Source organism: Primulina tabacum, chromosome 14 (assembly GCF_025594145.1).
Source record: "Primulina tabacum isolate GXHZ01 chromosome 14, ASM2559414v2, whole genome shotgun sequence".
Lineage (NCBI taxonomy): Eukaryota > Viridiplantae > Streptophyta > Magnoliopsida > Lamiales > Gesneriaceae > Primulina > Primulina tabacum.
The window spans coordinates 8,822,115-8,882,406 of record NC_134563.1 but is presented as its reverse complement, the minus strand read 5'-3'; the positions used below and the strand labels follow the sequence as shown (position 1 = coordinate 8,882,406).

The 60,292-nt window shown below is 35.5% G+C and overlaps 4 protein-coding genes across 7 annotated transcripts; 3 read left to right on the top strand and 1 right to left on the bottom strand.

Annotated features, from left to right (window-relative positions):
- Positions 1 to 37,474: 37,474 nt before the first annotated feature.
- Positions 37,475 to 39,072, top strand: LOC142525178 (protein MIZU-KUSSEI 1-like). The gene has a single exon (XM_075629362.1). It carries the CDS (start codon positions 37,935 to 37,937, stop codon positions 38,730 to 38,732), a length of 798 nt encoding a protein of 265 aa, XP_075485477.1. The 5' UTR covers positions 37,475 to 37,934; the 3' UTR covers positions 38,733 to 39,072.
- A 2,693-nt stretch (positions 39,073 to 41,765) lies between these two features.
- Positions 41,766 to 45,423, top strand: LOC142525637 (uncharacterized). Of its 4 annotated transcripts, XM_075629972.1 has the most exons (5): positions 41,766 to 41,907; positions 42,001 to 42,056; positions 42,843 to 42,938; positions 43,016 to 43,072; positions 43,219 to 45,423. In XM_075629972.1, exon 5 carries the CDS (start codon positions 43,221 to 43,223, stop codon positions 44,406 to 44,408), a length of 1,188 nt encoding a protein of 395 aa, XP_075486087.1. In that variant the 5' UTR covers positions 41,766 to 41,907; positions 42,001 to 42,056; positions 42,843 to 42,938; positions 43,016 to 43,072; positions 43,219 to 43,220; the 3' UTR covers positions 44,409 to 45,423. The 4 variants fall into 4 exon arrangements, with proteins under 4 accessions (XP_075486087.1, XP_075486086.1, XP_075486084.1 ...); XM_075629971.1 differs by lacking the exon at positions 42,843 to 42,938; XM_075629969.1 differs by having other exon boundaries at positions 42,843 to 43,072.
- On the top strand, positions 44,638 to 46,178 carry LOC142525638 (uncharacterized). The gene is made up of 2 exons (XM_075629974.1): positions 44,638 to 45,902; positions 46,025 to 46,178. Exon 1 carries the CDS (start codon positions 44,653 to 44,655, stop codon positions 45,766 to 45,768), a length of 1,116 nt encoding a protein of 371 aa, XP_075486089.1. The 5' UTR covers positions 44,638 to 44,652; the 3' UTR covers positions 45,769 to 45,902; positions 46,025 to 46,178.
- A 124-nt stretch (positions 46,179 to 46,302) lies between these two features.
- On the bottom strand, positions 46,303 to 48,683 carry LOC142524756 (serine/threonine-protein phosphatase 7 long form homolog). The gene is made up of 5 exons (XM_075628846.1): positions 47,847 to 48,683; positions 47,645 to 47,763; positions 47,473 to 47,560; positions 46,929 to 47,369; positions 46,303 to 46,816 (listed from the first exon to the last, which is right to left on the bottom strand). The coding sequence occupies exons 1-5, from the start codon at positions 48,591 to 48,593 to the stop codon at positions 46,409 to 46,411; spliced, it is 1,803 nt and encodes a 600-aa protein (XP_075484961.1). The 5' UTR covers positions 48,594 to 48,683; the 3' UTR covers positions 46,303 to 46,408.
- Between the last annotated feature and the right edge of the window lie 11,609 nt (positions 48,684 to 60,292).

The window sequence follows — 60,292 nt, the reverse complement described above, 5'->3', positions numbered from 1 at the left end:
TAATGAGTTTAATCAATTAATTATCTAGTCTAACTAGTTTAATTAATTAATTAATCTTTTAAAATCCAATTAAGAACCTTAATAATATGTATGTTGGTCTTGTACTCCTACAAGCCCATTATACATATACCCATTACATTTAATTTAATCCCCTTATAAATTCAAAATTTGAATTTATTATTTAAATTATAAATTCAACTTCTTAATTTATCACCTCCAAAATTTAATATTTAATAAACTCAACTTTTGAGCTTAATAAATTAAATCATCAAATTTTATAAATTCAACTCATTGAATTTGTTCTCTCCAAATTTTATAAATTCATCTCCTTGAATTTATTTTCTCAAAATTTAATATCATAAATTCAACTCCTTGAATTTACTATATCATAATATAAATTCAACTCCTTGAATTTATTCTCTCAACGGGAACAAACGATCCAGTGCTTGTGTGACCCTCAATGGTTCAGGGATACAGTCAGTCGTGAGTTCACAACTCTTTGTGATTCAGAATAACATTTATTCTCATTCGGGCTTACCCTAGTTAGCCTCATTCTTTTCATCAACACCTTGATCAAGAATGTCAGAACTCATTTCTGATTATACCCATCGGATCATGGTAACAACGTCTAGTAGCATCGCCTCATGATCCCCTAGGTATCACTGATAGTTTCTGCAAGAATCAGTCGATTATGATTAACGTACAGTAAGGTCCCTTCATCTCATATATCCCGATCGAATCTGTAACCATTGGTTCATCGATGGTTGCATAATAATTCGATAACTATGTGATAACTATAAATAGTGGCATCGCATGTACGGTTGGAGAACTCCTTCTCTAACGTACATCTCATACTCTGGCCAGAGATTCCACGCACTATTATTTCATCAGATCACATAGGATATCCACACCCGTAGGCGAGCGGTGAATCCCCGACTACAATGCATTGGCTCCTATATGTGTCGCAACTGTACCTAACCTCGCCAGCTGGTGACTCTCCTGGAGCCGGTAAACGAGTCAAAGTACAGCCCTAGTATATAGAGCCTCAGTGTTAACCTGGGCCGTAAGGACTAATGGTGTACAATCATAACCACGGACTTATCCTCTCGATGAATGATAACCACTTGGAAAGTCCGAGGGAGGGTTGTTTGGTATAATCATCATATGACTACCCATCTACATGTTTGGATATCTCTATGCCCTTACCATGAAACGCAGTACACAACATCACAGATGCTAGTCTTGAGCTCAAGCGACCTTTATCGATGTTTTAGGCAGCTGAATCGACTAGGAACGAATTTAGAATATGCAGTGTTTACAAATGAGTTTCAACATCGAATTACGATTCATTTGTATTAAAGCATAATCAAGGACTTTATCTATGCCGATTGCATGGGTATACAGATAAAGTAAAAACGAAACCATTAGAAAACAAATTATATTAAAATAAAGATTGTTTATTACACTTGAGTCAATAAATTCCCTAGCCAACCTTTGGCTTGCAGGGCGTCAACTCTAACAATCTCCCACTTGCCCTAGAGCCAACTACCCATAACATTAATCACATTGCTTCGTGATGCTTCTTAAACAATGGTCCTGGCAAGGGCTTTGTAAGTGGATCAGCAACATTATCTGTAGAGGGGACTCTTTCGACTGATATGTCTCCTCTTCCCACAATCTCCCGTATGATGTGGAACTTCCTCATTACATGTTTAGATCGCTGATGAGACCTTGGTTCCTTTGCTTGCGCAACGGCACCAGTCTTGTCCCAGTACAATGGGACTAGATCAACTCCATTAGGAATAACGCCCAACTCTTAGAAAAAATTCCTCATCCAAACTACCTCATTTGCTGCAGCATATGCAACAATGTATTCAACTTCAATGGTGGAATCCGCAACGGTGTCTTGCTTGGAACCTTTCCAAGAGACAGCCGCACCATTAAGCATGAATACAAAGCCAGAGATCGATTTCGAATCATCTACGTCACATTGGAAGCTAGAATCAGTGTAGCCTTCCAATTTCAATTCTCCACCCCCATAGACCATGAACAAGTTCTTAGTCCTTCTAAGGTACTTAAGAATATCTTTCACGACCTTCCAATGTATTGGACCAGGGTTCGCCTGATATCTGCTTGTAACACTCAGAGTCTAAGCAACATCGGGACGTGTCGATATCATACCATACATGATACTACCAATGGCTGACGCATTTGGAATACGTGTCATCATCTCTATCTCTTCATCAATTTTGTATAGAGTAACACCATGAAACATTGGTAAGTATCCTCTCTTGGACTCTTCCATAGAGAATTGCTTCAGAATGGTATCGATATAAGTGGCTTGGGCGAGCCCCAGCATCTTCTTGATCTATCTATATAGATTTGTATTCCCAATACATATGATGCTTTACCCATGTCTTTCATGGAGAATTTACTTGCTAACCATACTTTAGTTGATTGTAGTAATCCTACATCATTCCTAATGAGCAGGATATCATCAACATAAAGTACTAGAAATGTCACTGCACTCCCACTAACTTTCTTGTACACACATGGTTCCTCAGGATTCTTAGCAAAACCAAACTCTTTGATAGTGCTATCAAATCTGAGGTTCCAACTCCTTGACATCTGCTTGAGATCATATATTGATCTCTGAAGTTTGCATACCTTATGCTCACTTCCCACTGATGTGTATCTCTCATGTTGAGACATATCAATTTCTTCTTTGATGTCTCCATTGAGGAATGCAGTCTTTACATCCATTTGCCATATCTCATAGTCATACCATGCTGCTATGGCTAGTAGTATTCTAATGGTCTTAAACATAGCAACTGGTAAAAAATTTTTCTCATAGACAACTCCTTGCCTTTGAGTATAACCTTTTTCAACCAGTCTTACTTTGAAGGTCACTACCTTCCCATCCGCCCCAAGCTTTCTTTTGTAGATCCATTTGCATCCTATGGGAACGATTCCTTCAGGTGGATCCACCAATGTCCAGACTTGGTTTGAATACATAGAGTCCATTTCAGACTGCATGGCTTCAAGCCATTTGGATGAATCAGTATCAGATATTGCTTCTTTAAAATTCATTGGAACACATCCAACACAATGCTCATCACGGCTTTGCTCAAGAAGAAGCGTATATCTTGCAGGTGGTCTAATAACCCTATCAGACCTTCTAGGAGCTTGTACTTCAACTACTGGTTCTTGAGAAATGGGTTCAACTTCTACAATTGAGGGAGTATCTTGAATTTCTTCAAGTTCTATCATCTTGCTTTTTCTATCTAATAGAAATTTATTTTCCAAAAAGGTGGCATTTCTTGAAACAAACACTTTTGCTTCATTGAGATGATAGAAAGAATATCCAACAGAATATTTTGGATATCCTACAAAGTAGCACAAAGTGGATCTACTATCCAATTTGTCTCCCACTGTCTGCTTCACGTAAGCAGGACATCCCCATATTCTCATGTAAGAATATTTGGGAGTTTTTCCCATCTATATCTCATATGGTGTTTTATCCACTGCTCTAGTATGGACATTATTCAACAACATTGCCGCAGTGTCAAGCTCAAAGCCCCAAAACTTTGTAGGCAGTTCAGTGAATCCCATCATAGATCGAACCATGTCCATCAAGGTTTGATTACGATGTACAGAGACACCATTCAATTGTGGTGTTGCTGTGGAGTCCACTGTGAGAGAATCTCATTCTCTTTTAGATAATCCAAAAATTCAGCACTCAAGTATTCTTCATCTCGATCAGATCGAATTGTCTTAATACTCCTTTCTAGCTGTTTTCCTATTTCAAATCTGAATTCTTTGAACCTTTCAAATGCTTCAGATTTGTGTTTTATAAACATACCCATACCTCGAATGGTCATCAGTAAAGGTAATGAAGTAGGATTGCCCATATTTTGTGCTAACACTTAGCGGGCCACAAATGTCTGTGTGGATCAAATCCAATAAATCATGCGCACGTTCCACGTTTCCATTGAATGGAGTCTTTGTCATTTTTCCTTTTAGACAGGATTTACAAGTAGGTAGAGAATTTATGTCTGACAAGTCAAACATGCCTTCTCCCACTAGTTTGTGCATCCTTCTTTGGGAAATTTGACATAGTCTAGCGTGCCATATTTGGGTGGGATTTGGATCATCTAACTTTCTTTTGTTTGTTGTTGAAATCATGTTTACTTGAACATTCACTTATCATTTCCAGAACATTTCTGGCACATATAATTTCTTATGTCCGGACTTCTTGCAGTGAAATAAATATGTTCTAACTTATCTGGCTTTGTAGGCCTTTTAAGTATCCTTCAGAGTTTGCCACTTATTGGGTTTGTTTTTCTTGTGAGGGTCAGAACATTTCTTTCCCTTACCTTGTGGGCCATTTTCGTCTGACGAGAGGCCCATAAGAAAAACAATAATTTCCTGTTTTATGGTGATCTCATAAGTTATAAGCGTATTAACTAGCTCTTCAAGGCTATCATCTATCTTATTCAAATTAAAATTCACCATAACCCCGTCAAAGGAGGAAGAGAAAGACAACAAATTGATGTCATCAATTAACTCGTTAGGAATCACATATTCCAGGCCCACCACATTTTCAATATGCTCAATCATATGTACACCACGCTCATGGACCAGAGCCCCATCTTGCATGCATGTAGTCATGAGCTTTTAAAATGGTGCGCATCACTGTACAAGTTTCATGTACCGTGCAACTCTTGCATGTTTATTCGAATGTCAGCAACATTCAACATTTCCTCAAACTATCCCTATAACTTATTTGACATAAAAGCGAGTACATTACACTTTAGCTTGCACACTATGGTCCCACCATCTTGCATGCATTGTCAGTTCAACAAGACTGACATTAGTGTGTATGTCATTTTCTCCGAATTTAGAACAATTTTTCCAACCATTCTTGAAAATCAGATTCAATTAGCTTGTTAATAACAAAATTGGATTACGTGACGAAATCGAAAATATACTGATATGAAAACAGAATAATTGTTGATGATTATTTTAAGATATAAAATATGGATTTTTATTTTATAAATTCTCTCCCACTATTTTGATATTTTCACCACCCTCTGATGAAAAAGGAAAATCGTATTTCCTTAGTGGGCACGTAGAGTCCAATTAGCCAATTATAATCCCGAATAATATCAGCCAATTATAATTTCTAAAAGTTAGAATCCAATTGCATCCCTATGCAACCTCCGCGTGTTTTGCCTCACGTTTAATAAGGACCCAATAATCTGTCGCCGTTTATTTTCGCGTGTCAAAACGACCCTTCAATATTGAATTGTAGTAGACGGTCGCCATGAGTTCCTCCAATAATATGAGCCGAAGTCATGGGAGTTCCACTCAATTCACATCATATGTCCGGTGGAAGTCACAGCTTTCCGACGTCCAGGTCTCCCCAATAATATGAGCCAGACACTGTCTGCGGGTAGCGATCAACATGCAACCACGGTTGATGGAAGGCAAGGAAAAATTAAACTCTTTTAATTTTTACTTTTTAGAGTTGATATAAATTTTGAATCTCATTCAAAATGAGGGATTTTAATTTTAAAATTGTATCATCATTTTAATTTAAAATCGCGTGCCACGAGTTTGTATAATTGTCGGATTCATGCAACTATATTATTTAATAATATACATACATGCATACAACTATATATCGCATATATCATAATATGACATTCAACAATAAATAAGGATGATCGATCGCCAACACTATTAGATCCACGTGAGCCATACATGGATCCAGGTCCGAAACCTAGGTGAATGCAGGGATGCAAATGCAACTATTACAAGAGCTTCCAATATTTTACATGTCTTCATCTCGTTCATCGGGCCCATCATCTTCCAGTCTTGATCTCCCACTATTTCTAATAATTACATTTAAATATCCATGACACATAAGGGATACATCTCATGGGGTGGGAACGGGCCATAAACCAGGCCCACTTTAATAATATCAAATATTAACAAAATGAATAAAACAGTAAAATATCCCAACATACACCTAACACATTGGTCAAGGCTCTCGATCATCCTCCATGCATTTAATATCAAATATTAACATCAATTTAATTAAAAAATTTAATTAATTGATAAATCATATATCTAATAATTTTATCACTAACCACCACAATTATTAAATAATTTAATAAATTAAATAAACTCCTTTATTTAATTTCCAATTAAATCAAGAATAAATGATTTCTTGTAAAACTCATTTTACCATAAATAATTAAAATCATATTCTAATTATTTATTTTACAAGAAAATTATTAATTTTCTAAAAATTAATTTTACAAAAAGAAAAATTGAACCAATTTTCAAAAATATCAATTTTACCCAAAAATTTGAAAAATCAGAAAATTGCACCCTAGGCCCAAACAATTCAAGCCCATCATACAGCACGCTTCGCGATACACTCTTGGGCAGCCGCCCGTGCTGCCCGCCCGCTGCCCGAACGTTTCGGGCAGCCGCAAGGGCCCTGTGCGCGCAGCGGCACGCCGTGCGCGCAGCATGCGAACGTTCCGCACGCCGTGCGCGCGCCCACTATGCGTGCGGCACTGTGCGCGCAGACGCGCACACTGCACTGCCCGGAACAGTTTCGGGCAGCCCTATATTTTTATTTTTTTTATTTCTAGAAAAATAAACTTTTTAATGGTGCATCAATTTTCCGAAAAATTTTCTTGTGTGGTTAGAAATAAATTATTCAATATGATTTAAAACCATACGATTTAGAAAGCCTGGCTCTGATACCACTGTTGGATCCCGGTTTTCTACATGCCCAAACGCAGCGGAAGTTTTAAAAATTTTTATTAGATCTTGACATTCAAGATGTATTTGGACACTCAAAATATACATGTTTGAGCACTTGTATGGTTTTATGAATAAACATTCATAGGGAATAAGAATTTTATACCTTTGGTGATTAAATCACTTGGCACCAACTGATCCGGTATTACGGATCTAACTCTTTATGAATCCCTACGAACTTTCTTCAAGAGACTCATTTCTTTTTCTTCTAATCAGGTCCACGATTAGATGATCTATTCCTCTTCCAATTTGCACTTGAAAATTGGGAGAAGTTTTTGCGTTGGAGATCAAGGTTTGAGAGACGGCTCAACTTTTTTTCTTCAAAAAGGGTGATCGAAATTTTTGAAGAGAAAAGTGTTGTGATTTTCGAAAAACTCCCTATGGGGTGGAGGCTAGGGTTTTCAAAAATTCTGAATGAATTAAATTAAACTCTAAGCCTAATACACATATATATAAGCTTAGGGTCCATTAATTAAATTAAATACTTAATGGGCTTAATCAATTAATTATTCTAGTCCAACTAGTTTAATTAATTAATTAATCTTTTAAAGTCCAATTAATAACCTTAATTATATGTATGTTGGTCTTGTACTCCTACAAACACATTATACATATACCCATTACATTTAATTTAATCCCCTTATAAATTCAACATTTGAATTTATTATTTAAATTATAAATTCAACTTCTTAATTTATCACCTCCAAAATTTAATATTTAATAAACTCAACTTTTGAGCTTAATAAATTAAATCATCAAATTTTATAAATTCATCTCCTTGAATTTATTTTCTCAAAATTTAATTATCATAAATTCAACTCCTTGAATTTATTATATGATAATATAAATTCAATTCCTTGAATTTATTCTTTCAACGGGAACAAACGATCCAGTGCTTGTGTGACCCTCAATGGTTCAGGGATACAGCTAGCCGTGGGTTCCCAACTCTTTGTGATTCAGAATAACATTTATTCTTATTCGGGCTTACCCTAGTTAGCCTCATTCTTTTCATCAACACCTTGATTAAGAATGTCAGAACTCATTTCTGATTGCATCCATCGGATCATGATAAGAGCGTCTAGTAGCATCGCCTCATGATCCCCTAGGTATCATTGATAGTGCCTGCAAGAAACAGTCGATTATGATTAACGTACAGTACGGTCCCTTCATCTCATATATCCCGATCGAATCTGCAACCATTTGTTCATCGAGGGTTGCATAATAATTCGATAACTATGTGATAACTATAAATAGTGGCAACGCGTGTACTATTTGAGAACTTATTCTCTAACGTACATCTCATACTCTGGCCAGAGATTCCACGCACTATTATTTCATCAGATCACATAGGATATCCACACCCGTAGGCGAGCGGTGAATCCCCGACTACAATGCATTGGCTCCTATATGTGTCGCAACTGTACCTAACCTCGCCAGCTGGTGACTCTCCTGGAGCCGGTAAACGAGTCAAAGTACAGCCCTAGTATATAGAGCCTCAGTGTTAACCTGGGCCGTAAGGACTAATGGTGTACAATCATAACCACGGACTTATCCTCTCGATGAATGATAACCACTTGGAAAGTCCGAGGGAGGGTTGTTCGGTATAATCATCATATGACTACCCATCTGCATGTTTGGATATCTCTATGCCCTTACCAAGAAACGCAGTACACAACATCACAGATGCTAGTCTCAAGCTCAAGCGACCTTTATCCATGTTTTAGGCGGCTGAATCGACTAGAAACGAATTTAGAATATGCAGTGTTTACAAATGAGTTTCAACATCGAATTATGATTCATTTGCATTAAAGCATAATCAAGGACTTAATCTATGCTGATTGCATGGGTATACAGATAAAGTAAAAACGAAACCATTAAAAATAAATTATATTAAAATAAAGATTGTTTATTACACTTGAGTCAATAAATTTCCTAGCCAACCTTTGGCTTGCAGGGTATCTACTCTAACATGTTGGTGCTCTTTTGTTTGGTAAAATATGGAAGCATCAACTTCTGACTGATATTTATTTTATCCTGTTTCTTAATAATATATGTAAACATTATTTTTTTTCAAATGTAGATCGAGTGAATGAGAAATTAATGTTCAAAATCATCCATTTGAGAGATGCACACACAATAATGAATCAAATCCTCACACATACACATGAAAGTTGAGCTACAAATTTTAATTGAATGGGTCTTCACATAAAGACATTAAAGATTGTGTTTGTAGTCTTGGCATAAGAGATATTAAACTTTATGCGGATTGTGAGATCACGACCTACAATCGATAGTGTCCTAGGAGTTTCAATTTGGCAAGTGATAAGTCTTATATTGAAATGAACTTTTACAAGGAGTTGTATAAATCAAAATCTCATAGTAGATTCTTCCCAATAGAAAAAATGTATGACATAGAAGTTGTTAATCTCCGAACATCCTTAAAAAATTCGTGCATATTTATTTATTGTATTTAATTATTAATGTTATTTTTAAGATGCATTGTTGAAATATTTTATGTGTTCTCAAATACTTAAAATATTTTATACCAAATGTTTGATAAAATGATTCAACCAAAATGTTTTGACTCATTCAACTTATATATCTTTAAATATTTTACAAAATATTTAATAAGTTTCTACGAATGATTATTTTGAGTGTATATCATTTGATTTGAAAATCAAACTCGATTTAATTAATCGATGTTCCATATCTTAAGGACCGAGCTATTGTAGTTCAACGAATCCCTCAATCGATCCTATCACGGACTGATATAAAAAATTAAATAAATTATATAGAGTCAAATATAAAATAAAAAATTGCAATATATTTATATATATATATATATATAAAACTAATTTTCACCTGAAAATATCACGTTTTCTAAATTTTAAACTTCGACCAGTAATTCTTAGTATGTAATATTTTGGATCAAAGTCAATCCGACAAAGGTCAGATTTAAAGTTTATATATGATAATTTAAAATTTAAATTCGATTCAAAATTATTTAATTAATATTTAAATTTTATAAAAGTATAAGATATTTATATAAAATCATATAGATCTAGTTATATGTTTTCACTAACAATGAGCAGAGCTCGGTAACTAAATAATTGCTATCATTTCTTGATATACATTCCTCATTCCCAAATTATCTCTTAGCTTGATTTGTTTACTTAAAAAGAAAAAAAAAAAACTAAATTGCTACAATTTAATGTTAAATTGTAATATTATGTTATAGTTGGAATAGCAATTTTGTTCATGACAAATCTCTTTTAATTTTATATTTTTCCATTTCTTAAAAAAAATTTAGACATATTTTCTGCATTGTACACATCAACGTAATGCTGGTATAACATTGACGATTTACAGCACCATAATAAAAAAATAACGAACTAAAACTAAAATTTATTAATATAAATTACTAAAATGTTGAGGATCGGGTTGAGTTAAGAAGGGGGGGATTGAATAAACTCAACGGCAAACTTAACCGATTTTTCGGAATGATGTGCTAGAGTCCTGTTAAAGATACTAGCAGATTCTTGTTCAAGTTTAAAGACCAGCAGATCACAAGATAATGTGCGGAAACGATCTGTTGGTTAGTAGGTGAAAAATAGTGAAACAGAAAAACAGTAGATGGCACAAGGTTTGTTTCTGGAAGTTCGAAGATGAATCTTCTACGTCTTCCCTTCTTCTGTTTCCAGAAGGTATCACTAAAAGACTTTGGTGAATACAATACAACAGTTGTACACACCCACTTCAACAGGACTTACCCTTCGCCTATCGAAACTCTTAGTTTTACAACTCAACTTCTTGAATGATCTTAAGTTCTGGAAAAGACTCTTTTCCAGTTACAAATTCTTCTATCAATGAAATAGTGAAGTGAATAGCTTGAGAAGATATAACGAAAATAGCTAGCACAATATGATCTCAATGATCAAGAGTATGCAATGAAGCGTGTGCTGCTTTTTCAGTGTTGAGCTTTTGGGATGACTGAAAGTTCTAGCGATGCTCAAATGATATTCTTTGATTTAGATTCGTTCAACTTCTCTCTTGAAAAGTGCTTCTGCCTTTTCCTTAGTAACAATTTGCTCAGATAGAATTGTCAGCTGCTCCGACAAAATTTGAATGACATTCTGATCATGAAAAGCAGTAGGACCAGTAGAGTCAAAATTTGACTTCAACGTTGTTAGAATAGTGTCTATCTTCTGATGTTTGATTTTATCCAGAATGTAGCTTCGGCGATTTATGGCTTCTATCACATTTTGTGTGTTCGCAGCAGCAAAAACATTTTTCTCATTTTCCACAGTTTGAGTATAAACACCAGTAGTTTTCAAAAAAGTGATTGGATGGTAGACTCTTACCTTGAGCCAATCGTCAAAGAATTTCATGTCTTCTCTGGTTGAATTATCAATTTCTTCCAGATGAAGATCAATTGCTGTTTGAATGGTTGATGTTGCCACCGGTGACTGAGACAACTCAGGTAATCTTTTCTTTCCCTTTTTCAGAAGTAGCAGGGACTACTGGTTTAAAAGCAGAAGAACCAGTAGCAGATTCTCTAATGACCACACCAGAAGTTGGTCTGAAACTTGGAGCAGTTGAAGGCCCTGATTGAACGGCTTTAGCTTTGGTGGATGGGACAACTGGTGGAAAAACTTGTCGAAGAGGAACATTCTCTAATTCAGCAAGAGCTGCTATTTTCTTGATGCGGATGGTGGTGCGAGGCTTCTTCTTGGATGGAGTGGGAGGCAGTGAAGCTTGTTGAGTGGGTGCTGCTGATTCTCCAGATTCCGTTTTTTCAGAATCAGACAAAACCATAGCTCTTTTTCTTTTGATTTTCTTCTGCCCCACAGTCTGAGATTCCCCAATCTCCTTCTTTATGGCCACAAATTCACCAAATGTTGGCTTTGGGCTTAAGGCAAGCACATTATCAGCATAAGTCATGGTGACCGAAGAGCCATCCTCTTCTGTTGTGCCAGGAAAGCCAGCATCTTTCAACATCTTACTGATTTGCACAGCAAATCCAGTACCTTTCCTTAAGCATATCCTTCATAATTCGAAACAGAAAGCGACCCCAATCCACTTTCTTTTCTGAAGTGATGGCCACCATCACTTGAACCTTTTCTTTGGTCAGTTTGTCGAATGTTCCAACCTTAACCAACAAGGCTTTTGCCACGATATCAGCGAGTACCTGGTACTCAATTTTCAGTAGCTTCTTGAAGCAGGAAGGTGAGAGCTCTTCACCAGTAGCTGAAAAGATGGTTAAAGCAGTAGACATTTCTTCCTTTGTGATATCCGAAAGCTCGGAAGGTCCAGAAATCGGTAGAAAGAAGGTGGAACCGAGAAATGCAGCATCAATGGAGATTGATGTATCTCCCTGTGTATAGTTAATCTTTCCTTCGAACACTTCTGCTTTGGCATAGAAATCTAGAAGATCATACTTGTAGATAATAGCAGGCGATTCCAAGAATTGGCGAAGTCCAGATTTTTCCAATGATTTGAACATCTTAACAAGGTTCTCATCCTTAATGGTGAGAACAGATGCAAAATTCACCTGATAAGCATTCAAAGTATAAGCTGCGGCCATTTCTAAGTTTGAAAGAGATTAGAGGTATATTTGCAGTAGATGTGAGAAAGCAATAGATGCAAGAAAATAATCTGAGTTCGTAAAGGGAAATGAAAGAAAATGAACGGTTAAAAACAAAATGTACATCCGTCAGTAAACATAGGGACACGTGTCGATATGTTTAAGGTTGATATAGAGAGAGAAACAGATGTGTCAGTTACTCTACTCATTTCAAATTTTTTTTTTAAAAAAAAAAAAAATGGCGGGCTGTCCGAGGCGGTTGCTAAAAGAAAAACAGAATAGAGTTTGTCGTTTTATGGTAAGGTCTACTGCTAAAACCAGTAGACTTGTTGTTTTATCAAAAAGACAGACATTCTATCTGTTTTCTAAAAAGGATAAGAAAATCTTAGTCTGACTCAGATACTGTTCCCCCTCGATAAATGCAACTAATAAATGCATGGATATGATATCTGAATCGCCGTCTCTTTAGTTTCCTCGAAACTCTATATAAATGCCTGCACATTCACAAACTAAGTCATTCATTTACTAAATTAATTCAAATGATAGGTGTGGATGATCTCTCGGAGTCTTCTCCAGAGTCAGAATCAGCAGAGGAATTCCAAAGACAACTTGAAGTCTTTTGTAAGCAGATGTTTGAAGACATCTTTTTCCAATACATTGGTGCTGGCAAGACCCAAGCTTGCTGGATTCTTTTCGAATAAGACCATCCTTTTCCAAGTTATAAGGATTAGGAAGAAAATCCTCAGTTTAGAAATCCTTATAGTCTTTAGATAGGTTTCTGCTGAAGTACTTTGCAACAAGAAAAGTACTTCAAGCTGCTGATATCCACAAATGTAGTAGATAAACTCAATGTAATGCTTCTGGTTTAATGAAAGAATGTTCTTGTTTTTGACATATTTTGTTTATCTACTGCTTTTAATGAATGTTAGACAATAATAATGAAAATAATAAAGGATAATAAAAACTTAGTCTGTTTAAATCAGAAGACGGTTCTGTAGACTTGAGATTTTTCACTTCTGCATCGTTCAATGTACTGGAATGGTTTCTAATAAAATTTCAGTTGAAGTACTTGGTGTTCCTTTATTCCTTTCTGCAAATAACTCAATGTTAACTGAATAAAATAAATAACTGATAGATAATGAGATAAATTCAGAAGGAAGTTGGTCGTCCTATGATAGCTTCTACTGGAAGATAAAGAATGCCTTGTTTTGTTAAAAAGACAAATCACCTTCCGCATCTGACAAAAATCACATATAATCGGAATAAAGTTCCCCCTAAATTAATATAATTATTAAATGTCACATCTTGGTAAGTGAACCGTCGATGGCTTGATTCAGAACGCTTCGCATTTCACGCTAAAGTTATGATTACCTCGATCTCTGGAACCTGGTTTATCATCTATAAATACAGGCATAGAGGTTAGCCATACAGTCACTTTTAAACAAAATGGCAAGAGACAATAGTCCTGATTTGGCCGAGGAGTTCATGAAAGAGGTGACCGTTGCAAGGAAGCAAGCGATTGAAGACAAGGTGCTGGAAAAAGTACTTGCCACCTGGACTAAGGTTCAGGAGCTTCAGTCCGCCTTTGAAGATGGGTTGTTGGCTACTACCAAACAGCTGGTAGCAATGGAGAAGTATTATCGACGTCTCCATAGTGCTGACAGTGAAGACGTCTTCTCTGATGATGGCGTCTACCTCCTCATGCTCTTAAAGGAGCAGAGGACTCTGAAAAAGATTGCTTTTTCAGAGGAGTTTCTACGTACCTCCACCGGAGAGCTGACCACTTGGTTGGCATTCTGGAGGGAGTACGTTAAAAAAGAAGTAAAGAATGTACGCCCCCGCTTTTATTATTTATGAAATTTTATATTTTGTCTACTGATTGTCTCTTTCGCTCAGCTTTTATTTTCTGCAAACTAAGACTGAACAACCAAACAAAATTAAGCCACAATATATATAACTGAGATGAAGATAATAAATAATTAAGTTAAGTCTATCAATCCAAGTGTATTTCGAAAATAAGAAAACTTATTCTCAGGCAGAGGTTTCGTAAATATGTCTGCTGCTTGCTGATCAGTAGGAACGTATTCCAGACAAATGTTCTTCTTTTGCACATGATCTCTAATGAAATGATGTCTGATATCAATGTGCTTAGTTCTGGAATGGAGTACTGGATTATGCGATATAGCAATTGCACTAGTATTGTCACAAAATATAGGTGATTCGGAGGCTTGAACTCCATAGTCTTTAAGTTGTTGTTGTATCCAAAGTATTTGAGAACAACAGCTTCCAGCAGCAAGATATTCTGCTTCTGCAGTAGACGTGGCTATGGAAGTCTGCTTTTTGCTAAACCAGGAGATCAATCTATCACCAAGAAATTGACAAAAACCACTTGTGCTTTTCCTATCCAGTTTACATCCTGCATAATCAGCATCTGAGTATCCAATAAGATTAAACGACGAGTCCTTGGGATACCAGAGGCCTACATTTTGAGTTCCTTTCAAGTACTTCAAAATACGTTTAGCAGCAATATAATGAGATTCTTTGGGGTTAGATTGAAATCTCGCACTAATACAAACAGCAAACATAATATCGGGTCTACTGGTAGTAAGATATAACAATGAGCCAATAAGACCTCGATATTGAGTTACCTCTACTGGAGTTCCCCCTTCATCTTTATCAAGTTTGGTAGACGAACTCATAGGAGTGGAAGCAGCAGAACATGCTTCCATCCCAAACTTTTTCAGTAGTTCCTTTGTATACTTAGCTTGATTTATGAAGATTCCAGTATCAAGTTGCTTGATTTGAAGTCCTAAGAAAAATATTAATTCTCCCATCATGCTCATCTCGAACTGTTCCTGCATTAACTTAGCAAACTTTGCACATAATTTGGGGTTAGTTGACCCAAATATGATATCATTAACATGAATCTGAACTAATAATATGCGCTTGTTTTTTACTAGGGTAAACAAAGTCTTATCTACGGTACCAACGGTGAAATCATGATTAATAAGAAATTGTGAAAGTGTGTCGTACCAAGCCCTAGGTGCTTGTTTCAGACCATACAATGCTTTGTGTAATTTAAAAACATGATTCGGTAACAGATGATCAGAAAAACCTGGAGGCTGTTCAACATAGACTTCCTCTTGTAGTAAACCATTGAGGAACGCACTCTTCACATCCATCTGATATACTTTGAAATTTTTGAAAGCAGCAAAGGCTAAAAATATTCTGATAGCTTCGAGCCTAGCTACTGGTGCAAAGGTTTCATCATAGTCTATTCCTTCTTCTTGTCTGAATTCTTGTGCAACCAGTCTTGCTTTGTTTCTTACAACTGTTCCTTCCTCATTTATTTTGTTTCTGAATACCCACCGGGTTCCAATGACAGCTTGGTGAGATGGTCTAGGTACTAGAAACCAAACTTTATTCCTCTCAAATTGATTCAGCTCTTCTTGCATAGCTTCTATCCAACTGGGATCCAGAAGAGCTTCTTCAATCTTCTTTGGTTCATCTTGAGAAATAAAAGCAGTATGCATGTATTCATTCATCATGTGTCTTCTGGTCCTTAGCGGAGCTGCTGTATTTCCAATCACCAAAGATGGAGGATGAGATTTTCTCCAAATAAAAGGATTTAGATTATCTTCATACAAAGCATTAGATTGTTTTGGAATATCAGCTGCTAGTTCTCGAAGTTCAGTTGCTGGTTCTGGAATGTCAGCTGCTGGTTCTGCTATATGAATGTCTGGTTCTGGATTTTGAATATCCTTAACACTTGCTTCTGCATCATCTTCACTGTCTAGTTCTAGATGAACCCTGTCTAACATGTTACTTAGATTAGATATGTTAGTAATCTTAGGAGCACTGCTGTCTTCATCAAAGACAACATGAATAGATTCTTCAACATTGAGTGTTTTATTATTGAAAATTCTAAATGCCTTACTAACTGCTGAATATCCAAGAAATAAACCAGTGTCAGATTTTGAATCAAATGCAGCTAAATGATTTTTACCATTATTGTGCACAAAACATCTACAATCGAAAACATGAAAGTAAGATACATTCGGTTTACTTCCTTTCCATATTTCGTAAGGAGTCTGATTGTTTCTCTTGTTGATCATTGTTATGTTTTGTGTGTAGCAAGCAGTATTAATAGCTTGTGCCCAGAAGCGCTGAGAGATGTCTGCATCTGCTAGCATTGTTCTAGCAGCTTCTTTAAGTGTTATGTTTCTCCTCTCAGCTATTCCATTTTGTTGAGACGTCCTGGCAGCTGAATATTCATGATGAATGCCATGTTCGTCTAGATATATCTCAAGAGCCTTGTTAGTAAATTCAGTACCTCGATCACTTCTGATTCTAATGACAGAGACTGATTTCTCATTTTGAATCTTTTTCAGAAGTTTGATCAGGAGGCTACTGGTTTGATCTTTTCCATCAAGAAAGATTACCCAAGTAAATCTAGAGAAATCATCACCAACAACAAGGGTGTATCTCATTCCCCCTAAGCTCATGATAGAAATTGGACCAAATAAGTCCATATGCAATAATTCTAAACATCTTGAGGATGATTTGCTGCCTTTATTTTTGAAACTAGATCTTACTTGCTTACCAAGTTGACATGCAGAACATACATGATTCTTAACAAATTTTATGTCTGGCAATCCGTCGACTAAGTTCTGCTTTTTGAGATTGTTGATAGACTTGAAATTCAGATGATTCAATCTCTTGTGCCACAGCCAGTGTTTATCACTTAGAGATGCAACTAAACATGTAGGAGCAATGATATGATCTATGTTCCATGAAATTTTATAGGTGTTGCCTTTTCTAACTTCGGTTAGAACAGTAAAGTCATCAGCATTTTTGACTGTGTAAGTGTGCTTCTGGAATGCTACTGAAAAACCACTATCACATAATTGACTAATACTGATCAAGTTATAACAAAGATTTTCAACTAAGAGCACATCCTTAATTGTGATGTTACCATGGATAATCTTACCCTTACCCACGGTTCTACCTTTTGAGTTGTCCCCAAAGGTTATTTCTGGACCAGCACAACTCACTATTTCTGATAGTAGACTTTTCTGTCCAGTCATATGTCTGGAACATCCACTGTCCAAATACCATGTTGAGCTACTGATCTTGGTTTTCTTTACCTGTACCTACAAACACAAATTTTATTATCTGGTACCCAATCTATTTGGGTCCAAGCCTTATTAGTCCCTTTGGAACCCACATTTGTACAATTCTTGTACTTCGGGTATCCATGGAGGTGTGTGCAACGAAGGGTCTGTTATTTCTCACATTATGCATCTTAAAAAATTGTTCTTCCCTTCTGTTTCTATTGTCTGTCATGTATCTCTTTTGAACATGTCTAGAATTGTAGTACTGGTAGCTGTTAACCTTCATAGAAAATTGTCTTCCTGAGTTGAATCCTCTACTGGATCCAGAACTCTGGTCAACTCTTTCCTTAGGTTTAACACAACCCAGACCATAATGCATCCTGTTGTTCATCTGATTTACATTCCTCTCAATTGAAGCAGTAGGTACTTCTGGTTTCTGTACCACACTGGATTTCACAAAGTGAATGTACTTCCCTTTGCACATATCCAGTTTTGGCTTAGTATTCGTTTCAGAAGTGCCTTCATTATTACAAAATCTGAGACCACTCCTGTCTCCAGATTGTTTTTGTAACTCTTGCATCTTTTCGAGTGAAATAGAGGACTTGTTCCAAGCATTCACCAATAGCGATAGCTTCTGATTTTCCGAAAGCATCGTCTGGTAATCTGCTATTACTCTTTCATTCTCAGTTTTTAATTTACACATCTCAACTTGTAGATCATTACAGCTGTTTACTTGCAAGCAAGTTAACTTACTGTTCTGATCTCTTAAGTTCTGATTTTCAATTTTAACTTCCTCGAATGATTGAGAAAGTCTAGAATACTCTTCTACCATGTCGTGTAATGCATTGACTAAATCAGTGCGTGTAAATTCATCAGAGTCAAAGTCAAATACCTTTCCGGATGTCGAGGTTGACTCAGTATTTGCCATCAGACATTTGATCTCATCTTCATCACTTTCACTTGAATGGCTTTCAGAATCAGAAGATTCAGAACTTGAGTCTGCCCATTTGGACTTACTTTCTTCTGCAATCATTGCCTTTCTGTCTCTTCTGGTCTTTTTATCATTGCGTTTGACACCCTTCTTCTTCTGGTCATCCTTCTTTGGTTTTGGACAATCACCAATAAAATGTACAACTTTTCCACAGTTAAAGCATGCCATATCACCAGAGGGTGATTCCTTTTTGAAATTGCGGTTGGGACTTTGAAATGTTCTGTGATTCTTTTTCATGAATCTGGAAAACTTCTTAACAAATAATGACATTGCGTCATTGCTTATCTGTTCAGCACTTCTCTCAGAAGTATTCTCTATAGCAGTAGCAGATGATGAACTTGGGACAACTGTAGCAGTAGTAGCTGCGAGAGCTTTGGTTGGTGGAATTGCTAAGGGCTCTTCTCCACTTCGAACTTCAAGTTCAAACTCATATGCCTTCAGATCTGAGAACAAGTCATGCAGTTCAAACTTGTTTAGATCCCTGGAAGCTCTCATTGCCATCGTTTTGACGTCTCATTCTCTGGGTAGTGCTCTCATTACCTTTAATGCAACTTCCCTGTTGCCAAAATCTTTCCCAAGAGCTGTGAGTTCATTGACAAGGCTGCTGAAGCGTTCATCAAACTCATTCATAGTTTCTCCAGCCTTCATCTTCATATTCTCAAACTTCTGCATGGCTACAGAAAGTTTGTTTTCCTTAGTTTCTTCGTTTCCTTCACAGATCTGAATCAATTTTTCCCAGATTTCCTTTGCAGTAGGACATGTCTTGATTTTGCTGAAGGTATTTTTGTCGAGTGTCTTGTACAGAATGTCCTTCGCAACGTTGTCAAGATTGGCTTTCTTCTTGTCCTCACTTGTCCATTCATATCTTGGTTTTTCCAGCATCTGAGGTGCGCCTTCGGTGATAGCAATAGCTGGATTTGTCTTTAAGATCTTTAATGGACCATCTGTGATGACATACCACATGTCATCATCTTGAGCTGCAAGATGGGCTTGCATTCTGATTTTTCAATCATCAAAGTTTTCTTTTGAGAACATTGGAATTTTGCTGAAGTGAGCCATGTCTGTTAAATAATTTTCAGAACAAGAATAACCTGCTCTGATACCACTTGTTGAGGATCGGGTTAAGTTTAGAAGGGGGGGATTGAATAAACTCAAAGGCAAACTTAACCGATTTTTCGGAATGATGTGCTAGAGTCCTGTTAAAGATACTAGCAGATTCTTGTTCAAGTTTAAAGACCAGCAGATCACAAGATAATGTGCGGAAACGATCTGTTGGTTAGTAGGTGAAAAATAGTGAAACAGAAAAACAGTAGATGGCACAAGGTTTACTTCTGGAAGTTCGAAGATGAATCTTCTACGTCTCCCCTTCTTCTGTTTCCAGAAGGTATCACTAAAAGACTTTGGTGAATACAATACAACAGTTGTACACACCCACTTCAACAGGACTTACCCTTCGCCTATCGAAACTCTTAGTTTTACAACTCAACTTCTTGAATGATCTTAAGTTCTGGAAAAGACTCTTTTCCAGTTACAAATTCTTCTATCAATGAAATAGTGAAGTGAATAGTTTGAGAAGATATAACGAAAATAGCTAGCACAATATGATCTCAATGATCAAGAGTATGCAATGAAGCGTGTGATGCTTTTTCAGTGTTGAGCTTTTGGGATGACTGAAAGTTCTAGCGATGCTCAAATGATATTCTTTGATTTAGATTCGTTCCATTTCTCTCTCTTGAAAAGTGCTTCGTCTCCATATATATAAACTTTATCCAACGTTAAAATCTGAACGGCTCTTTTGAATTTTCAGTGGTTCAGCTTTATTGCTGAAAATGGACCCTGCAAAATACATTAAAGCAATCAGCCTCAGTTCATACTAAAAATGGTAAACCGTCTTAAATGTTTTCGTACAACATTTAATGGCATTTAATGAAGCAATAAATGCTAGTATCACGTTAATAGATCAACGGTAATATTTAAAGACTTTGAGATACGCAAAATTCTGTTAGTGTATATTTCGAGTTTTGTATCTCTTCTAGTTATGTGATACGAATCCTCGTACGAATGAAAGGCAAGCACGAATATATAAATCACACCCTCAATTCAATAACAAACAAGGAACGATTATTTTGTCCCGATCTTTTGAAACAAGTAACGATTTTGTGATATTCACCTCTAAGCGATTATAACTTAGCAACAAATATCAACGATAAAACAATTGAATTTCAAACGAACCTTCAAAGAACTTGTTTTGACAATCCGTGCGAAGAACAATCGACAAACGCCACAAAGATGAAAATCTTTGATAAGTTTGATTTGGTTTTCTTCTTGTGAAGAACAAAGCTAAAAGCTTTGAAAATTGAGAGAACTCAATGTATTTGATATCAATCTTCAATAATCTCGTTTTTGGTCATTACAATGCATTATATAATTAATAAAACCCATAAAAAGTAGTGTAGAAAGCATTAAAGAAAATAACTAGCAACTTTGACACGGAAGTTGACAATAGACCGCGGGTGCGCTGCATACTGGACCGCGGGTGCGGTGCCGCTTCGGCGAAGTTCGGATGCAAAGGACCGCGGGTGCGGTCCTTTTAGGAGCGCGGGTGCACTCGCCTTCCGCCGGTGCGCTCGCCTTCGGACCGCGGGTGCGGTATAGCTTCGGCAATATTCTCTTAAATTTGATTATTATGGACCGCGGGTGCAGTCCCTGAAATGGCGCGGGTGCGCTGTACCTTCGGTAATTGCACTTGAATAACATTCCAAAAACCTTCAATATTATTCCCATGATTCTCAACCTCCTCTAATTTAGACATCCAACTTGTAGGACTTCCTTGATAGCTCATCATGAGTCCTTGAAGTGCATCTTTAAACTTCTTACTCTGTCCCCTCGTTATAGGTCTTTCGGGCAACTCCAACGACTCCCATGCTTTCTTTGGTGCTTGATCAACTACATTTGCATCATTCTCCCCTTCTTGAAAAGGATTTGTCCTCAAATCTTGATCATCTCCTACATCAAACAACGAAAGATCACTAACATTAAAAGTAGAGCTGACATTATACTCACCTGGTAGGTCTAATTTGTAGGCATTGTCGTTGATCTTTTCAAGCACTTGAAATGGTCTATCACCCCTAGGTAAGAGTTTTGAACGTCGCTTTTCTGGAAATCTTTCCTTCCTTAAGTGCAACCACACCCAATCTCCCTTTTCAAAAACCATCTTTTTCCTTCCCTTGTTGGCTTGCTTCGTGTATTGTAAATTCTTCTTCTCGATGTTATCCTTGACCTTCTCATGCAAACTTCTAATGAATTCAGCTTTCTTCTTTCCATCCATGTTCAACCTTTCACTCACAGGTAAAGACATCAAATCCAACGGAGTCAAAGGATTAAAACCATATACAATTTCAAATGGCGAATAATTTGTAGTAGAATGCACGCAACGATTATAAGCAAACTCAACAAAGGGTAAACAATCCTCTCAATTCTTTAAGTTCTTCTTGAGTATAGCACGCAAAAGTGTTCATAGAGTTCTATTAACAACTTCAGTTTGTCCATCCGTTTGAGGATGACATGTAGTAGAAAACAACAATTTTGTGCCAAGTTTAGCCCATAACGTTTTCCAAAAATAACTCAAGAATTTAACATCACGGTCCGAAACAATAGTCCTAGGCATGCCATGCAACCTAACGACTTCTCTAAAGAATAGATCCGCAATGTGAGATGCATCATCAGTTTTGTGACAAGCAATAAAATGTGCCATCTTAGAAAATCTATCAACAACAACAAATATAGAATCTCTCCCCTTCTTTGTCCTAGGCAACCCCAAAACAAAGTCCATAGAAATATCAACCCAAGGTTCACTAGGGACGGGAAGTGGTGTATACAATCCATGTGGTTGTGTTCTAGACTTAGCTTGTCTACAAGTAATGCACTTATCACAAACACGCTCAACGTCACGTTTCACATGTGGCCAATAAAAATGCTCATGCAAACAACTCAAAGTTTTAGCCACACCAAAGTGCCCCATCAAACCACCACCATGTGCCTCCCTCACAAGTAACTCACGAATTGATGACTTAGGAATGCACAATCTATCTTCTCTAAATAAAAACCCATTATGCAAATAAAATTTGTCATGTGGACCATGCATACATGTTTCAAATATCTCCTTAAAATCCTCATCCAACAAATACAACTCTTTCATATGTTCAAATCCCAAGATTTTCGACTCCAAGGTAGAGATTAATACGTACCTCCGTGATAATGCGTCAGCCACTACATTTTCCTTACCTTGTTTGTACTTGATGATGTAGGGAAATGTACCTATGAATGCAACCCACTTGGCATGCCGCTTGTTCAACTTCTGCTGCCCCTTAAGGTGCTTAAGAGACTCATGATCCGTGTGAATCACAAACTCTTTAAGCCTCAAGTAGTGTTGCCACACCTCCAAAGTCCTCACAAGCGCGTACAACTCCTTGTCATACGTTGGATAGTTCAGCACTGCTCCATTGAGTTTCTCACTAAAATACGCCACTGGTCGTCCTCCTTGCATCAAAACACCACCAATACCTACACCTGAAGCATCACATTCAATTTCAAAAGTATTAGAAAAATCAGGCAAAACAAGTAAAGGCGCATTAATTAACTTTTGTTTAATAATATTAAAAGACTTCTCTTGCTCTTCGCCCCAATGGAATGGAACGTTCTTCTTAATCACCGCCGTCATCGGTGCCGCCAGTGTGCTAAAATCTTTTACAAACCTCCTATAGAAGCTTGCAAGACCATGAAAGCTTCGAACTTGACCAACAGAAGCAGGCGTTGGCCAATCTCGAATAGCACTTACCTTGTCCTCATCCACTTGTATCCCCTGCGAACTTACCACAAAACCAAGGAAGACAAGTTTGCTTGTACAAAAATCACATTTCTTTAAATTAGCATATAAATTTTCAGCCCTTAGTGTGATTAGCACAAGTCTCAAGTGATTAACATCCTCATCCAAGTCTTTGCTATATACTAGGATATCATCAAAGTAAACAACAACAAATTTTCCTATGTATGCACGCAAGACATGGTTCATTAACCTCATAAAAGTGCTAGGAGCATTAGTTAAGCCAAAAGGCATGACCATCCACTCATATAACCCGTACTTGGTTTTAAAAGCCGTTTTCCACTCATCACCTTCCCTCATCCTAATTTGGTGATAACCACTTTTCAAGTCAATCTTGCTAAAAATACAAGCACCATGCAATTCATCTAACATATCATCTAGTCTAGTTATGGGATGCCTATATTTAATGGTTATGTTATTGATTGCCCTACAATCTACACACATACGCCATGAGCCATCTTTCTTAGGAACTAATAAAATAGGTACAGCACAAGGAGACATGGACTCACGCACGAAATCCCTATCTAATAATTCACTTACCTGCCGTTGAAGCTCCTTGGTCTCCTCCGGATTGCTTCTATACGGTGGACGATTTGGTAATGCACTTCCGGGCACAAAATCAATTTGGTGCTCAATCCCCCTCAATGGTGGTATTCCTTGAGGTAGCTCCTCTGGAAATATATCATCAAACTCCTGCAAAAGGGAAACAATATTGCTCGGAAGATTTACGGCTATATCACTCGTGTTAAAGAGAATCTCTTTGTAAAGAATCAACACAAGTGTATCATGTGTGTGCAGCAATTGTTTCATGTCACTCTTTTGGACCATATATATTTTCTTTTTGGTCTCTTTCCTCTCATTTTCTTTTTCCTTATTTTTCTTTTGTATGGCTATCTCAATTTTTTTATCACTTTTGTTTTTAGCCATTTCATTTTTCTTTTCAAAGGCCATCTCACTTTTTAATTCACTCTTTCTTTCGGCCTCATCTCTCTTCTTTTTTTTCAATTGGTCCTCCAACACTTGTTTTGGGGACAAAGGAAGTAAAACAATGGGTTCTTTCTTGAATACAAAAGAATATTTATTTCTAAACCCATCATGTGTAACTTGCCTATCATATTGTCATGGTCTTCCTAACAAAATATGACAAGCATGCATTGGTACCACATCACACAATACCTCATCAACATACTTCCCAATCGAAAATGCAACCAAAACTTGTTTGTTCACCTTCACTTCAGCACAGTCGTTCAACCACTGTAGCCTATATGGTTGATGATGTTTCAAAGTAGGCAAGCTCAATTTTTCAACCATCTCAAGACTAGCAACATTGGTACAACTTCCTCCATCTATAATAACGTTGCAAACTTTGCCACTGACAAAACATCTAGTATGGAACAAGTTTTCCCGCTGATTAGTCTCCTCTTCTTTGATTTGGGCACTCATGATACGCCTAGTCACTAATGCCTCACCCACAACTGCTTCATATCCCTCATCAGGATCCTCTAATGCAGGCATCTCATCTTCATCCTCTCCATCATCTCCCTCACTATGAGATTCATACTCCCCATAATTATTCAACACCATCACCCTTTTATTGGGACATTGGCTAGCAATATGTCCAATTCCTTGACACCTAAAACATTTAATATCTCTAGAACGATTAATAGGAGTTTCAGGTTTACCTTGCATTCCCTGCTTAGGCGCCTCCTGTTTAATGTCAACTTTGGGCTTGACCACTACCTTGCTTTCTTCACGTTTAACAATGTTGGAACGCCAAGGTGTTGATGTATTCCCAGTTTGTGTGGTACGACCAACTCCTCTCCTTTTGAGTTGTTGCTCCACTTTTATCCCCATTTGCACCATTTCATCTAGATCCAAGTAATGTCTAAGCTCCACTTGGCCTTGAATTTCCCTGTTCAAACCACACAGAAAACGAGCCATAGTAGCCTCACTATCCTCATCTATGTTTGCTCTAATCATGACTACTTCCAATTCTTTATAGTAGTCCTCAACACTCTTCACACCTTGTCTCAAAGTTTGTAACTTCTTAAACATTTCTCTATAATAGTGATTTGGTACAAACCTCTTCCTCATTACGCTTTTCATCTCCGCCCAAGTTTCTATAGGCCTCTCATTGCATCTTCTCTTAGTGGTCACTAATTGATCCCACCAAATAAGTGCATAATCAACAAATTCAACCACGGCCAACCTAACCTTCTTTTGTTCGGAATAATGGTGACAATCAAACACAAATTCAACTCGCTTTTCCCATTCTAAATAAGCCTCTGGATCCGACTTACCATGGAACGACGGAATTTTCATCTTAATGCTACCTATGTTATTATCTTCCTTATTCTCATCATCGTACCTACCACGTAAGGCTTCTCTTCTTCCCCTACCAAATCCTCTACCTCTTCCGCTTCTACCCCAATTCTCGTTTTGACTCTCCTCTTCTCCTTCCAAATCATAATCATTCTCTTCTTCATCCACTCTACCCAAACATTTAGGCTTAGATTTATTTTCACTCGTACTAACTTCAAGCCTATCCAACCTCTCATATAAAGGATCCAACTCGGCCCTCAACATTCTACTAAAATGCCCAAATAACGCCTCCATTTGAACCTTAGATAACCCTTGGTTCGAACTCTCTCCTACTTTCCTCTCCATTTTAATTTCAGATTTTGTACCTGCAATAAAATGTTAGTAGAAATAAAAGATTTTCGTCACCCAAATTCTCACGATCACTCCAAAGAAATAACACTCGCACTCAAATGTTTTTCACTAGAATTTGATAGTTCTCTCAAAGGTGTGCTCAATCTTTATATATATATTATTTTTTTTTTATCAAACTAACAAGATTCAACTTGTGAACACTTGCAACTGTTTCACATGGATTGCACAAAAACAAGAACGACAGAATAACACAGAACAAATTTTTCGGGAATTCTGGATTATCAGAAGATGATAGAAATAACGCAGATCTTAAAATAGAACAAAGGATAACACAAAACTTGAAACATAACAAATTTTTGTTTTTGTTTTTGGTAGATATGACAATAGAAACAAAAGGATACCACAGATCTGAAAACAGAATGAAATTTGAGACAGATCTGAAAAATAACAACAACGATACTTACTTGAATTCAATGAGCCAAAGCTCTGATAACAAATGATACGAATCCTCGTACGAATGAAAGGCAAGCACGAATATATAAATCGCACCCTCAATTAAATAACAAACAAGGAACGATTATTTTGTCCCGATCTTTTGAAACAAGTAACGATTTTGTGATATTCACCTCTAAGCGATTATAACTTAGCAACAAATATCAACGATAAAACAATTGAACTTCAAACGAACCTTCAAAGAACTTGTTTTGACAATCCGTGCAAAGAACAATCGACAAACGCCACAAAGATGAAAATCTTTGATAAGTTTGGTTTGGTTTTCTTCTTGTGAAGAACAAAGCTAAAAGCTTTGAAAATTGAGAGAACTCAATGTATTTGATATCAATCTTCAATAATCTCGTTTTTGGTCATTACAATGCATTATATAATTAATAAAACCCATAAAAAGTAGTGTAGAAAGCATTAAAGAAGATAACTAGCAACTTTGACACGGAAGTTGACAATAGACCGCGGGTGCGCTGCATACTGGACCGCGGGTGCGGTGCCGCTTCGGCGTAGTTCGGATGCAAAGGACCGCGGGTGCGGTCCTTTTAGGAGCGCGGGTGCGCTCGTCTTCCGCGGGTGCGCTCGCCTTCGGACCGCGGGTGCGGTATAGCTTCGGCAATATTCTCTTAAATTTGATTATTATGGACCGCGGGTGCAGTCCCTGAACTGGCGCGGGTGCGCTGTACCTTCGGCAATTGCACTTGAATAACATTCCAAAAACCTCCAATATTATTCCTATGATCCTCAACCTCCTCTAATTTAGACATCCAACTTGTAGGACTTCCTTGATAGCTCATCATGAGTCCTTGAAGTGCATCTTTAAACTTCTTACTTCGTCCTCCTCGTTATAGGTCCTTCGGGCAACTCCAACGACTCTCATGCTTTCTTTGGTGCTTGATCAACTACATTTGCATCATTATGATTTTAGCTAAGAAGCAGTACTTGACAAGTGCTACTACTGGTCTTTAGCTCGATACAAGTGCTTCTGGTTTTCTGCTATTTACATCTACTGGTTTTGTACTAAGCCAGCATCTACTGGTTTTTACTAGCATTTCCACTTTTACTAGCATCTCCACAACAAATTTAAGTCTAACATAAAATAATAAAGAGACATGTATAACTAAAATTGTTATTTTTCAAGTATTGTATTCAAATTTTTTATCTAATAATTTGACAATATAATAAAATTATAAATTATTATGCGGCACACTCCCGTCTAACACTGCTCACAGATACACAAGACAATTACACTTTACACACACAAGATCAACGAGACCGAAGATGATGTCATCGCCACCGAAGCTTCTCGGCCGCCGGCGCACAGCTGTTGGTTTTGGCACCTTAGCTATTCCGGGCGGCCACTTGGAATTCAGTCATATTATCTTTGATTTCATTTTCTGCAATAAAGACAAATTAACCCTTCAATATTTAGAATAATAAATAATACTTTTGAAATAAAAAAATATTTTTTTATGAGTGACTTAAATAAGAAATTAATCTCATTTTCTTAATCTATATTTGCTAAAACATCATGTTTGTATGATGGACATTACTTATCTTCTTTCCAAAAAAAATATGCACAAACAATTAAGTAGACAATATAACATCTCTATTAATATTTGTAATTGATTTTTTTCTTGTGTATTTTAACTCGTTTTCGCTATTTGCATGACGGGTCCTTCAAGTTTTTCTAACTTCTTGAAATCTCCTACCTCGAATTATTGTTCTTGACACAAGTTATCTAGTCCAAATTGTTTACAAACTTGAAGGCTAAATTTCATAGCTACGCTAGTGACAATATTTCAGAACATTATTTGGCCCAACAAATTTTAGTTCACGACCTTTTTCTTATGTTGTCCTATTGGATCCATTGGTATATTCAGTTATTCTTGTCTGTCAATACTAATTTTCCAATTCCAAACATAAAGGTTTGTCATATAACTAAGAGATGTGTATTTGGTTCAAGTACATTGATTGTCTCGAGAAAATACAATAGATTTCTTCATGTAAATCACACATGAACATAAAAATATAATTGATTTTGTGTCATTACATAATACAACCGGTCTGTCCACGATGTATAACTTCGATTTTCGAATAAAAAATTTCCCAAATACTTCAATATAATGTTATAAAAAACTTCGAGTTTTACTTTAAAATTCACTTTTTGATACATCGTATATGATCGTATATAATCGAAATCAATGAGCCCGCCGAGCAAGTAAACTACTAATTTTCTCCACCTAATGCATAGGTCTTTAATGACTAGTTAATGATCATGTGGGTGGGTTGTTCTAAAGTTTCTTAAGCTAAATATTTTGATTGGAAGTTAATTAGTCCCAACATGCAATTAAATATTGTTTTTAGGTATCTAATCTAACCTTAATTTGATATCTAGTTGTTGGATGCAGATGATGATTAGTTGGTCCATAAGACTTTGGTATATTACGGTGTCCAAACAATTCAATGAATATATTTGATAATTACACATGATACATGTGAGGAAATGGAGGGGGGCCGGTGGGACTAAATCTTGCTGTCTTAAAATTAAGGGATCTACTTTTGTTGTCTAAAATTCAACAATTAAAACTAGGTGATCATTGCGTTTGTAGACCTAAGTATAGTTTTATTGGCTCTATGCAATTTGAATCACATCTTTGCTTTTGAGACTACGTTTTGGCTATTCTGCGCGCGCGCGCATATATATATATATATATATATATATATGTATGTATATATATGTATGTATGTATATATATGTATGTATGTATGTATGAGAAAGAACATATTTTTTCGGAAAAATGATTAAATTTATTGATTGTGAGTTAGTGAGAAAAAAATAAAAAATGAGTAGCGTTCTAAATAAAAATGAAAACCGAAATTCTTTTATAATATATTGATTGATAAATAAGTAATTCTGATACTAACTTTTTAATAAAATATCAAAAATAATCTTATAAGAGTGTTTGTAAAAGATAGAATTTTATAATATACTATTTATTAATATTGGAGATAAGAATGTCCAAAAAATATTTGTTTATTTTATCAGAATATCATAATCATTTTTTAAGAATTGTAATCATCATAACACCAGCTTATATGGATTTGTATTAAGTGAGCAGAAATATAATTTGAGAATAAGAAATACAAAACTGATATTTTAAAATAAAAAATTAATATATGTTTTTTTAGAGATTGCAAAAACTCTAATAAATTTTACTTGATTTATCTTCCAAAAAACATAAATATTTTATATATATATATATATTTTCGAATAAAGTAAATAAAACAAAAAATTGTTTAAAATATATATGTATTTATTATATGAAAAAATATTTTAATAACACGTAACATATGATCAAATGTCTTGGTATAGATGCATCAAATGAGCTAAAGTAGGTGAGTGCTTGACTAATAATTAATAGTTCAATTCTCTTTATTAATATCTTTTCGTGTGAGCTTGTCTTACAAGACTTGTTTTATATGATTTACCTGTCTAACAAGTTTGTAGCTTATTGTGTTAGCTTCACATTTATCTAGCACTTCGAAAGATAACGATTGTAAGTTTCCATCTATTCCATGCACCGAACGCGCCCTTGGGGTTTAAGACCTTGTGAAACCCCCCACCTAAGGGTGTCAATTTGGGTGAGTTGGGTCAGGTTGAGCATTAGTACTATTCAAAATTTGTTTAACCCGAACCCAATCCGAACCTGAGACAATCCGCAAACTCTCAAGCCGAATCTGAACCCGAATCAACCACATTAACCCGATTTTAATTTTTTTTAATTTTTGTTAAAGAAAATTAAATAAAATTCAAAAAAAATATTTTAATTTAAACACATAATAATAAAATCTCCTTCAGATATATGATTTAAATTTGAAACTATAATTGTAGAAAAATAAAATAAATTTACTAAATCAAATAAACAAATGTTTAAAAAAATGTTTAAAATAAATATTAAATTACGAAAATTTATGATATAAATATACAATAAATATTTTTTCAGACATACAATATATAAAAATGTAGACAATATTTATTAATTATATTTTTAAAAAAAATTTAAAAATTTCGGGTTAACCCGTCCGAGTTGACTCGATCCCAACCCAACCTGAGCATTTTTTGGGTCAACTATCAGGTCCAATTCGATCTGACCCGAATCCGAAAACTCTAAACTCAAACCTGAACCCGAAAACTCCAAAATCAAGTCCAATAAAATATGAAATATGCTACAAAAACTGATTTGTGTTGAAAATGTGAAAAATATTTGTATTGAAAATTATAATGTTGAATGTTGAAAATTAGGTGTTGAATGTGTGTGATGATGTATGTAATGATGAAATTGTTTTTGGATTGTTTTCCAAAGAAATCCTATAAATAGGTCTCCATTTGTAAAGATTTGATACAACTGAGTAGAGAGAAAAATTTTATAAAGTATGTAGTTTGGTAAATTTTGAGAGTTTGAGATTTTTACTTTTTACCATAATTTTTACTTTTTCATAACACGTTATCAGCACGAAGCTCTAAAAGTCCTCCATATTTTTCCAAGCTCCAAAACAGAAGAAAAAGATAACAAAAGTAATAATATTTATTTTACTGTTTATTTATTTATTGTGTATATATTTAATATATAATATAATGTTATAATAAAAATAAATTTTTCAAAAAACTTGTTATAAATCTTGGGAGGATGTTAAGACGACATCCCACACTCCCGGTAAGGGATACGACAAGTATAAAAGCCTATAAGATTTTTAAACAAAATATCTTTTGACACCTCATTATAATAATATGATATGATATACATAATTATTTAAACATAACTAATATTATATACACCATATTATTATCATAAAATTATACAAATACATACATTTATTTTTTTACACCAATCGGTCATAAACGGTAACAAAAGGCTAGTTTTTGCCCAATAAATATGATCTCACAAACACATTCAATCACTCCAACTTTCTCTTCTTCTCTAACAATTATTCTTCACCAAATTTTCGAAGAAAAAAGATGGCTTTCTCAATGTTATTTTTAATTATTTTGGTTATCATACTCACGAGTCTTGTATTTATCGGAGAATATCCTCCTCGTGTGTTTTCTTTATTTTTACGAATGCTTGTACTTGTTGTTTATCCATTACTTTGTATTGCAATATTCATTAACTAATAAAATGCATCGTAATTTTTTTAGTACCACCATGACAAACTTGGCAAAGCTCGAATTCATTGCTCTTGATATTACGGGGAAAAATTATATGTCATGGACCCTTGATGTAGAAATGCATCTTGAGTCATTGGGTCTAAGCGAGACCATTAAAGAAAATGGTATATCTTCATCACAAGAAAAAGCAAAAGCTATAATATTTTTGCGTCGACATCTTGATGAAGGTTTAAAATGTGAATATCTCATCGAAAAAGATCTCATGGCTCTGTGGAAAGGATTAAAAGAAAGTTTTGAACATATAAGGGAAGTTATACTTCCGACCGTCCGTGATGAATGGAATATGTTAAGATTCCAATATTTTAAGAAAGTAAGTGATTACAATTCAACGATGTATCGAATAATCTCGCAGCTAAAATTTTGTGGACATGAGGTTACAGAATCGGAAATGCTTGAAAAAATATTTTTCACGTTTCACACATCAAATATAACTCTACAGCAACAATATAGAGTGCCGTGGATTTGCGAGATATTCTGAACTCATCGCCTGTCTTCTTGTGGCGGAAAAGAACAACGAGCTGCTAATTAGAAATCATAAGTCCCGACCCACTGGATCAACAGCATTTCTTGAAGTAAATGTTGTAAGTAAAAATGAATTTAAACCTGGAAACCAAAATCAAATTCAAAGACAAGGTTTTGGTCGAGGTCGAGGTCGAGGTCGTGGTCGTGGACGTGGACGTGGAATTGACTGTGGTCGTGGTCGTGGACGTGGACGTGGAATTGACTGTGGTCGTGGTCGAGGCCGTGGTTTTGAAAATAATCGAGATAGTTATTTTTATAACTCATCCCAAAAGGGCGTCACGAACCACCCACTAAAAAGACATCATGAGAACATGAGTGTTAATGAAAATCACTCGAAAAGATTTGAAAGTTCTTGTTTCAGATGCGGCACTCCAGGACATTGGTCTCGTATTTGTCGAGCCCCCGAGCACATTTGCAAGCTCTATAAAGAATCGATAAAAGGGAAAGAAAAAGAGACCAACTTCACTGAACGCAGTGACCGTTTGAGTGATTCAACTCAATTTGATGCTGCTGATTTTATGAATTATTTCTCTGGAAATGATCAATATGTTGGTGGGATAGAAATGAAAAATATTGATGCTGCAGATTTTCTCAATGATTTTTCTGAAAATGAACAATATATTGGTGGAATATAAATGTACAATAATTTATTTTTCATGTATTGATATGATAGTGTTTTATTGTACAATTATGATATGTGTTATATTTACATATGTATTGTCCGTAATTTTTTTCATTGCATATTTTTAAAGTTCAAATATGAAAAATGACATGAACAAAGCTAAACAAGGAACTAATCCCATGGAAGTTTGCATACCTAATAGTGGTACAACGCACACTATTCTTCGAGATAAAAGATATTTCTTAGAACTAAAACCAACAAAAAAATGGTGAATACAATATCATGTCATGTAGACTTGATTAAATGATGCAGTAAAGCACAATTTTTGTTACCTAATGGTACAAATTTTTTTATCAATGATGCTTTGTATTCACCACAATCGAAAAGAAATTTGTTGAGTTTTAATGATATATATTCCCATGGGTATGATACTCAAACAATGAATGAAGGGAATGAGAAAAATATGTGTCTTACCACAGTATAAATCAGGGAAAGAAATGTGATTGAAAAACTACCAATGCTCCATACTGGATTGCATTATACACATATAAGTCTCATTGAATCAAATATGGTAGTTGATAATTCTTCAATATTAACCAATTGGCATGTTCGATTAGGACATCCTGATTCAACAATGATGCGAAGAATTATAGAAAATTCACATGGTCATCCATTGAAAGACCAGAAGATCTTTCAGAATAATAAGTTTCAATGTAAAGCATGTTCTCTTGGAAAACTTATTATAAGACCATCACCAGCCAAAATCCAAACTGAATCACCAATAGTTTCTTGAACGTATTCAGGGTGATATTTGTGGACCAATCATCCACCATATGGACCATTAAGATACTTTATGGTATTGATTGATGCCTTCAGCAGATGGTCACATGTATGTTTATTGTCAACTCGAAATGTTGCATTTGCAAGATTACTTGCTCAAATAATAAAATTGAGGAATCAATTTTCCGATTATACAATCAAGAAAATTAGACTTGATAATGCTGGTGAATTTACTTCCCAGACTTTCAATGATTATTGTATGTCTATGAGAATCAGTGTTGAGCATCATGTTGCTCATGTACATACACAAAATAGATTGGCTGAATCATTGATTAAACGTCTGCAAATGATTGCTAGACCAATGATTATGAAAACAAAGCTCCCTATTTCTATATGGGGACATGCAATTTTACATGCTGCTGCATTAATTTGCATCAGACCAAGTGCATATCATAAATACTCCCCATTGCAGCTTGCATTTGGTAAAGAACTAGACATTTCTCATCTGATAATTTTTGGATGTATGGTGTATGTGTCTATTGCACCACCACAACGAAAGAAAATGGGACCTCAAAGAAAGATTGGAATTTATATCGGTTATGATAGTCCATCAATCATTCGATATCTTGAACCTCAGACAGGCGACGTGTTCACAGCACGTTTTGCTGATTTTCATTTTAATGAGGAAATCTTCCCAATGTTAGGGGGAGAACAGAAACATACCGAAAATGAAATTACATGGTATGTATCATCATTGTTACATCTGGATGCAAGAACAAAACAATATGAAAAAGATGTACAGCAAATTGTGCACTTCCAAAGAATAGCAAATCAAATACCAGATGCATTTGCAGACACAAAAGGGGTAACTAAATCATATATACATGCTGCAAATGCCCCTGCTCGAATTGAAATTTCGAAAAAACAAATTGAAGATACTCATGATGTCATTAAATGCCTGAAGCGTGGAAGGCCAGTCGGTTCCAAGGATAAAAATCCTCGAAAAAGAAAATTCATAGAGAAACAAGATGATCACAAAATAGAGAATGATGTTCCTGAAGAAATACATAATGATCACAAAATAGAGAATGATGTTCCTGAAGAAACACATGATGATGAAAATGTTCTGTCAGAATCACAAACTGATGAGAATCGTGAAATCTCTATTAATTATATTAATATTGGAAAAATATGGAACCGAAAAGATATAGAAGAAATTGATGATATATTTTCTTATAATGTGGCAATCGTCATCATGAATGATAATGAAGATCATAAACCAAAATCTTTTGGTGAATGTAAAAATTGACAGGATTGGATAAAATGGAAAGATGTCATCCAGGTTGAATTAGATTCGCTAAATAAACGTAATGTTTTTGGACCTATAGTCCTTACACCTGAAGGTGTAAAACCTGTTGGATACAAATGGGTTTTTTATTCGAAAGCGAAATGAAAAAATGAAATAGTAAGATATAAAGCTTGACTTGTAGCACAAGGTTTTTCTCAAAGGCATGGAATTGATTATAAAGAAACGTATTCTCCCGTGATGGATACAATTACGTTTCGGTATTTGATTAGCTTGGCAGTATCTGAAAATTTAGAAATGCGTCTTATGGATGTTGTTATAGCTTACTTATATGGATCACTTGATAGTAATATATATATGAAAATTCCTGAAGGATTTAAGATGCCTGAAACACAAAGTTCAAAACCCAGAGAATGTTATTCTGTGAAATTACAAATATCATTATATGGGTTAAAGCAATTCGGTCGAATGTGGTATAATCGGCTAAGTGATCACTTGATGAAAAAGGGATATGTAAATAATTCAATATGCCCTTGTGTTTTCATTAAGAAGACAACATCCGGATGCGTAATTATTACTGTATATGTTGATGATTTAAACATCATTGGAACGAATAAGAAAATTCAAGAAGTTGTTTCATACTTGAAGGAATAATTTGAAATAAAGGATCTTGGAAAAACAAAGTATTGTCTGGGTTTACAAATTGAACAAAAAAAATGTGGAATATTTGTTCACCAGACAAATTATACAAAAAAGATCCTTAAACGCTTTAATATATATAAACCAAATCCTTTTAGTACTCCAAGGGTTGTTAGATCATTAAACATAGAAAATGATCCATTCCATCCATGTGAAGATGATGAAGATATTCTTGGTCCAGAAGTACCATATCTAAGTGCTATCGGTGCCCTTATGTATCTTGCAAATTGTACAAGGCCTGATATATCTTTTGCCGTAAATTTATTGGCAAGATTTAGCACATATCTAACAAAGAGACACTGGAACGGAATTAAACTTATATTCCGTTATCTACAAGGAACAACAGACTTGGGACTTTTGTATTCAAAAGATGCTAATCCAAGTATAATTAGTTATGTCGATACTGGATACTTATCTGATCCACACAAGGCATGTTCCCAAACTAGATATGTATTTACTTGTGGAGGAACTGCAATTTCTTGGCATTCACAGAAACAAACTAATTCTACAAACTAGATATGTATCAGGTCCAATTCGATCTGACCCGAATCCGAAAACTCTAAATTCAAACCTGAACCCGAAGACTCCAAACTCAAGTCCAATAAATTATGAAATATGCTTCAAAAACTGATTTGTGTTGAAAATGTGAAAAATATTTGTGTTGAAAATTATAATGTTGAGTGTTGAAAATTAGGTAAAATTAGGTGTTGAATATTGAAAATTAGTGTGTGATGATGTATGTAATGATGAAATTATTTTTGGATTGTTTTCCAAAAAAATCCTATAAATATGTCTCCATTTGTAAAGATTTGATACAATTGAGTAGAGAGAAAAATTTTATAAAGTGTGTAGTTTGATAAATTTTGAGAGTTTAAGATTTTTAATTTTTATCATAAATTTTTATTTTTTCACGACAATGATTTTGAAAAGGTTATTCTGGCGGCCTAGCCTAAATTAATTTTAAAAAAAAAAACGGTAAGAATTAAATAAAAATCTGTGTGTTGTCAAACTGGACCGCAATCCCTATAGCACACAAACATTAAACAGTCTACAAGAAAAAGGGGGCTTTGAGGTCAATTATTTAAACCCAAATCAAAAGGGTGGCTACTCATCAATATGCGTGCCACTAATAATTATGGTGGATGAATTGGAAATTACTTTAAGCATTGTTTGGGAGTGGACCTAACTTGTGGGGACAAACAGCACCATTTTAGTGTGGGGCTCCCTCTTATTTTCATTTTCCCCGAACAAGGCTTTATTTTATCACACTATATTTAGGGATGTAAAAGATTTAAAAAAACTTAAATCATAATAATAACTTTTACAAGCTGTTCAAGAAAAATATTTGATCCTCCTTTTTTTTGAAATATATTATCTAGAGTTAATATTTATATTTCATTTTGTGTTATCTATATTTCATTTTTAAATATATACTTTGGAAAGAAAATTCAGTCCGACTGAAATTATTCATGCTATTTAAAAAGTTATAAATGGCATAAGATTTAATAGCTTATAACCTCCCAAAAAGATATAAAATTTATTTATAGCCAAACACACTTACACACTATATTATGTTATTTTTCAACATATCCCAATTTTTTGAAAAAGAAGAGAATTACATAGGAAAAGGGACTACAACTGCAGATTTCACACAAGTGAAGGTGCAAAATGCAATAAAGGATATTTCTTTATCAGTTTCCAATGTAGTGTCTTTAGATCAGTCAAGGCCAATCTTTCTCCCTGTTTTTGGTTACCCCACTCCGCTTCTTGTTCTCTGTATCAGCCCCTACCATTGAATTAAAGATTTCACGATAAATCCTTGTCCCCCTCAGATTCCACTCTACCCCATTTTTGCATCAAAATATTTGCATCCATCTCTTTCATACGCCTCTGTTGTTTGTGTTCTTTGAAATTTTTATATATTTTTCTTCATTTTAATTCAGGTTGGTGGGGCTGCTCAACATCTTTTGTCAGATTTCTCTCTGCCATGGCTGACAAAAGGGGCTAGAAGCTGAGAATAAAATCACTCCCCATTATAAAAAAAAAATTAAATTGAAATTCCTTCCTCTACATCTTTAATTCTTTTCTCTCACATTCCTCAGACCAGCTTTCGAGACAAAAAGAACCCATCTTTCCTTTTTGATCTGTTCGTTCTTTTTCTTGGCTGTGAAGTTTGATTTTGCTTGGAAGATGAGGACGATTATGGCTAGAAATCCGCATGATTCATTCTCATTTTCCAGGAGGTATTTTCACTGGAAGAAGAAAGGTGTTGAAGATGAAGGGGATGAAGAAATGGTGGAAATCTTGAACTTCAATTCCTCTTCCAAGTTTGAGGAGAAAGAGAAGGGTAAAACGGAGGACATAAATTCCCAAATGCGTTCACTCTCTCTAGGCTCTGCAAAAGCCCCGAGAAAAAAACTCTCGGTCATGGCGGTCTCCAAGCTCCGCTCCGCTCTTGCTCTAGGAAAAGCCCGAACCAAGTTCACATCGGGACTGGGGACGAAAGTTGTGGGCACCCTTTTCGGCCACAGGCGCGGGCATGTCCACATCGCGTTTCAAGAAGATTTCAAGCTGAGCCCGCCGTTTCTGGTCGAATTAGCCACGCCGACAAGCATTCTGGTGAAGGAGATGGCCTCGGGCCTGGTCAGAATCGCTCTGGAGTGTGAGAAAAGGGTGCAAAAGAAGGGGTTTAAGCTTATCGAGGAACCCATATGGAGGACTTACTGCAATGGGAAGAAATGCGGGTATGCGATGAAGAGGGAATGCGGGCCTGAGGAGTGGAAGGTTTTGAATGCGATCGGCCCGATCTCCATGGGCGCAGGGGTGCTCCCCGGGCCTGGAAATGGAGCAGAATCCGACGGAGAACTGATGTATATGAGAGCTAAGTTTGAGAGAGTGGTTGGGTCCAAAGATTCTGAAGCTTTTTACATGATGAATCCAGATGGCAATGGAGGTCCAGAGCTCAGCATTTATTTGCTCAGAGTTTGAGCTTTTCTTTAATATCTGATCTCTGAGCAGTGCCCAAGTATTTATTTTCGTCTAGTTTAATTTAATCATCATTTTAAGCATAAGTTTACTGGTCAGAACTAGTTTTTGTGAAGAAAATGGAGGTTAGATTCTCCATGTAGTCTCGGTTTTTGGACATTCTGAAATGGGAAATTTGAGCTGGTTTTAGTGGGGATAGGGGTGAAAAAAAAAAGGGTATAGTAAATGTGGTTTGGTGGGGGTGTGGGTATATCTGTGTATAAGATGGGTTTTACTGTTCAATTTCCTCATCTATGTTAAACTTGAGACAAATGCAGTAATTGTAGTTTGTCTTATTCTGGTTTTTCTTCCCTTTATAATTTTTGCTAATCTTGACTTGCTTTCCTTTTAAACTTAGTGGAACATATCACTTTTTGAAGAGTACCCAGGTTAGGTTATGTGTTTATAGACATATTTTGAATAAATGTAACAATAGTGCACCAACTTCACTTTTATTGGTCAGTGGTGATGATATATTATTCCAAGTATAATAATTAACGAAACATATAACTCAAATTAAGAATGAATGAATGTATGTATGAGGCAAAGACAAATGGAGTGCAATGATTGCCACGATTTTTGGCCGTGGCCTTGAGCAAATCATTGGGTATAATGCACATGTGAAGGCCTAGCCAACACAATAATCATTCGCATCCTTTCCTCTGGTGATAGAGTTGAGTTCTCATGGTTTCTTCAACTTGAAGCATCATTTTAGTTTTTTTAATAATCGGACAAAAAATTCATGCTGTGTTACCTATCATAATCACGGATTCGGATCCTCTACTGTGATGAAAATACATCATTGTACATTTTTTATACGAGATGATCACATGATCATCTTGTGGACATCACACCATATTATATATTTAAATTTTTTTTCAGATTAAACGTGATAATCATGCTATCATCTCATGTAAAAAGTGCAAGTGCTGTGTTTTCAACACAATAGAAGATCTAAATCTCATGATCACTTGTGGAAATTGATAGATAACTACCCAGACAATCTTACATCACCGTATATGATTTAGTTTTTTAAAGTGTATCGTGCTACTCTTTTATTGCACATGAGTCGAAAAACAAATGTTTGATATGATTTATATTGTATCTAACGACTTGAAATAACGATGACCATAAATAGTAAAGAGTCTATTGTCTAATCGTGTTTATTGTCGAGCCAAGCTCGTCGAATCTTGGGAACTCGTTGGATTAAATTTTTTTTTAATGTCATTAATAACAATCCTAATTTAAGTTACTAACGGTAAAATCTTGAACTTTGACATTTTCATCCGTCTCTTACTTTTTAAGAAAATTATGACTGTTATGTATTTATTTTAAAATGTTATTGAATTTTCACATATAATGTATATTATCAACTTTTTAACGCGATACGTGCAAGTTTTATAATTTTTTTTTAATATAAAATATATTGTGTTGATATAACTTTGTTTCATCAAATTTTGTCTATAATGTGTGTTTTTTTCTCGTAATAATCCTATATATATATATCACATGCTTTTTAAATTTTTAATATTAAAATTGAATATGGTGTATTATTAATTAGTCGAAATAAGTATTCAGAAAATTAGAGGAAAAAAATAAAAAAACTAAATTAAGGTGGTTATTTATATGAATGTATTTTAAGAACAACAAAAAACACAAGAAGATGTCAATTTGATTATATATATATATACCGACAAAAATTTGTATGAAACGGTCTCACGGATCATATTTTGTGAGACGAATATCTTATTTGGGTCATCAATGAAAAGTATTACTTTTTATGCTAAGACTATTATTTTTTATTGTGAATATCGGTAGGATTAACTCGTCTCACCGATAAAGATTCGTCAGAGCGTCTCACAAGAGACCTACTCATGTATATCTATATATATATGGTTTAAAAAAATGCTGAGAATTTATCAGGTGGTGTTGGGCACAGCCGCGACAAATATGTCACACCCTGCTAGTCAAGTCTTATTTTCTTTGACAAAACCAATACAAAATTACAAAATACAAACTTCATTTTCTAAAGTTTTTTATTCTTTTTATGCAAAAAACAAAGTCCCATTGCACGCCCCCTTATGTTTCATCGCTGTTACATGGGACCCACGCTCCCCCTAAAAAAAATTTAATTAAATTATTATCTAATTATTGTATATTGTATTCCTAAAAAAAAACTTAATTTTTTTTTTAATCAACAATGGATAAACCCATTTCTGGTCGAATTTAATAAGATTTTTTTATCGATTATAGTTTTAAAGCTTATTGAAATATTCAACAATATATTTATTTGTAGTGAAGCTTGCCAGCAAAGAGATTTGCATTGGGATTTTATTGTTTCGCATGAAACGAAATATTCTCCAAATTTGATATTATTTTTAAATTTTGAATTTTTTTATTAACAGGTTATGAATTAAAGTCGTTTTTAAGGATTTTGTTTAAAATCTAATAGAATAGCTATTTTGCTTTTTTTAAGAACAATTAAATATAATTAGTATTATTTTTTTGGATTATTCTTTTAATTTAAAATATAATTATTTAGCTATTGAAATTTCGTAACATATATGTGATTCTAAAATTTATTGGTAACGAATCCCAAGAATCCTTCTCCATGCAAGTGTGCCTCCTTAATTAAATCGTACAAAATAAATTTTCCATGATTCCGTGTTTTTTAATTTATGATACATATGCGGTATGCCGGGCTTTTTTAAAAATATTATAAATTAAAATAATAATTATAAAAATATGGCAAAATGAGAGTGTTTGTAAAAATATAGTAATCCGCTGCACACTGCCGCAGATTCATCCGTTTTTTATAAAAAAAAATTAAAAAAACTAAAAAAAGAAAAGAAAAGTGAGTGGGTGACGGATTCAAAGAATCCGTGACAGTCTATCACGGATTCACGGATTCAGAATCCGTGACAGTGTCTACTCCGCGTATATTCCTCTATAAATAAAAATTTCGGTCCGCTTCAAATTGTATCCTTTCTATCTTTCCTTCCTTCGTCCGAAAGTATTTCCGTAATAATTCTCGCATTTATCCGATTCAAATGCGCAGAATCCATCTTTTCTAATTCGATATTGTATTGATATTATTTGTTGATTTTATTATCCTTTTAATTTGAAGATATATCAAGAGGTAATGCTTAATTTTTTTGATAATATTATAATTATATATTAAAAATTAATATTTTTGTGTATTTTTTTTGATAATATTTGTCATTAATTTCAGATATTAACACCGTCCGTTGAAATTATTACAAATTCCGTATAATTACGTCGGAGAAGGTAATTTAAGCAATTCTTTTAATATTTTGTTTGTATTTTTTATATTATATTATATTAATGTAATTATAATTTTGTTCATTAACATTATATTAATAAGTCTAATTTAGTTAAATATTATATTTATAATATTAATCATGATATTAAAAAATAGTTGAAATATTAAAAAAATAATAAATATGATATTGTGTTTTTGGAAATTTTTGAAGTTTAATATTTTTAATATAATTAAATTAATTTAATATAAGAATGAGTTAATATTATTGTACTTAATAGTAATGAAATTATAAAGTATTTTGTTATGTTTTGTTAAAAAATTTATAACAATTTATATATGAAATAGTGTTTAGTTACTCTTTAACTTTGGGCACTTTAATATAATTTATATAATGTTATAAAAAAAAAATTTGTTGATGCGAAGTAATATAAGAAATTGATAATTCTAATTAAAATATTTTTATCCAACTATATATTTTGAAATAAGTTACTTAAAAGTTTAATATAAGTAACTTATATTAATTTTTGTTGTCATATATTAATTTGTGTTGGTGTATACAAATTTTTTTTTTGAAAATTATGTAATAAAATTGCACCGAGTATTTGGTGAATTCATCAGTCCTTCAGCTCAAATTTTCGGGATTCTTCTTGCGCAGCTCTTTATTTTTTTCACTCCTTTGTATTTTTTGTTACGTATAAAGAATCTGTGATTCTTCTCCCTTTATAATTTGCGTCGATCGTGTAATTATTTTAATTCCTAATTTGACTTGATATTTTTCTGTCGAATCTTAGAATTTTAGAGAATTGCGCCGAGTATCAGCAATTCAGAATTTGATTTCGGAGAATTGTGCTGAGTAACAGAATTTGGGAGAATTGCGCTGAGTCTAAGTCGAATCTATATTTTTTCTTTCTATATTGAATTGTTTTTTTATATTGTATCTGATAATTTTTTTAATTAATTGCAGATATTAAACTCCGGTAGCTCATTTCATTACAAATTCCGTACAACGACATTTGAAAAGGTAATTTCAATAATTTCTTATATTTTAATTGTATTATTTATGTTGTATTAATGTAATTATAAATTTTTCAGTTGCATTATATTCTTTTATATAATTTTGTTATATTTTATATTTTTAATATTAATTATGTTTTATATTTCTCACAGACATGGATACTGTCAGAGCCTTACTTTACGTAGGTGGGTATGTCATTATTGAAGATGGTAGGGTTGGATATAGTATTCCCGCGACCAGGCCCATTAAAATACCTCGCTCTACTACATTTTCTCAATTGTTGAATTATGTGCATCGGAAGCTGGAGATCGACCCATCAAAATTCTGCATCAAATTGTCAACGAAATATTGTTATAGCTCGTTGTCTCGTTACATTGAAGAGCATATCTATATCACAGATGATGATAGTCTACAATTTATGTTTGAGTTGCCGACACTGGATTGCTTGTACTTGTATGTTGATTCATCGCCAGTGTTACAGAATGTAAGTGATTACGATTTTGATGCATTCATGCCAGTAATAACGCAAGGCTTGGGAACAGTAGGTTTGAATGAAGCGGGACCTTCTATGTATCACGTCGATGAACAGTCAGCTCAGGCCTACTCTGGGATCGACACTGGTCCTTGGGATCACCATATCACCACTCACACTGAAGAATACTATGCATGGAGGATGAATAGAACTCGAGAATTGGATTTTTCCTCAGGGGGTTGGGATCATCATATCACGGGTCCATCAGGAGTTGATGTCGCATGGGGTTCTAGTAGAACAGGTCAATTGGATGCAAATATTCCCACCCCAATTACAGAACACATGCCTGAGCATGATGATTTATTCGGGGACAGTTCGCATCATGTCATGAATAGCGATGATGATTTGTATGCTACATCAAGTGACGGAGAAGATGATCATCATGTTGACAATGCAAATGAAGGGACATCGGCGCGTGTGTTAATGTCTGGAGCAACAATGACAGAGAACATTCCTATTGCACCAGAGCAACATTTACGTGAAATTCCTCAATTTTTCAATGAAGTCTATCATGAACAAATTCCAGATTCATTTGGTATTCCTTCTGCATCACGAACAAAATTTTACAATCCTGAAAGGCCAGAGCTCGGTGTAAAAATGGTGTTTAATAGCAAAGGTGAGTTAATAGCTTCTGTGAAGGATTTTTCTGTTCGGGTTTTGAGACGTGAATATATTGTTGTCGAAAGTTCTCCGAAAATTTGGAAGGTCAAATGCAAGAACTGGTCCGAAGGTGGCAATTGTGGGTGGGGACTTCGAGCCATCGTTCAAAAAAAGTTTAGGCTACTTCATTATCACAAAATATGGCGGTGATCACACATGCATGTCTACCCAAGTCGGTATAGATCACCACAACCTTGACGTAAACATGATAGCCAATACACTTTTGGGAATCGTACATTGTGATCCTGCATACGAAATCAAATATGTGCGAGAAAGTATTAAAGAAAAATATGGTTATGATATATCGTATGCTAAGGCATGGCAGAGTTTGAAACGCGCGGTCGAGTTAGTCTATGGCACATGAGAAAGCTCTGTAACTTTGCTTCCTAAATATATGGGAGCTTTGTCGAAATACAATCCTGGAACTGTTGTAGAATGGAACCATCTTCAACCGTATGACCATCCACATAAAGTTTTGAACTTTGTGTTTTGGGCATTCAGACCATGTATAGATGGTTTCCGACATTGTCGCAACGTAATCAGTGTAGACGGTACCCATATGTACACCAAATATAAGCACAAACTACTCATAGCAGTAACATTGGATGCCAATAACCAGGTTTTGCCGCTAGCATTTGCGCTTGTTGATGAAGAAAATTACGAGTCTTGGCATTGGTTCCTCGGTAATGTTGCACGACATGTTACCAGAGGGTGTAGTGGTGTGTGCCTTATATCTGATAGACATGCTGGTATAACAAGTGCAGTTCAAGATCTCCCTGACTTCAGGCCTCCTCTTGGTGTTCATCGTTTCTGTTTGAGGCATGTTTGCTCTAATTTCAACAGCAGGTTCAAAAACATTCATTTAAAAGACTTATGTTGGGAAGCAGGGATACAACACCAAGTATCAAAATTTAATGCGACAATGGAGGCAATTAAAACCAATAATGCAGCAGCTTTCACATATTTGTCAAACATTCCAAAAGAAAAATGGTCATTGGCTCATGATGGTGGATGGCGACGAGGGATAATGACGACGAACATGTCTGAGTGTATTAATGGTGTGTTGAAAGGGGCGCGACGTCTTCCAATAACTGCGATAGTGGAGATGAGCTTTCAGCGTTGCGTGCAGTATTTCATTCAACGGCGAGCTCGAAGTGATAAGATGCTGGAAAAAAATCAACCATGGACCGACTACGCATACTCTAAATTTGATATGTGGTCGAAAAAGTCAATTGAACATCGAGTTGTAAGATTTGACCAAAGAGATAAAACAGCATCCGTCGCGACAGGAGGAAGACCGGGTCGTCAACATCACGTACAAGCTGTGAACATTTCTACGCGTGATTGCACATGTGGTAAATTCACAATATTTGGAATACCTTGTTCACATGTGATATGTGCAGCGAAATGGTTTGGTTTGAATCCCGCACAGCTTGTACAACCATGGTTTACATTGAGCGAATACGTGAACACATACGATGGAAGATTCTATCCTATTCATGATGAATAATATTGGGATGAACCTACATTCCAATTACGACACAATGGTGTTCGTCGACAACGGAGGCAGGCTGGTAGAGATCGAACGACACGCATAAGAAACGAGATGGACCAGCCATCAACGAGGGCGAGACAACGTGGGAGGTAAAAAATCTACAATAACGTATTTTATTTTATTTTTAAATCGTAACATGTGCAGATGTGAATGTAATTACAAAATTGTGTATAAAAATTTTGTATTTATTGATAATTCTTGTTCATTGCAGGTAGGTGCAGGTGAGAAGATCGAGTTATGGTGCAAAATAATTATGTTTGTGACGTAGATTTTACAATTTAGTATTGTATTGATATGACAATTCAGTGTTGTATTGTTATGAAGATTTTTTACTATGTAGTTTGTTGACATACCCTGACTTGATTTAGCAATTATACTTATGTTTTTTCAGTACTATAAATTTATCCCTAAATTTATTCGTAAAAGAATAATAAGTCACAATCAATACAGTCCACAATTTTAAAAAGTCAATAATACAAAGATAGTTTACGAATGTCGCAAAAAATATGTTGCAGCAACAACTTGTAATTAAAATAAAAAATTGCTAAACATACAACAATACGATGTAAGTAATTGTGTATATCTAAATAAATAGTTAATGTCGATGGTAACGATGCCCCACAGTGCCACACGGTGGTCTCCTGATTACTCTACGTCCACGACCTAACATCTGTTCATCATCTCCATGAGTACTTGTTTGTCCTGCAGATGTACTGGTATCGGCAATGTTCCTACCAACCTCAAACCCTTCTGGATCAGAATATTGTGGAAATGGTATGGGCGACGAGTTAAAAGTAGGACGACTCTCATTCATACCCGGGCGAAAGTCACTTTGTAGAAATTGTGTAAAACTACCAACAATTGGAGTGTAGTAACCAGCGTCATATGATGGAAAGCTTGAAACCACTGGCGGAGTAGTGTACGCCATATTTGAAGATGATGGTCCGGGTTCAAACTCATTTCCTGTCCACATCGGTGGATATTGCACATGAGCTGGGCGTGCCTGTGACATAGATGCATATGTTATGTAACATATATTTAATACAACAAATTAAATTCACGTACATATGTAGATAAATTTACGTTCATATGTAGATAAATAAAACATTTATTACGATAAATTGTCGGTAGTTTGCATCAACAGGATGATAGCCCATGATGTTCGAAGGTACCACTGGCGGCGAGAGCACTATCTGTGAAATGCGATAATACCAACCAATATAGTCCACTGTGATGGCGGGCATACCAGGTATGACATAGTCTCCACCAATCACAAAATTATATCTATCATTCCACATTTGTACAAAATCCGCGTGATATGTCGCCCAATCGAAGTTGTTCCGGCCTTGTCGAGTCAGCTTATGGAAATTGTCGAAGTTAGTAGCAGGTGGCGGAATACCCTGACGCATTCCGAACTGTCGGAGACACCGCTCAGGTCTATGCATCTCAACGATATGAAAATTAATCAATGCGCATGCCGACCGACATAGATGAATGCTATTTTCATCCAGAATTCTGCCAACCTCCGGACACATATCATAAACTGTCCATAGAAACTGAAGCAAATAAAATGAAAAAAAGATTAGCAATTTCATAATATATAAATAAGATTAAAATTGTAAAAAAATTTCAAACTCTAAACAAATAATTTATATCTACCTGCCCTTCTACCATCCTGTCAAGCATATCTCTCATTATACGAACCGAATGCTGGGACATGTGTGTCCAAGAAAATCCGCGTCTCCACCTGTAATTTAAAAAAGTACACAATATTTTCATTTAAAAAAATAAGAAATAATAATATTAAATTTTAACTATTTTTTATTAGTACCGCGCGCCGTATAGTGGGAATGGTAGACCCTGCATCACATCCGCAGCCTGCTCTTCTGAAATAGATACCTGTTCAGCTCTATCAGGGCAAAGAAGAATAATCCTAGACCACACCCAAATCTGCAATAACATACAACAGAAATAGTCAAATCTTAAGAAAAAAAAGTACAAAAAATATAATGACCGTATAAATGTACAAATACCTGCAATATCTGAACTGGGCCACACAAATCGCCCTTCAAACTCATTGATGTGTCGCACAACTCTCTATAAAGATATGCCAACACAGCAGAACCCCAGCTGTACGTATTCACTAATTCTATGTCCTCAAGGAACTGCAAATACATAAGTTTCACAGCAGCACCTTCCGAGTCCGGAAACATACATCCACCAATGATCATTAATGCAACACAACGAGAATATTGTGTCACCTCCTCTTCAGTGCTTTCGTCATTAACCATATTATTCAAGCAATGGTCTAGCAAAGCTGTCAGATAAAGATGTGCACCTTTAATCTGAGAAAATGTGGGCGTAAAACCCAACCAGGTAGCGCAGCGCTGTTGTAAAGTATGTTTATTGTACGCGGTATCTACACCAGTGATGGGAATGCCATCAATATTCAACCCCCAAATAATGGCAACGTCCTGCAGGGTGATTGTTGCCTCGCCCACGGTTAGGTGAAATGTGTGTGTCTCACGACGCCATCTCTCAACAATGGCTGTAAGCAAATGATTATCATAATATTTAATAGGACCACACTGAATGACACCATAGAAGCCCATGCGTGCAAGACATAGGCGGACACGGAGGTGAATCCCAGCATTATGCAATCTCCAGAGACATTTGTCTGACCGGCGTGGCGAAATTATTGCATCCATATTTTCAGCGTTGATATTAGTTGATATGTGTCTATCCCGCAAATACAACACATTCTCCGTATTTTCAGCCATCTTGCAAACAATAAATCATTAGTTAATAGTTATTTGTTATAAAATATATACATTAGCAATAGTTATTTATTATAAAAAATATAGCATGTAATTACAATAAATAAATTAGTAATATTTATTTATTATAATAAATACATTAGTAATAGTTATAAAACCTATACATTTATTGTAATTAAATTAAGTATACTTATTATTATATAATTAATATCATAAGTATTTCAATAAAAATATTATTTCATGGAATTAATATATAGGTATTAATGTTATACAATTAATATTTTAATTATTCAGTATTAATATTTTAATACGTGATACAATTAATATATAAGTAATAACAAAATTACTGTGAGTCGATTAATATTAATATATAAGTATTAAAATTATACAATATAAAAGTATTAATGTATACGTATTAATATTATTTTATAATTATAAATATATAAGTATCAAAATAGTTATTATTATTACAATTAATATATACGTATTAATATTACTTATAATTTTTGTAAATAAATTAAGTATAGTTATTATTATTACTTAAAAATAAAATTTCAACTTAGTTAAATAAACTTATAACATAATCTAATTAACTTAGCTCTAATTATTTAAGATCTATGTGGAATAATACTTATTTATAACATATAATTCCAATAATATAATTTATAATTACTGTAATAAAATTAAGTATAGTGATTATTATTACTTAAAACTATTACGATGCGGTCATAATAATCCGGTCAAAATTATTACTTAAAACTATTACGATGCGGTCAAATAATCCGTGACAGTCTGCCACGGATTCAGAATCCGTGGCAGACTGTCACGGACTCCATGAATCCGTGACTTTGGTCACGGATTCTGACATTGCTTTTCCTTTTTTTTTTTTTAGTTTTTTTAATTTTTTTTATAAAAAACGGATGAATCCGTAGCAGTGTGCAGCGGATTACTATATTTTTACAAGCACTCTCATTTTGCCATATTTTTATAATTATTATTTTAATTTACAATATTTTTAAAAAAAACCCCGGTATGCCAATAATTGTAATAAAAAAAAAAGATGATTCAAAAACTATAATATCACTTAATTATTAAATAAGTGAATAGTCGCACTAAAAACATGATAAAAAAATAAAATAAAAATTAAGATTTTAATTTATGATTTATAGATAAATTTTATAATACAATTGATAAAATTATTTGTTGGGATCCAATTAGTGTTTAGAGTGAATGAATAAACACTTTTAAAATATTTTGTAAAACTAGAGTTGTCCTTAACAATTTTTAGGCTGTTAAGATGAATTCTTGAATTAGTAGCTTTATTGGATCATTGGAAGATAAATAAGTGCGGAAACGGTTCTATTTGACTAGTGATAAGTTATATATTTTAATGAAACAAACAATTAACAAGGAACTTGTAAGGCCCGAGAATTCGATTACCGTGATCTGAAATGATTTGATGATAATTGAGGTGATTATAGAGAGAATGAATTAGACTGAAAAGACGAAAGAAAACACGGAATATGTGCGAGGGCAGAACACCTCGCGCATATGCACGACAAGGAGCAGCGCATATGCGCGAGAGTGGAAGAAGACCTCGCGCATATGCGCGAGAAGTGGTCGCGCATATGCGTGAGCTGTGCATAAAGGGAGTGCCGAGTTCAGAATGCGCCGGATGGAGGCGCGCATATGCGCGAGTTGTAATGCACCGAGACAATAGGTCTCGCGCATATGCGCGGGGTTTGGGCGCGCATATGCGCGAGTCATGCAGAATGAAAAAGTGCCACTTGCCCCTTACATGCAACGTGTATATATATATATATATACAAGAGTCTTTAAATTATTCAGAACAGGGAAAGGAAGAACTGAGAAGAATTGGGGAGATTTTTCAAGTCTTAATCGTAGAATTCAATTCGCGAGAAATTCGTCCGTTCGATTTTAAATCTGAGTACAGAACCGAGTTCTTAGCGACGACAGCTACAACAGGACGTAGAATTAAGTTATACATTGATACAGTGTATTCGATATTGTCATTTTAGATTTGATATGGACAGATTTGACTTCAAGACTTCGACTTCGACGGACCGAGAAGAGAAATGTATAAATTGATGTTGATGCGGGATTGCACAACTCGAGTTGACTTGACTTGAGTTTCCCAAAATCACATACTTTACCTTATCGCATTGATATTTGCAATTGAATGAAATTGATATATTTGATCTATTGATTTATGTATTGAGTCATAGGTGGATACGCCTAGACAGAGACGATTGATCTCGTGACAGGGGTGCCTGATAGTGATGGAATTGTCACGGGCACATTGTACATTGTCACAAGATACTGATTTGGCGAAAGTGCCAAAGTCTGTGACGGATAGGTCAAGACACCGGACGTTTGGTTATATCGAAGTGGATAGAATTGGAGTTTCTTCTATTACTGATGTTCGATATGGAAAGAGCCAAAGTCCATGAATAAGAACGTGCCACAACCCCGATCGGGAGTGTAGGTGGGTGTATGTTCTTATTCAGATCGGGATCCCTAGATTAGGATGAGTCGAGTCAGAGTCTATGAGTCACGGAGTGTGATTCAGAGTTTATATTGATTCATGTTTCTGGTATTGATACATGTTATGAATATCTGTTTCATGCTGTTATATTTGTTTATATGAAATGCATGTATACATGATTTATACTGGGAATGTAATTCTCACCGGAGTTATCCGGCTGTTGTCTTGTTTGTATGTGTGCATGACAACATGTGGGACATGATCAGGATCAGAAAGAGGATGAGAGATGATAGTTAGCGTGGAGATCCGGGCCCAGAAGCAGAATAGGATTCAGCACTGGATGTATAGATGTTGAACCTAGTTTAGATAGAGACATGTAGTACATGACTTGTACTTTTTTATTGACATGTATATTAGATAGATTATTACTATGTTTCCGCATTTATATTTAAAAAGAAAAAATTTAGTCCCACTCTTCTTAATTGTTATACTTGACATTAATAATGATTAAGACATGAATTAGCGTCCGGGTCCCCACAGCAGGTGGTATCAGAGCAATAGGTCTAGAACTGTTGGTTCTTGAGACTAAGACAGAAGCTAGTGAGCGGGGTAGAATGAGTTTTCTTTCCTTGCATGTGATTGCTAGCATGTGATTTATTATAATGTTGAATTACATTGTATATGCTAATATTGCAATATGTGTTTACTGTTTTTAAAGATACATGTTACCTGAATATCTGAGTTGATTTGGTAATGTTTATTATTTGAGAATGAATCAGGACCAATTCTTGATCAGATGTAAGCTGATCAGGAAGGGACTGAGACGGATTTGTCTCATGTGATTGCTAACTCTTATGATCATCAGATATCCCTCCTCGAAGAATTCCAGAACGAGGAAATACTTTGACCGATCAGATGGATGTGTCAGAAACTTTGATGGAAACAGAGTTGATGCGGTTTCAGTCCTTGCAACTGCCGATTCTGAGGGGTATAGAGACGACGACTGATTGTGAGAGTTGGCTTGACGATATCGAGATGCTATTTGATTCACTCGATTACCCAGATGAACGGAGAGTTAAACTGATTGAGCACCAGTTACGGGAAGTCGCAAAGAGTTGGTGGATCGCAACCAAAGAAGCCCTAGAACAGCATGGTACAGTGATTACGTGGAAAGTCTTTAAAGTTGAATTCTATAAAAGGTTTTTCCCAGGTTCGTATCGAGAGAACAAGAGGGCAGAGTTTGAAAATTTGAAACAGGGACAGCTAAACATTGAAGAATATGTTGCTAAATTCTCTACTTTGCTACGTTTTGCACCTCACGTTGCTGGGAATGATGAAATTGTAACTGACCGATTTATCAATTGATTGAATCCTGGAATACTTGCATTGGTAAATGTGGAGCGACCCTATACTTTTTCTGTTGCCTTGAATAGAGTAAAGAGAGCCGAGGCAAGTTTGATTCGACGACAAGAAAGGCTATATGTGATCCAATCTCAGAAACAACAACAATCTCCAGTCCAATTCCTACAATCCCCTTTGAAATTGGAGGTTGGTAGTAGTAGTATTGGGAAGAAAGAACAGTTGAAAGCTCGAAAGAAGCAGTTCAAGAAGTTAGGGAGCGGTTCATCTAGCTCCAGTAGTTCTAGCCCGAGTTATACCGGGGTCTATTGTAGAACCTGTGGAGGAAGACATCTCACAGTGCAATGCCAAGGAGTGCATGGTAGTTGCAACATTTGCAAACAGCAAGGACACTTTGCTAGAGTTTGTCCACAGAGAGGTTCCCGAAGATTCCAGGAAGCAGAATCATCTGGATCAGTGACTCAGAACGATAGATCATCTTTTGTTGTTCGCTCTTTCCAACCACCCTCTACTCAGACACAACCAGGGCCAGAAGGAAGCCAGAGTGGTTGTAGTAACTGAGGAATGGATCTAGGATGCACTTGAGGATGTAGTAGCAGGTAATCGATCTTTTATGATTATTCTGCGTATATATATATTGAGAAATATTAGTACATCCTGTATATGATTTCTGAATGAATTGCATTGATATATGCTTTATTTGTTGAGTCCGTATTTACTGCAGTAGTTATCTCCTTACCTGTTGGGACAGAGGTTTGATATTAGTGAATTCCGTGAGACATCGGATACTGCAATAGGATAAGAATGAGATTGAGTTAGCTTGTGTTGTACTGGTGTTATTTGATTCTGACCGCATTATTGATATTGATGTGTTGGCCAAGTACAGAGCTATCGCAGACTATTTCCAGGAAATGGTAAGATTCGGACCTGAAATGGCCGAAGAATGAACATGGTACGGTAAGGATTCTGGATTTAGAATACCTTTGATATATGTGATGTTCATGACTCGATGATTATCGAAAGGAACGGAGTGATTCCTTATGTATTCAGTTGATTTACTGAGATGGAGCGTATCATCGACTGAATTGCTAGTGACAGAAGCGTTGCTAAAGTCGTCCCAGATGAGCTTTCGGGTTTGCCTTTAATCAGGAAGATTGATTTCAGCCTTGACTCGATATCAGGTACTGTTATTATCTCTAGAACTTTGTGCCGAATGATATTAATTGAATTGAAAGATCAGTTAAAAGATTTACGGCCTGAGAGTTACATCTGATTGAATGTTTCTCGTTCGGGATGTATCAGCTATATTGGTGAGTTGATAAACTCTGTGTTCAGAATTTTTTGAGGATTCTCTGATTAGTTGATCTATGATATTCTGGTATATTCGAAGATTATGACTGATTTTGTTGAATATCTGAGTATTGTATTGAATATTCTGGGAACTGGAAAGTGGTATACAGAAACTGTTGAAATGTGCATCTTGATTGAGACAGATTGTATTCAGGGTTTGTTATATCTGAAGATGATATATCTGTTGATTCTAGTACAGTAAAGCTGTGATTAGTTGACTGAGATCGACATCAATGTCAGAAACTTGTAGTTGCATGAGTTAACAGGCTACTGTATCTGATTGTTATTATGAATTGCTTGAGAATGATTATTTTCTGCAGCAGTATTTGATACAGATTGTATACAGTTGAGACTCGATACCGTACAAGCCGAATCAGAGCTGATGTTGAGAGTTGAAACAGTTCAGAAAGTTGATCAGAATGGACAGAACTTAATTAGCGATAGTCAGAACAAGATATCAATCAGAATATCAGGTAGATGATACTACATTGTATATGAATAGCCGATGGATTGTGACAGATATTTCGGATTTGAAATGACTGATGTTGTCAGAAATGCACAATAGTTGATTCAGCATTTATCCTGATAGAAACAGATGAGATCAGATGTGGCAGAATTTGTATTGAAATGTCTGAATTACCGGCAGATAAAGACTAAAAGAATGAAACCAGGAGATTGGTTATATAACTTATCGATTCCTGAATGGAAATGAGATTACATTTCTAGGGATATCGTGATGAAGTTACCGCATTCCTCTCGGAATTGAGCATTGATGGAGTTAGGAGTGACAGACTGACCCAGTCTGCGAGTGCTAGCTCGTACATGAAGAGGTATAGATATGATTATATTACTGAGATTCTGTCAGAAAAGTGATCAGATCACACAGAGTGTCGAGAGTTGATTATATTAGACCGTGATTTTGGTTGACTTTGCACGGTTGGCAGAGTATGGGTACAAGATTATATCTGAGTACCGCATATCATCCACAGACTGACGGACAGTCAGAGCGAACGATTTAGACATTGGAGAATATGCTTAGAGCTATAGTGCTTGATTTTAGCACTAATTGGCAGGATTCATTGCCACGATGTGATTTGTCATACAGAAATAGCTATCAGACGAGTAGGAAGATAACACCGTTTGAAGCGTTGTACGACAAGAAATGTAGATTCCCTTGTTATTGTAATGATATCTCTGAGATACTTGAAATTGGACCTGATATGATCAGAGATATGACTGAGGAAGTGAAGCTGATTCAGAAAAGAATGACGACAGCTCTGAATAGATAGACTGAATATGCCAACGTCAGACGACGACCAATGGTATTTGTTATAGGATATTGAATATTGAATTGATTTAGCCTAAACAGACTGGATGGCAGAGGACGATGTTGATTTATTATGAGCTGTTGATTGGTATATACGGATGTTGTATAGCCAGTATTTTGAGATTGATTTTATCAGAGTTACTTCGAGTTATATTAGGATATTATATTTCTTGAAGTATTATTCCAGATTGAAATCAGAATCAGTAAAAGAAAGATAATTCAGAATGAAGACTATTCTGCTGTTCAATATAGTTGTTAGAATATCGAAGAAGCTATTTGGAAGACAGAATCCGAGATGAGATAAAGATTCTAGAATTGTTTTATTGAGGTGAGTATTCTTATTCAGCTTTTGATTATACATTTCTTTCTGTTACGAGTTGATTGCCTATGATTTCGGGGACGAAATCGTATCTTAGGGGGGGAGAAACATAAAGCCCGGGAATTCGATTACCGTGATCTGAAATGATTTGATGATAATTGAGGTGATTATAGAGAGAATGAATTAGACTGAAAAGACGAAAGAAAACACGGAATATGTGCGAGGGCAGAACACCTCGCGCATATGCGCGACAAGGAGCAGCGCATATGCGCGAGAGTGGCAGAAGACCTCGCGCATATGCGCGAGAAGTGGTCGCGCATATGCGTGAGCTGTGCATAAAGGGAGTGCCAAGTCCAGAATAGTTGGCGCATATGCGCCGGATGGAGGCGCGCATATGCGCGAGTTGTAATGCACCGAGACAATAGGTCTCGCGCATATGCGCGGGGCTTGGGCGCGCATATGCGCGAGTCATGCAGAAAGAAAAAGTGCCACTTGCCCCTTACATACAACGTGTGTATATATATATATACAAGAGTCTTTAAATTCTTCAGAACAGGGAAAGGAAGAACCGAGAAGAATTGGGGAGATTTTTCAAGTCTTAATTGTAGAATTCAATTCTCGAGAAATTCGTCCCGTTCGATTTTAAATCTGAGTATAGCACCGAGTTCCTAGCGACGACAGCTACAACAGGACGTAAGTTTTATTGAATTCTGGTATCATTTGAAATTATGATATTGGGAAAATTTTGATTTGACTGATATTATGTGTTCTGGATATACTGATCAGTATATAAGTGAAGTCAGATCGAAGAATATAATGTTTATGTAATTGTTATGATTTTCGGAAGTGATATGATTGAGATTGCGCAGATTTGATGTTATGACTTGTTTTTATTGAAGATTATGATTCGTATTGATATCGATTATGAGTTGTGGTATTATATCTGTGATGTTGAGATAGACGGGGCTATCAAGACTGTATTGTTATGTCGTCGAAACATCAGTAGATTGATTTTGATCAGATTCAGTATTGATTGAGATTGTATCATGATATCGTTGATATGGATCAGATTATGTTTGATTTGAGTATGGATCAGAACAGGTTTTGAATTGAGTTATATATTGATACAGTGTATTCGATATTGTCATTTTAGATTTGATATGGACATATTTGACTTCGAGACTTCGACTTCGTCAGACCGAGAAGATAAAGGTATAAATTTATGTTGATGCGGGATTGCACAACTCGAGTTGACTTGACTTGAGTTTCCCAACATACTTTACCTTATCGCATTGATATTTGCAATTGAATGAAATTGATATCTTTGATCTATTGATTTATGTATTGAGTCATAGGTGGATACGCCTAGGCAGAGACGATTGATCTCGTGACAGGGGTGCCTGATAGTGATGGAATCGTCACGGGCACATTGCACATTGTCACAAGATACTGATTTGGCGAAAGTGCCAAAGTCTGTGACGGATAGGTCAAGACACCGGACGTTTGGTTATATCGAAGTGGATATAATTGGAGTTTCTTCTATTACTGATGTTCGATATGGAAAGAGCCAAAGTCCATGAATAAGAACGTGCCACCACCCCGATCGGGAGTGTAGGTGGGTGTATGTTCTTATTCAGATAGGGATCCCTAGATTAGGATGAGTCGAGTCAGAGTCTATGAGTCACGGAGTGTGATTCAGAGTTTATATTGATTCATGTTTCTGGTATTGATACATGTTATGAATATCTGTTTCATGCTGTTATATTTGTTTATATGAAATGCATGTATACATGATTTATACTGGAATGTAATTCTCACCGGAGTTATCCGGCTGTTGTCTTGTTTGTATGTGTGCATGACAACAGGTGGGACATGATCAGGATCAGAAAGAGGATGAGAGATGATAGTTAGCGTGGAGATCCGGGCCCAGAAGCAGAATAGGATTCAACACTGGATGTATAGATGTTGAATCCTAGTTGAGATAGAGACATGTAGTACATGACTTGTACTTTTATATTGACATGTATATTAGATAGATTATTATTACGTTTCCGCATTTATATTTAAAAAGAAAAAATTTAGTCCCACTCTTCTTAATTGTTATATTTGACATTAATAATGATTAAGACATGAATTAGCAGTCCGGGTCCCCACAGAACTGGTAGATTTGCGAACAGACGCGAATATAAAGTGCTTCATGTATATAAGACATATTTGTAAATGTTCATAGATACATACTCATACGTCCTCCTTTCTTCAACTCAAGAAGGAATCTTAAATTTTGGTTTTACAGCTTCTTGTAACAATTCATTTGAACTATGACTTATCACCATCTAAGTTGAAACTCTTAATGACCATTTTATAATTTTTGGTTATTTAAGAACTCTTGATATATCAAACAACAATAGAATAACCAACAGTTAGCTTGAATGGTTTGAATTGGTTAGATAGCACAAAGTGATTCTTGAAAATCTAATTGATTCTGAAAAGCGTGTGCTATGTAAGCAACTTGAAGTGAAACGTTTTAAAATTTAAAAATTTAAGACGGAGGTATAATGAGTTATTTAAAATTTTAAGAAGATAATCGTCACGTCAAATAGGGCAGACAGAGAGTTGAGTGATTTTTACGCAATGATGTGGAGAAACGTTCCCTGCACAAAGAAACGAACCAGTTGCTTTAATGTGATTAGAAGGTAAGCGGTTTGAGTCACACAATTAACATGGTTAGTCCATTTGTCAAACTGCAATGGTTGAAAACTATGTTTCTTTAAACAATTAATTTATGGAACTATCGTTCACCCAAGGGCTGCGATGCTATTTGGGTTATTATTGATCGGCTTTCGAAATCTGCACATTTATTCCGTATGAGTGGACTTATCCTTATAAGAGAATTGCTCGTTTATACATCTAGAATATTGTGAGACTGCACGGTGTTCCAGTCTCGATTGTATCTGATCGTGATCCCAGATTTTCTTCTAAATTCTGGGGTAGTTTCCAAGAAGCTATGGGTACGCGTGATATGAAGGATGTTCACGGTGACATTGCATGGACTCATGAACAATCGAGGAGAGCTTGCAAGAAAGATTTCATGTCTTGAAGGGTTCGTGTTACATGGAAATGAGTTTGGAGTCCATAAGATCATTGTGGGAGTGTTAAATGAACATGAAGGCAGAACGCTTCGCGCCCGAGCGGCAAAACATTACCGCCCGAGCGCCAAACCTACTGTGCGAGAAGTGAGCTCCAGAACCATCCGCGACCGAGCGGTAAAACAATACCGCCCGAGCGCGAACAGTCCAGAAGACCCTGCGCCCGAGCGCGCCTGCTGCGTGAAGAAAATTTGATTTCCTATTTTAGAGTCCTATTTGTTTAGGTAATTAGATTTTCATATCTTTCTGATTTTGTAACAATATATGGACGAAAATTATCATTGTAGAACAATTATCATTGAGTTTAATCATATTGATAGAGTTTTTCTCTCAACTTCAAAGCGTGGCTTTGTATACACTTCGTGTGTTTCTCAAATCAAACATATCAAAGTTTAATACTTTGTGGCGTTTGTCGATTGTTCTTCACTCGGATTGTCAAAGACGAGTTCTTTGAAGGTTCGCTTGAATTTCGATTGTTTATCATTCGTTAATATTTGTTGCTAAATTCTTCTTAATTTAGATGTGAATATTACACACTTACTTGTTCAAAAAGATCGGGACAACACAACCGTTTTTTTATTTAATCGAATCGAGGGCGTGACTCCGTTTTTGAGCGCGTTTGCTTTTCGTGGTTTGAAGGATCATGTCAACGCGTTTGGCTATGATTAATGCTTACCATCCTCAAACTGATGGCCAGACTGAGCGTACAATTCAAACGTTAGAAGATATGTTACGTGCTATTGTGATGGATTTCAGAATGGGATGACAAGATGTCTTACCATTGGTTGAATTTTCTTACAATAATAGCTTTCAAACGAGTATTGGTATGACACCGTTTGAAGCTCTATAAGGGAGACGATGTAGATCACCGTTATTCTAGGATTAAATTGGTGAGAGACAAATGACAGGACCTGAAATGATACAGGAAATGAATGATAAGGTTCAGTTGATTCGACAGCGGATGAAAGCTGCTCAGGATCGTCAAGCGAGTTATGCGAATAAACGAAGACGACCCTTGGAATTCCAAAAAGGTGATAAAGTATTTTTGAAAATATCTCCTTTTAGAGGAACCATTCGATTTGGCATGCGAGGGAAATTATCTCCTCGATATGTTGGTCCCTACGAAATCCTTGATCTAGTTGGGGATCTTGCTTATCGGTTGACATTGCCACCAGCTCTATCTGCCATTCACGATGTGTTTCATGTTTCTATATTGAGAAAGTATGAACCAGATCCATCAAATGTACTTGCACCTGATGAAGTTGAATTTGATCCTTCTCTTTCCTATGTTGAACAAACCTGTTTGCATTATGGATCGAAAGGAGAATATATTACGTAACAAATCGATTCTTTTAGTTTGAGTGCAATGGACACAACATGGTGTGGAGGAGTCAACGTGGGAATTGGAAAGAAAGATGCGAGAATCATATCCGCACATGTTTGATTCTGTGAGAACCTGAAATTACAGCATTACTTAGCAATTTGCAGCAGCTAGTAATAATTGCAGTAGCTAGTAATATTCAGCAGCAATGCTAAATTTTCAGCAGAGGCTAACAATTCCAGCATCAACTAATAATTCAGAAGCTGGTATTTTTCCAGCAGATTAGAATCCAGCAGCAAACCACAGATAAAATCCAGCAGCAGCAGCACGAAATTCCAGCAGATTAGAATCCAGCAGCAAACCACAGATAAAAT

What these genes read in the sequence shown, in the direction of transcription:
- LOC142525178 (XM_075629362.1), top strand. Translation starts at nt 37,935, where the DNA reads ATGAGGACGATTATGGCTAGAAATCCGCATGATTCATTCTCATTTTCC.
- LOC142525637 (XM_075629971.1), top strand. Translation starts at nt 43,221, where the DNA reads ATGGATACTGTCAGAGCCTTACTTTACGTAGGTGGGTATGTCATTATT.
- LOC142525638 (XM_075629974.1), top strand. Translation starts at nt 44,653, where the DNA reads ATGGGAGCTTTGTCGAAATACAATCCTGGAACTGTTGTAGAATGGAAC.
- LOC142524756 (XM_075628846.1), bottom strand. Translation starts at nt 48,593, where the DNA reads ATGGCTGAAAATACGGAGAATGTGTTGTATTTGCGGGATAGACACATA. An exon ending in GCCCAGTTCAGATATTGCAG is followed by an intron (nt 47,764 to 47,846) that starts GTATTTGTACAT and finishes ATGTTATTGCAG; the next exon opens with ATTTGGGTGTGGTCTAGGAT. An exon ending in ACAGGATGGTAGAAGGGCAG is followed by an intron (nt 47,370 to 47,472) that starts GTAGATATAAAT and finishes TATTTGCTTCAG; the next exon opens with TTTCTATGGACAGTTTATGA.